Source organism: Micromys minutus (assembly GCF_963924665.1).
Source record: "Micromys minutus genome assembly, chromosome: 2".
NCBI classification, from domain to species: domain Eukaryota; kingdom Metazoa; phylum Chordata; class Mammalia; order Rodentia; family Muridae; genus Micromys; species Micromys minutus.
This window is the reverse complement of record NC_137971.1, coordinates 93,771,391-93,825,702: the sequence shown is the minus strand read 5'-3', so window position 1 is coordinate 93,825,702 and position 54,312 is coordinate 93,771,391. Positions and strand designations below refer to the sequence as shown.

The following is a 54,312-nucleotide window of genomic DNA, read 5'->3' as shown; positions in this document are numbered from 1 at the left end:
TTGGATCAACTTGCCGCTGGGTTTGCACACCCTACTGGGAATTGAGTTGGGTGTGTGGAGGAGGCTTGTTTTGCTCTTGGTTGTTGAGGCTTGCAAGCTGTGTCCATCTCTAAGTTACTGAGAGGCTGGCTGTCATCCCTATTCCTGCTAGTTAGTCCCTCAATTGTCGTGTGTGTGTGTGTGTGTGTGTGTGTGTGTGTGTGTGTGTGTGTGCCCACCCCTGAATCTCCGAAGTGGTTTGTGTGTGTCTGTGTGAACAAGCTGCTGCAGAAGCCTGTTCCTACAAGGTGGGAGCGAGGAGTAGAGAAGCGGCTCCCAGTTAACTTCCAGAATCCCTCTTGGCACCTCAACCTTACTCTGGGAGCCCAGGCTAGTTTGCTACTTAACTACATCGCTACCTCTCACGGGTCCCCGGTCCTCTGCTGGTCGACATCTCCTCCCGGACTTTGCCCCTTCCCCGGGGCTGACGGGGGCGGGCGCTAGGACCCGGCGGGGCGGGGCGGGGCTCGGTGCTCCTGCAGCTTTTACCTCTGCAGGCTGGAAAATACCGAGCGAGGCGAGCGGAGCCCCGGAGCCCCGAGCCTAGCGGGAGGGAGGAGGGCGGAGGGGGCGCGCGGGGCGGGGGGCGCGGAGCGGGGCGGGGCCGGCGGCGGGACCCACTGCTCCTCCCCCCAGGGCCCCCGCGCGGCCCCCGGTCGCCCGGGCAGCGGAGGCAGAGGCGCCGGCGGAAGAGCTCGCACCCCGGCTCCGGCGGGCCCCGGCAGAGAAGCCGGCACAGGTGAGATTCGGCCACCACGGCTGCCCCCATTCCCCACGGCCCGGCGCCGCTTGCTACCGAGTTAGTTGTGCGAGTCCTGCCAGCACCACGCGGGGACTCCGTGCCAGACCCGCACCTGCGATCCCCCCCAGAGTCCCGCCCGGTTCTCGCGGGCTCCTGCACGCTCCTGCACCCGCTACGCAGCAACCCTACTGCCGCTCCAGGGAAGTATGAGGTCGCTCCTTGTGGGAGGGTGGCCCCAGTGACTGTCCTGTGCCGGTGCACAACCGCCTGGGGCCAGTACCTGCCCTACTCAAGCTGTCCGCTGGTCCGGGACCCCGGCTAGCTCCACCCGCGCCCCCAGCGCACTGACTCTGGTCCCCAAACCGGTCTTGCAGGTCCCAGGAAGGTGGCGTCAGCATCTGCAGCCGCGTCGACGTTGTCTGAGCCTCCGCGGAGGACCCAGGAGAGTCGGACTAGGACCAGGGCCCCGGGCCTCGCCACGCTCCCTATGGAAAAGCCAGCTGCCTCAACAGAACCCCAAGGGTCTCGGCCCGCCTTGGGCCGTGAAAGTGTCCAGGTGCCCGATGACCAGGACTTCCGCAGTTTCCGGTCAGAGTGTGAGGCCGAGGTGGGCTGGAACCTGACCTACAGCAAGGCCGGCGTGTCTGTGTGGGTGCAGGCTGTGGAGATGGATCGAACTCTGCACAAGATCAAGGTAGGGTTGCCCTGTGGTACCTGCAGCCTCCACTCTTTCGGAGCTGTCTCTCACAGGAGTCTCCTCGTTCAGACTCAGATCAGGGGCTCATAGAGGGGTGCATGTGGGCGCAGAGTCTCCTAATATAAACCAGGAGGAGGTATGGTCCCCCATTACACACATGGGTCATAAACTCATCTGGCTCACGGAACTCTAACCTAGGCATGCCCGTGTGTTTGGGAGATGGGTGATACCAGGCATACTTAGGGGAATAGTGTTTCTCAGAGGTCTGTCCTTCAGAATAGTTTCTGCGTGGACCCTAGATTTGACTCACTAGGTAGATGAATGACCCTCTTCCTCCTTCACCGGGGCTTCTCTAGTCTGAGATGGGTTTTCTGCTCTACTTTCTGCACTCTTGGGTGCGGAAGATGAGATTTCCTTCCTGCTCGATTCCCCTGGTCCTCCCTGTTTCTGCCCAGTGGCTCCATCGGGCTGAATCTTCTGCAGGCCTTTAGGACTGTGGCTGGCAGCTCCTGGTGGCTCTCTTGCCTCGAGAGCCACACTATGGGTGAACTAGGGGAAGTGGGGTCACAGGGGCAAGGGAAACCAGCTCAGAAGGCAGATGAATACCCATCAGCCCCTCACTGCTATTTCCTCTCCTCCCAGCCCTATGAGTCTGGCTTCTCTGTCATAGCAGGGCCACTTGGGGTTTGATGGGGGCAGAGATCCTGGTCTAGGGGCTTCAGTAGCTGTTTCTCACACATGTGGTTTTGTTGTGAGTGCCACATTGCAGGGTGTGAACTTCCCCTTAAAGGGCTCTTGGAAGGCTATTCCCTTGCACCTTTCTGCTCTGGATCTGAGGAGGATGCATTCCTGTTCTTAGAGGCCAGGGTGCTGGACTACCTTAGCCAAGACCCTTCTGCCTAGGGCCCGGTCTTCTGGCCTTACCAGAGCCTGAGGTGCCGACCTTACCTCTCTGGCCCTATGCTTTTTTTTTTTTTTTTTTTAAACCTTGCCCTAATCATGTATAGCTTTATCCATCTGTCCCCACATGGTTGGCTTGCTCTTTCTGCTGTCCCTTTACCCTCTGTGACTGTCTCTGTATGCCCTGGCTAACTGCCTCTCTTTCTCTGGGTTTCTGTGTGTACCTCCTTGCTCTGAGTTTCTTCCTCGGTTTAAAGACCCTGGGCTGGGGCTTCTTCAAGCACTAGCCTAGGTCTGAGCCTGAGGAGCCAGGTGGGAAGGGGAGCTGGTAGTGTCAGCATGTTGCTGATTGCATTCAGGGTTCTCCCTACAGCGTCCACCAGGGTAAGTGGTGTTGGAGAAAGATGGACATGGGAACAGAGTGAAAGGTGGTGAAGTAAGGGAGAAAGCCTTAAAGCCAGCAGTGTGCAGGGGCTGGGAAGTTTGGCTTCCCCATAGGACTGCTGTGTGTGTGTGTGTGTGTGTGTGTGTGTGTGTGTGTGTGTGTGTGTGTGTAGTGTGGGTACTCCCACCCTTTGTCAATAGGGCGGAGCTGCCTCCTCCATCTGGCTTGGTTAATGAATAAACCCAGCCTTGCCCAGGGCTGGAGTTGGCAGGTCTAGAGACCAGGTTGCCTCAAACAGACCCCTTGTGGCTAGATCAGGCTTGGGAAGGGAGAGTATTTGAAGAAGGTGTGGTGTTATGGGTAAGACGTATGTTTTCTTCAACACACCAGATTCTAGGGCTTTGCATACTGAACAGAGGCTAAGGTACTAGACAGCCTTTTGTACAACCTGTTGTAATCTCCTCCTCCTACAAAAGGATGCAGGCAAGGATACTAAGGACCAGAGAATGCCAGGGACCAGCATGTGGCTGGGGTGGGGGCTGAGTGAGGGAGAGAACTTAGAGCCCTGATGGGTTAGTCTCCAAGTCTAATCTTGTCTCTAACTCTTCTCCCATACTGCTTTAGCCCAATTTCCCACAGTAGAGGAGGTGAAGTAGAACCTAGACCCAGGGAGGAGACTGGCACCTTAGTTATAGGTGTCACCAGCGGCCAGGCTCCATGCCTGGTCCTCTCAGCACAGCCAGTGGAACTCTGGGATATGAGCTGAAGTCTCTGAGCTTCCTGTCCCCAGATGCCAGGACTTCTAATTGCCACACAGTTAGCCCACTTCTGATAAGGGCCCTGTTCCCAGTCAAACATTTTCTCTTGGTTATCTGATTTAGCCTCAGGCCAGTCCTGGAGAGTCTTCAGTTTGCTTCTGTGTTACTAAGAAAAAAACAGACCAAAAGAAAGTTCACCCCACAGCTGAGACAGGAATGCACCCCAGTCAGCATGCTCCAGAGTTGCTGGCCCTCTCTGATGAGTTTGCATCCTTGGGCAACAGTGGCCTTTAACCCCATCAATAGCTCTTTGAAGAACTGAAGGACATTATGTTCCCATCATCCTACTCTTCTTTGATGGATGAGGCCCAGAGGGGTGAGTGACTCTTGCCAAGGTCACATACATCAGGTAGAAACCAGAGGTCCCAGGGATCATTGGGTCATTGCAGGAAACTGGGACTTAACCTCAGTTGTTTGTTGAAATTCTGTTTCCTCTCTTCCCCATTTTAACCCCTCTCCCCTGTATCCTGTGCTGTGTGTGTGTGGAGGGGGGGGGTGCCTTCTGATTTTCTTGATTGATTTTCACCCTGCTCTTCTCCCTATCTGTGTGTCCAAAGGTCCCTGGAAGCCACATGGCTCTGGGCCCAGCACACAGTTAGGACAAATACAAGGGGCTGTTGGAGGTCACCCCTACTCTTTCCCTTCCTCCTGGCTCCAGGCCTGCACTGGGCTCTGGGTTAGTGGACTGGAGGCAGACAGTTCCTCCTGCAAGTCTAGGCACTGCATCAGAGGCAGATGTTGAGTATGGACCCCAGAGACAAGGCAGAGGGCTGCTTAGATCCCAAACCCAGGTTTCCCAAAGCCCAGGCTTGAAGAAATAAAAAATACTTTTCAGTCATTCAATTAGGGAATTGTCTAGATCTGGAATCTTTTTGCTTTGTGTGACTGAGGCACATGGCTTCCACTCTCTGGGCTGTCTGGTGACCTGCCATTGGGTCTTTCTGATTTGAAGGACCTCTGACATCAGTGGCTGGGCCAGGGCACAGGGGAGCGAGAACAGGGCAGCCCTGACAAGCATGCGCTGGATCACCCAAGCTCAAGTCTTCTGAGGTTTACTGTGTGTCTATGTGGCAGGCAGAGGACTCCTGGCTGCTTCTTCCTAATGCCTCAGGAGAGAAGGAAAGCAATTCTAGGCACATCCAGGCCCACAGGGCATAGTTTGTGAGCGCACACAGCAGCAGGGGTGACCCAAGAAGGAACCAGAACCTATGATAAGAGCAGACTGGTGTCAGTATCTCTGGGGGCTTGGCGTTAGAACATCTGTGAGAGTTCTTGAGGGGCTCTTGCCGCAGGTAACTGGTTAATGGGGACTTGTCTCCTGACTCCTCTCCTTTGGCAAAAGCTCTAGATATCTCTTCCTGGCCTAGGCTCACTTGTCCACCTGTTCCATGCCTCAGGCACTTGGGGTACAGTCTCTGAAGCCAATGTCCAGGTTTTAATACCCATCTCATGAGCACCGCATTCTCCTGTGACATAGGACTCTCAGGGATCTTTGAGTACCTTTCTTACCTTTAGAGTCTGGGACTCAAAGATGTTCTGGGAAAGACAAGGGTATGTGGGTCCAGGACCACTGAGTGCCACTGTTCTGTGAGGTAAGACTCTTCAGTCCAATGGTGTAGATGTAGAAAATGGAGGCTCAGAGCAGGGTTCGACTTGTACAAGACCAAACAGAAATATCTGAAGCTGGATCAGAACTCAGGTCCTTGCCTCCCCCTGCCCCAGTCAAAACTGCCTTCTCTCTGCTCCTTGGCCTGGCTCTGAGCCCTGTGGGCCTTTCTGTCTCCAGAATCCCATGGAGATTCACCCTCAGTCCTTGGGTCTCTCTGTGCTGTGTCATTATGACAGGATACCTTGGAGGGGACCCAGCTGGTAAAAGTCCAGTCTTCACTGTGATCTCAGGGGCCACTTCACCTTTCTGGATCTGTTTTCTTATCTGTGGTGGCAAGGGTGAGAGGTGATACAGTTTTAGGAGCTGGAGGGGTTCAGCTCCTGGTTTGGCCTTTGCTTCCCTAGGGTCAGTGATTCCATCTGTATAGGAAGTTGCTGGGCAGGTGGTTTATAGAGGCGATCCTAAACCTTAGGTCCGGGGCAGTGATGTGAGTGTTCTGCAAGCCATAGGTAAGGACAGTCACCTAAGGCCTTGATGGTCTATGCCAGCAAGAAAGGCCTCTAGGTGTGTATCCCTGAATCCAGGGATAGCTCTGAGGATTCCTGTCTTGGCTCCAGCCTTGACCTGACATAGGAGACCTAGAAGAGGCCTCCAGAGGTGTCCTGGAGAATAAGAGTTCTAGAGAGGTTCCGAGGGAGTTGATGGTGTGTGCTATGGGGAAGGTGCACTGAAAGGGGGAACAGTCAGTGGCTGGAGGTGTTGAGGAAACCTTTCTGGCTTGAGGTGCCTGTTTGAGTCAAAGCTCTACAAGAGAGAACTCAAGATTCAAAGTCTTTGCTGTGTGGCCCTGGGCAGGCTGCTTCTACTTCCTCCTCTGATCCACCTGGACAAGAAGTATCAGTTTGCCTGTTCTGCTACCTCAGTTACTCAGTGAATGTCACTGAATAACCTCTCTCTATCTGGGCCTATGCTGGAAGTAGGGGACAGCCAGGAATTGAAGGGTTTCCAGTTGACCCCAGACCGACCACTGAGCATGCCAGTCCTGGAGTATAATGCCTAGGTGGTTTTGGAATTGAGGGGAGAGTAGGGGTTTGTCAGCATCTGGGGCATTTTGCACAGATACAAAGAGGAGGTTAGAATGGGAGAGATGTCCTGGCTGAGAATTGGGAGTAGAAAGGGATTCGTGGGCCAGGCCAGGCCTTTGGCTTTCTGGAACTAGGGCTCTTATGGTGCTAGGGTTTTGCTGTTGGGAGAGGCTGGGTAGTGGTACTGAGTCTACTAGAGAAGGGTCTGTGGCCAGTGCAGCTTGGGATGAGCCCAGAGGGATTGGGCAACAATGTGTAAACCATGACTTGCAGAGCAGGCTGAGGTGGAAGCTGGTGGGACGCAAGCCATTTGTGGCCCCTGCTCTGGTGATGGGTGGGGTGCCTCCAGGCTCTGTCCCTGTTGGGGGTAGGGGAGTCCACAGTTCCTAGGCTGACTTAGTACCCTCCACGCCCAGTTCCCCAGGCTCCAGCTTTTAAACTTTAACGAGCCTCAGCTCAGTTTCCAGCCGAGAGTGTTTAAAGTTTCAGGAGATGAGAGAAAAGAGCAGTCCTAGACACAGCTGGGTCCTTTTTCTTCCCTTGTGCCTCTAGGCCTGGCTGGACCCTCTGGAGCCAGAGCCCTGGGTACTGTGACCCTGGAGACTTGACTCTGCAGGTCTGGGACCTACACTGGACCTCTCTGGAGTGTTCCCAAAGGCCTGGAGTCCAGGTCTCCAACAAGCATAGATGGCGATAGAACCCAGTCACAGCCCAGACCAGGGCGAATGATCATCCTCTGGCCATAAGAGGAGGGACACAGCTCAGAGTAGATAACGGGTTGGTAGTGTTTCCAACCCTTTCAGCGCTCCTTATGTCCCCTCATAGCATGCTTGTGTGGTGGAGATGCTGTAGGTCCCTATAGATTAAAAAACATGGGATTGAAGAGTCTCATGCCAAATATACACTCTTGTCACTTGCCATTAAATGGAGCTTGTGGCCGGTGGCTCAGGGTATCTGGCGCTGTTTTCTGAAGCTGTATGAATGTATGCATTGTATGTTTTATGTGAATGTACATATGCATGCATTTGCATATGCCATGGCAGGGGTATGGAGGTCAGAGGGCACCTAGAGGGACATGGTTCTCTCCTTCCAATATGCAGGTCCAAGAGGTTGAACTCAGGACCTCAGTCTTGGTAGCAGGCGCCTTTATCTGAGCCATCTCACTGGCCCTTTCTGGCACACCACTGCCTTCCAACCTGGGCTCCCAGGAGGCAGGCATATGCCATATCTCTAGAATCTTTCTGTCCTGGGGCAGATATACAGTGTCTACACAGGTGGGAAGTAGGGGGTGACACCTGCTCTGATCTAATTGTGGCACCTGGGCCATTTAATCGTATTGGGTTTCTGTCACAATGCTCTTCAGTGCTGGCTCCCAAAGGCCCCCTCATCATTTCCTGGACTCCACTCTCTGTCTTTGGATCTTTCTAGATGTCCTGGGACCTAGGAATGGGTGATAGAGCAAGGCCTGGTAGTTAGAGGTGACCTGTCTCCCCTGTGTGTCTCCAACATGTATTCATTCATGCACAGAGAGCCTATACATTTAAAGAGTGCATGAATGTATACATTTAAAGAGTGCAAAGCGTAGTGTTCTGCAGGAATTTGGCACCAAATCTCACTTATCAGACCCTGTTGTTATGAGGCTCATATCCTGTCAGGGAGCCAAGCAAAACAGAAGCAAACAGCTGAAGAAGATACCAGAGTGTGGCTCTGTTCTAAGCGCAGGGTAATTTGATGGGGGTGGAGGATTCTGCGTGTGGGTTTCTGTGTGGAACTGGACTGAGGGTGGTTATGTGTGACGCAGCCTTCGGATGAGTGGGCTGCCAGCCCCTCACAAGCAGGTACAAGGTTCCCCCAACCCCAAGCAGGCACCTGAGACGTTTGGGTCATTCCACACTGAATGCATGTGTGTGCCAAGTATGAGTCTCTGTGTTTCTGTGTCTGGCATTACTCTGTGTGTGAGTCACACCCCCTCACTGCAGGAGCAGAGTTGTCTCTGATCCAATTATGTCTGCTCAGCTGTCTCCTGGCAGCTCCTGCCCCCTGGTGCAGCTCTGGCTCTACCATGGCTTCCCCTTCCTGCTGCTTCTAAAGCCTGTCTGCCTCTGTCTTCTCTCTGGGTCTCAGGATAAGCCCTTCTCCAAACCTGTGTTAGTTCTCTTCTCCCTAGCTGGTAAATTCCTGTGTCCCTGATGGCTCTACTGGCCCTTTCCTTCTCTTTTCTTTTCTTGTCTCAGTTGTGTGTTTATTTAGCAAACCTCCTCTTCTGCTGTCTACCCTCTCGGCCAGCTATTGTGTTGTGGATCTGGAGACAGATCAGACATGGGCCCTCCCCTCCAGAGACTCCAGGCCTGGTGGAGAGACAGGCAAAGCCTTCACAGGAGTGTTGGGCAGAGACTTGTACTGAGAAGAGTGACCTACAGCCTGACGTCGACCAACAGCAGGGTGTAAGACAGGACTTCCATGGAGAGCGGTGCCTGGGCCTAGCCAGATTCCAGTGAGCTCCTACATGGGGCAGATGCACATACTGGGGCTGAGGAAGAAGGGAGGCAGGACAGTTAGGTTTTTTCATGAAGCCAAAAAAGGTAGAGTCTTTCAAACTTGGCAGTGCCATTGTTGGTTCCAGGGTTTAGAAAACTCCCTGGTCAGGGGACCGATTGACTAGGAGCCTGGAGATTGTGGCTACACAGGCCAGGCAGGGATGGTGGGGTAGAAAGGGCTTGTCCAGAAGGAACGCTGTGGTTCAGCAGAGCTACAGAAAAGGGGGAGAAAGGAATTGGTTTAGAGCCAAGATTGCATTCCAGACGCTGAAGGGAAGCAGGCATTATGCTCATGTTGGACATAGGGAACCCAGTGGCCCAGGGGCCGTCTAGAGCTTGAGGCAAAAGTCTAGTGCTTGCTAGCTTTTCAGGGATCATCATCTATGGTGGTCCCTGATGCCTGGGGGAGTTTTTGTCTTTATCTGTCGCAGTGTCCAGTGGCAGCTCTGATCTTGTCTCATGTCGCTGGTCCCCTACTCTACCTCATTTTCTTATACCTCTCCATTACACCTCTCTTTCCCAGCTCCTCCTCCTTCGTCTGTGTGCCCCTGTCCTCGGGGTACAGCAGAAGGACAGGACAGGACAGGAGGTCAGCCCCCACAGCCATGCCTTTATCCCTGCTCAGAGCTGGGCCTGCAGCTGAAGCTGGGGGTGAGGGTGTCCAGGGAAGCTGCTGGAGACCAGTGGGAGGGAGGGCACCAGGCAGAGCAGGGCTGAGTCACCCAGCCCTGGATGGAGAACAGCAGGAAAGGGCCTGGGTGGCTCTTTGCAGGAAGCTCTGTTTACAGAAGTCACAGCAGAACATCTCTCCTCCACCCGTCTTGGGGGGTGCCTGAGAAAAGTTGAGTTGCAGGTAGTTGCTGCCAGATCCCTTCCCTTCAAAGGAGAAGGTTGTGGGGACCAACGGCCATTTCCCAGGTGTAACCTCTGAGGTGGAAGAGGGGGACAGGGACTTTGTATTACGCCCACAACATGTATATTCTCTATACCACTCCCCACCCTGGTAGGCCCACCTCAAGCAAAGGTAGCCCCTATTCCACACTTACTGTATAAGCTCCAGCCTCTAGTGTGGACAGCTCTCATCCGGCTAAGCGCTAGCCCATCTGGCATTCCCGGGTTCTTTCACAGACTAGAGCCTGATTCTTAGGGACCAGGCTTAAGGGTAGACTTTGGGATACACTGGCTCTGGGCAGGTTCCTCCTTATGGTTTTGCCGAACCACCATTCACTAAAGGGACACTGACTTCACCATAGAGTGGGCAAAGCTGTCAAGCCACTAGCACAGAGCCTGGCCCAGTGAGCACTCCATTAACAGTTGCTGAATGGATGAATGAATGAGCAGGTTGAGTACCCAAGGGACAGCTCCATTTCCTGCCTTATCCTTGTTCACTCAGGGTGACTCAGGTTACCTCATGCGGCTGCATGTGCTTTCTTCCCGAAGCTAGCCGGTTCTGGTTCCCGGCTTGTACCAGTCTCTGCCAAGGGCCTTTTCCCCCTTCCACCTGGGTGCCACCTGCCCATCTATGGGCTTTCCTTTAGGATTTGGCTTTGCCGTGTTTTCCTTGGCCTGCAGTTCCTCATCCTTCTATCTCTGCCCTGACCCTGCAGGGTCCTCATCGCCTGCTTCCTGCCTTGGCCCAAGAGTGAGTGTCCTAAGACCCCTCTGGTTCCCACTTCTAGCGTAGTCTCTTTGGCAGTCAGTGGCATAAAAGCCAGACACTGCTGAGCATTTCCAATAACCTGTGTGAGCCCAGAGTGTCAGGCTGCAGCCTGGGTGAGCCTGGCATTTCAGGTACAAGGAACAAGGTCTTAGAGGTTCTGGATAGAACAACTCCAGCTACTTCAACTTCATAATTTCTCTTCTTCCTCCTCTTCTTCTTCTTCCTCTTCCTCCTCCTCTTTCTCCTCCTCTTCTTTTACCTCCTCCTCTTCTTCCTCCTCCTCTTCCTCCCCTTCCTCCTCCTCTTCCTCCTCCTCCTCTTCTTTCTTCTCTTCCTTTTCCTCCTACTTGCCTCCCTCCTTCCCACCCCCACTTTCTTTCTTGAGACGGAGTTTCTATGTCTTGCCCTGGCTGTCCTGGAACTTGCTCTGTAGACCAGGCTGGCCTCAAAGTCAGAGATCTGCCTGCCTCTGCCTCCTGTGCTGGGATTAAATGTGTGCAGCACTACCACCTGGACTGGACAGAAGTTCTAATTAGGACACCAAAATGTTTTTTCACAGGTCTTACTATAGCCAGGTCGACATCAAACTAATTTATTCTCCTGCATTCGTTTCCTATGCACTAGGATTACAGCTATGCAAGATGAAACAGTGGGTTTTTAAAAAAATATTTCATAAATATTATAGTAATAGTAAGAAGAATTCAAATATTAAAACCTGGCACATGTCCAAAGTTTCAATAACTAGGTATGCTGAGGCAGGAGGACCACTTAAACTCAGAGTCTGAGGCCAGCCTGGATAAACAGCAGCAGCCTTGTGGGATAGTGTCAGTGGGAGAGAATGGGGTGATATGCAGCTTCTTTGGTTCTTGGAAGAGTGTTTGCCTGGCAGACACACACATGAAGCCTTGTGTTTGGTGTAAACTGTGTGTAGTGGTGTAAGCCTATGATCTCTGGAATTTGAGTTGATCTTTAGTTATGTAGCAAGTCCAAGGCCAGCATGGTCTACATGAGACTGTCTCAATATTTTTTTGTTCTAATAAAAAAAGCAAACCAAACCCTGGTTTCCCAAAGGGACCATCCCCAGGCTCCATCCACCCTTTTCAAGGGTGCAGCTAATCTGGGCGTGGTTGAAACCATGCACAGTTTGTGTGCTGCTTTGCTCATTTAAGTTTGCATCCGTAGATGTTGCTCGAATCACTAGAGTTATTAATTCATGAACAGTTCTGGCAGCTGCTTTCCACCAGGCCTGTTCTGGGCCCTGAGGGTTACAGAGCCGTGAGGCTGCCCTTGTCCTGGGGGCGGGGCAGGGTGGACAACCCAGCCCTTGATGGCTATGCAGTCCTCAGGGTGATGTGTCATTCTGAACGGAACTGGCCTTGCTTATGCTGTTCTCCAATATAATTTCCTAATTACAAATTCAATAATATACTCATGAATATTGTAACAGAACTTTTCTTATTTTTTCCTGAGCTTAGCTTTCTCTCTCTCTCTCTCTCTTTTTTTTTTTTTTTATATACTGGGTATTAAACCCAGGCGCTCATGCAGGCTAGGCAAACACTCTACCTCAGTTCTTTGTGTGTTAGGTGCACATGCATGTGTGTGCATGCACATGTATGTATTCAGAGGCCAGAGAAAAATCTTGGCTATCACACCTCATGTGCCATCTACCTTGCTGCTGCTGTTTTCCCCTATTTTTCTCCGTGCAGTGCTGAGCTACAGATGTCTGCTACAGTGCCTGGCTTTGACATGGGTGCCGGGGATCCGAACCCAGGTCCTTAAGCTTGCACAGCAACTACTTTACTGGCTGAGCCTTCTCCCCAGCCCTGTCTCATTAAGCTGTCTAGGCTGGCTTTGAACTTACAGCCTTCCTGCCTTAGCCTCTCGAGCAGCTAGGAATCCATGGCTGTGCCAACCAGGCTTGGCTTGACAAATCATTTTCTAGAATTGTTGCAGCTAGTTGTTACGGTCACTGTGTGTCATTCTTTTCCCTGGGCGGTGGGGCTGCTGAGGTCCAGATCCAAGGCTTTGTTCTATTTCTATCACTAAGCTGTAAATAGAATGCTGTGTAACACTGTTACCACATCCTTATAAGGAGTGGGTATGTCATATATTAGCGGGAATGTTCATATGGTAGTTTATGAGTATAAATAAGGTATTCCAATATTTTTCAGATGATGATGATGATGATGATTGGTTTCCAAGACAGGGTTTCCCTGTGTAACCCTGGATGTCCTGGAACTCACTCTGTAGACCAGGCTGTCTTTGAACTCAGAGAGTCACCTGCCTCGGCCTCCTGAGTGCTGGAATTAAAGGTGTGCACCACCACACCCAGCTAGATAATGATGATGATGATGATGGTGATGATGATGATGATGATGATGATGATGATGATGATTGAGACAGGAGTCTCATAATATTGGCCAGGCTAGTTTTCAGAAGACATCCTTTCTCCTCTTTTGGCCTCCTAAGGAGCTGAAATTATAGGCCCACTATCCTGACTAACTCACTCACTTTTTTGACTATCAGAACTATTAAGGACTTTAAAGACAAGTTCTAGATCTTCCCCGGACCTGCCTCTTGGCACTCCAGCTCCTCTACACCTTTGTCAGAGGAATTCTCCTTAAGACAAAAAAGTTTTACAAATACCCGAGTCCTTCCCAGCTGTGCAGGTGCCTGAACTGAACTGGAACACTGAGTTATCAGCCAGTATCCAGCATTCTGAGTTGGAGAAGCCTATGCAGGCACAGCCTCTCCGTGGGCCCCGCTCATGAAGCCGGTCTTAACTGAGCACTTGGTATATGTCAGGGGCTGCCATGATCAGGGGCCACAGAACGTCAGGCAGAAGAATGCAATGCCAACCTGAGACAGAGCAATTGCCTGGAGAGAGAGGACAAGGAGGTCGGGGGCACAGCGCAGCATGAAGAATTTAGGGACAAGACAGCAGACACATTAGGAAAGGAGCCATTGAGATGTCTTGGGGGGGCATTTGGGACAGATCTGGAGAAGTAGGTACCTTAGTACTCATCATGACAGGACTGACAGATGTCTGTCCTCTTTCTTCTTGCCAGTCACTGGAGAAGGGTCTTAAGAGTTTCTGTTCTGAGGACCCCAGAATTCCAAGACAAGAAGTAGGTCCTCCCTCAGATCCCCTGGGCCTAAGTTCCTGTGGAAACGGCAAAGTGGAGGGAGAACCAGAGCAGAGAGAGGGCCAAGGACTGCTGTGTGATTGTGCAGTTTGGGCTTCTGAGATCCCCTGGTCTGGGTCCCACCCACTTAGGGCAGGGCCCCGCAGTAGGTTAAGAAAGGTGACTGGGTTGATCTACACAGGTCTTCCTACAGCAAGTGTCTACCTGTTTGTCCATTCAACCTCTCAGCATTTTTTGGATTAAAAAAAAATTCCTTGTCTTTATAACCTCGCTCTTTGGAGGTTAGCACGTTAGCCAGAGAGCACAGGGAGGGGCCTGGGGCTGGAAGCCAGTAGAAGGCACATATTTGAAGGCTTTTTGTGCAAGCCTCTTTTAATCCTCATAGCACCAGGTAAGGGTGATCCTTCTTTGACAGGTTCAGATGCTGGGACTTAGAACTCCTTTCTTTGCTCAAGCTAAGACCACATAGCTAAGATATAGCAAGGAGAAATCTGTCACATGCACAACAATCTAGAGCTGCTAGGGAAACTGAGAGCCCGTGTGGCCCTGGCAGGGCACCGAGATAGCCAGAGGCTTCTCAGAGGCAGGGTCCCAGCACTGGGTTTCAGAAAAGCATGGCCCTGCCTTTGAACTTGGGGAGGTGTGGTAAAGCAAGACAGATGAAGAATCTGTTAGCTCTTCCTCTCTGGCTAGCCATCCCTCCAGAAGGTCATAAGCACAACATCACACCGTCCTTAGACAACACGCTTTGGTTGCCAGCATGCTTATTTTAGTTGGGCAACAATTCTGATGCTTTGGAGTCAGGAGCCTGTGGACTCTGATTCTCTGCTCTGGAATGTGTGGCCATCAGTATGCCTCTCTGGGCCTGTTTAGTGCATTGGAAGGTTGTGAGGGTGATGTGTTTTCCCACTGGGGAAACTTAGCCCAGAAGTAGGTAAGGGGAGACCGACTAACTTCTCAACACAAAATATCTGAGAAGATGTTCATGTGAAGGAAGTAACCCATTAAACAACCAATAAGGCAGCCATTGCAGGGTAAGAACAGCTAGATTGTGAGTGTTCACTAGATTCTAGACATATCTCATACAGTAACTCATCCAGTCACAATACTCTTAGGAGGTAGTTGTTATTACCATCCCAGTTTTTTCTGTGAGGAAACCAAGGCTTGTGTTAAGTCTCGTGCCTGGGGGTAGAAGCTGGGTCATAGAGTAGAATCACCTGCCGCAGAGTGTTCATGAGTGTAGCCTGTCAGTCCTCTCTTACCCAGTTCCTTCTGCTGTGGGTCTGGGGTGCTGAGTTAGGGATCACACACACATAGGGATCCACTCCTACATCAAGATTAGGAGAGAGTTCTGGGGACACAGCATGCAGTTTCTCGGGTGACACTTGGTCCCTATGGGACTCACTTTTAACAGGGCACCTGCCACACGTGCTATATTCAGACTTTGAAAGCTTTGTAGCCCAGCAGGCAAACATCTCCCTCCTAGACTGAGCTGCTCCAGGAAGCCTGCTCTACACCTGCCCCTGAGAGGCTGCTCTAAGCCTACCAGGCATGTTAGGTCATCTTCCTTGTCTGGAAGGTTAAGCCCAGGCTTCATCAGATTCACCTCTGCCTCCTTTGACTCAGGGCAAGGCTAGAACCGGGCACTGCTAGTTAGATGGTAGGATCCAGTCACACACTTTCGTGGACTAGAACAGCAAATGGGGCAGAAGGAAACGACTTCCTTTTATAGGTATCAGTTGGAATTCACTGAATTTTTTTGATGCTGGTAGAACCCACAACTTAGGCCATGCCAAGCATTGGCTCTGCCATTGGGCTCTGTTCTCTTATTGTCTGAGCTTTAAAACTACTTTTAAAATAAATTTTAAGTGCTGCCCATGTATTTATTTGTGCATGCATGTGTGTTTGTGTGTGGGTGCATGTGTGTGTGTTCCAATCACTTTATTCAGAAGCTGAAGATGGGGAAGGGGTTGAAGATCTGATCTGGTGTCCTCAGCCAGGCAGATCTATCTGGCCTCCTCCTTGCTGACAGGTGGGACAGGCCTCTGCTGGGAAGGTGAGAATCCCGGCTAAGACTGGGAAGGAGTGGTATAGGGCTCAGAGCAGCAGCCTGGCATCTCAGGGGCTGATGTAGAGCAGGCTTCCTGGAGCAGTTCAGTCTAGGTGGAAGATGTTTGCCAAGTTCAGGGGCAGAGAGTGCAGTGAGGACCAAGGCCCAGAGCCAGACAAGAACACAGTCTACTGGCTGTGTGTTTCCACCTGGCTCAAGTTTCTGTGGCGTAGAGTACATAGCCTAAATCTCAAAACGTCCCTGGTTCCAAATATGCCAGGACCAATGGAAGATTTCAGGTCTGGGTCACAGAAAGTGCAGGATGCGCCTGGGACATCTTACTGAGCTAGAAAGGAAGCACTCAAAGAATGTCAAAGACCTTGTCCAGTAGACACGAGGGCCAGCCTGAAGACTGACCAACTTCTCAGGATTTACCAGGCCTCTCCAAGTTTTACCACCGAAAGTAAACAGTTCTGGGAGACTGAAATTCCTGGCAAACAAGGACAGATATCACTCTACCATGAGCTACATCTAAGACAAGCTGATTAAGGTGAGTAATGAAAAAGCCAGTGATAATAGGTTATACTGAACCCAATAAGAAACCAAAGTAGCCTTTCCAAACTGGGCCCAGCAGAACGGCTCCCACAAAGAAGCGTAGTAAGAAGAAGGTCCATTCTGCTGTCAGTGAGTCAGTGACCCAAGAATACACCATCAAGATTTACAAGCACATCATGGAGTGGGCTTCAAGGAGCATTCCCCTCGGGCACTCAGGGAAACTCAGAAATCTGCCACAAAGAAGATGGGGACACTAGATGTAAGCATTGATACCAGGCTCAATAAAGCCGCCTAAGCCACTGGAATAAGGAATGTTCTGTATCACATTTGAGTGTGTTTGTTCAGAAAGTGTAATGAGGGTGAGGATTCACCAGGCAAGCTGTACTATCACATGCAAAACTCTACAGTAGGTCAATCTGAATTAGAACTAACCTGTTGAATGTCAAATAAGGTCACAGAACTGAAAAAAAAGTATATACAGTTTTGGCAAAATAAATGTAATGTATAATCAGGAATGAATTATGTACATAGTTTCAAGGCACCGCCTATCAAATACTTATTAACAATAGCAAGGGACAATAAGAGCCCGAAAATGGCTCAGTAAGTAAAACACTTGAAATGCAAGTGTGAAGCCCTATGTATTGTCCCCATCACCTATGGAAATGCTGGACAGGTGTGGCAGCCCTCCTGCAACCCCAATCCCATGAGGCAGAGCTAGGGAATTCCCGGGACAAGCTGGCTAGCTGGACGAGCTGAATTGGTGAGCTCTTGGTTCACTGATAAATCCTGCCTCATTAAACAAGGTGGAGAGTTATCAAGGAAGGCATTCCATGTCAACTTGTGGCCTCTACACACACGTGTACATGCACGCACACATCCAAGTACAGGGGCAGAGAGTGCAGCAGGACCAAGGCCCAAAGCCAGGCAATAGCATGGCATACTGAGTTGCTGAGCGGGGCCACCTGGCTAAGTTTCTGGGGCATGGTGTACATAGCCTAATACTCAAAAGGTCCCCGATTCCAAACACACAAAGTGGGAGGAATAACTTCACAGTAGAGAAAGCTGGTTGATTTGTGAACATTACTAGGTCAGGTTACAATAGTTATTTCCTAATAGAATGCAGTGTAAAGAGTATAAACAGCACTTATGTGGTATTGCCCCCAAGAAGGCATTCTTTGAGTGCTTCCTTTCTAGCTCAGTAAGATGTCCCAGGCGCATCCTGTACTTTCTGTGACCCTGACCTGAAATCTTCCATTGGTCCTGGCATATTTGGAACCAGGGACGTTTTGAGATTTAGGCTATGTACTCTACGCCACAGAAACTTGAGCCAGGTGGAAACACACAGCCAGTAGACTGTGTTCTTGTCTGGCTCTGGGCCTTGGTCCTCACTGTATTCTCTGCCCCTGAACTTGGCAAACATCTTCCTCCTAGACTGAGCTGCTCCAGGAAGCCTGCTCTACACCTGCCCCTGAGAGGCTGCTCTAAGCCTACCAGGCATGTTAGGTCATCTTCCTTGTCTGGAAGGTTAAGCCCAGGCTTTAGATTCACCTCTGCCTCCTTTGACTCAGGACAAGGCTAGAACTGGGCACTGCTAGTTAGATGGTAGGATCCAGTCACACACTTTCGTGGACTAGAAGAGCAAATGGGGCAGAAGGAAACAACTTCCTTTTATAGGTATCAGTTGAAATTCATTGAATTTTTTTGATGCTGGTAGAACCCACAGCTTAGGCCATGCCAAGCATTGGCTCTGCCAATGAGCTCTGTCCTCCTCATGCCTGAGCTTTAAAACTTCTCTTAAAATAAAAATTTTAAGTGCTGCCCATGTATTTATTTGTGCATGCATGTGTGTTTGTGTGTGGGTGCATGTGTGTGTGTTCCAATCACTTTATTCAGAAGCCTAAGATGGGGAAGGGGTTGAAGATCTGATCTGGTGTCCTCAGCCAGGCAGATCTATCTGGCCTCCTCCTTGCTGACAGCTGAACTCTTCATTCTGAACTAGGTCTTATCTCTCAAAATGTACTTGTGACCTGGGGTACCTTTGTACTTTAAAAATGTTGTTAATAACTGGGCATGGTGTCTCTTGCCTATAATCTCAGGACTTGTGAGGCTGATACTGGCAGATCTCTGTGTTTGAGGCCAGCCTGGTCCACAGAGTCAGTTCCAGGACAGCCAGGGCCACACAGAGAAAGCCTGTCTCAAAAAGCCAAAGTGTGTGTGAGTGTCTGTATGTGTGTTTGAGTGTGTGTTTGTGTGTGTATGAGTGTGAGTGTGTGTGTGTGTCCGTGTCTTTGTGTGTGTGTGTGTGTCTGTGTGAGTGTGTGTGTGTGTATGAGTCTGTGTCTTTGTGTGTGTGTGTGTGTGTGTGTGAGTGTGTGTGTGTGTCTGAGTCTGTGTCTTTGTGTGTGTGTGTGTCTGTGTGAGTGTGTGTGTGTGTGTGTGTCTGTATGTGTGTGTCTGTGGGGGTGTGGGGGAGGGGATCATTGCTGAAGCAATACTACAGACATCCCAGAAACTCAGAAATACAAAGGAAAACAGACATTGCACTTCTGACAGAGACAGCTGTTGTCACCCGAGGTTTGGGCAGCTTGAGCTTTTTCTAAGCATAGATTTTCCTCACTGCTCTTCCCAGTTTGTTCCGTACTTAGGGGCGGGGGTAGAAATTTCCACCATTTGTTTCCATACCAGTTTCAGTGCATCTAAGACTCTGATCACCCCTCACGTTTCTCTAGTTCTCCCCAAAAAGTCTCTTGTAAGCAGGACCTGGTGGCGCAGGCCCATCATCTGAAGCAATTAAGGACTGAGGCAGGAAGATCACAAATGCAAGTCCCACCTGGGCAACTTGATGAGATCCCATCTCAAAAATAAGAAGCAAAAAAAGGCCCGGGGTTTAGCTCAGTCATAGAACATTTGTCTTGTGTGCTCGAAGCCCTAGATCAAATCCCTGGTTAGGAGGAGGAGGAGGAGGAGGAGGGATGTCCTATTTATAACAGATGTGTCACAATCCAGTCACACTTTACAGATGGTGGTGCTCAGGGCTGGCGCTCAGCAGTTAAAACCGGCTTCTCTTTTCAGAAGACCCGAGTTCAATACCCATCCCCAGCACACGTCAGCTCAAGAATATCTGTTATTCCAGTTCCAGGGGACTGAGACGTTTACACAGACACACATACAGGCAAAACACCAATGCACATTAAATAATCATCATTAAAAAAAAAAGCCTTTAATCTGAGCATTTAGGAGGTAAAGGTGGGCAGATCTCTGAGTACTAAGCCAGCCTGGTCTACAGAGTGAGTTCTAGAACAGTCAGGGATACACAGAGAAAAACCAAACCAAACCAACAATAAGAGCAAAAAGCAAATGGTGGTCCCCAGGCCCTTCATGATAACACCATGTATTTGACAAAGTGGAGCTCATCTGCATAGAGCAGGCTGGTAGCTCTGCGGGGCACCATGTGGCTTTGTCTACGTATGTTCTCATGGGGTCACGTAGCTTGTTCCTTTGTGTTCTGTAGTTTCTGTAATCTGTGGTGTGTAGGGCAAAGTGTGCGTCTTGTAGTTACATCCCCAGCCAGGATCAGCCTATCCTGTGCTTTCATTGTGCCTGTCCTCCGTGAGGAGGGGGCCGCGCTTCCTCTCTCTCTCGGAGCTGAGTGTACTCACTTTCTCATGGGTAGAGAGTAAAGTGTGTGGGTTTCCTGTGTTGGATGAATGTTGGTTCTGGAGGAAAATTATAAGACTACACAGGAAAAAAAAAAAAAACGTTATACTTTGCTGTGGGGGTTGGGCTCTTGGGGCAGGCTAGAACAAGGACATCGACCCTCACCTATTTGTATACGGATCTTGAGAACTCTGGTTCTGTCTTTACTTGCTTCTCAGACATGTGAGCTGGATTAAATCACAACCTGCTACTTAGCTAGCCAGGTGACCTTGGCTGGGTACTTAACCTCTTTGAACCTCAATTCCCTCCTTGGCTTTCTTACCTGGCGTAATCGTTTGAAAGGCTGAATAAAGCAAGGTTGTCCTCTCTCCTAGATGGGAAGCTCTTTGAGGGTACAAAAGCGGTTACCCCCCACCCCCCAGCTACGTGGTCAGGTGTATTTGGCCATTTGATTTTTTCCCATTTAATGTGTACCTGTCTCACGCTCCTTGCTGAATTAACTGTGTCTGCCCACAAGCTGCTCCCAGAAGATAGGGAGAGCATAGACTTAGTGTGGGCGAGCCTGGACGATTTGCCTAAAGAGGATATGGGGCTGAGCTAGGGGATGGCTGTCCTTTGGTACAAGAGGTTTCTGGGGATCTGAAGTGACCCCTGTTTCTCTGCCCCGTCACCCCCTCCCCTTCCCCCTGTGCCTGTGTGGCCCTGACAACCCATGTCTGTCTGCAGTGCAGGATGGAATGCTGTGATGTACCAGCTGAGACGCTCTACGATGTCCTGCACGACATAGAATACAGAAAGAAGTGGGACAGTAATGTCATTGAGACTTTCGACATCGCCCGCTTGACTGTCAACGCTGACGTAGGATATTACTCTTGTGAGCAAGCAAAGAACAAGACTCCAACCCCCTGAGCCTCCATCCCCACCTCCCACCAGGTCTCCTCTAACTCTCCCTCCCTGTGGCCCCTCCTGTGCTGGGCTGTTCGGAGACCTGCTTACTGATATGGAAAGCCGAGCTCTCCTTGGGCATACGTATATGCTCTCACTGACTAGCACACACGCACACATGCATACACAGTTGTATGCCACGTGCCACACACCACAGGGACACCTTTTCAAGCATGTGAAAGACAGTACTGTCTTTCAAATATATTCACATAAATACAGTCAAGTCAGCAACAAGGTAAAGGCTGTGTGAGGCCCTGGGGATCAGGGTAGGCAGAGACAGTGGGGGACAAGGACTTTTTGTGCTTCCTGGTTTTATAGTGCGTCTGTGGACGGGGTTGGGGGTACCTGGATGGGGAGGGCTGGCAGTTATTAAGATCCCCATATTTCTGGCCTCCATCGTACCCTTATAGGAAGATGGGCCAGCAGCCAGGCTGAATTGTTCCTTACCCTCTACAGGGAGGTGTCCCAAGCCCCTGAAGAACCGTGATGTCATCACTCTCCGCTCCTGGCTCCCCATGGGCGCTGATTACATCATTATGAACTACTCAGTGAAACACCCTGTGAGTTGGACTGTCCTCCCCCTGGGCGCGCCTAAGGGTAATGGGCAGGGCTGGGCTGTGGCTGTCCAGTGAGTTCAGGCAGGCATGGGGGCCAGTTTCCTCCCTGCACATTGAGGATAATGTCTTCTTTTGGGGACTGTAAAGTCGCTCAGTGAAAGGATAGTGTGCGCCGTCTGCCGTGAGCGGGTGGGATGAACTGATGTGGTTGACTAGCCCTTGGGATAAGGCTGACCTATATAAATGGGTTAGCAGGAACTAGAAGGCAGGACCCTGTGGTGGGATTCACTTGAACTCCCTGGGCAGAGAGGACAGGCAGGTATAGTTAGCCTAGGCAAGGGTTCAGTGCTCACAAACACTCATAAGCCCGGACACAGTCTGGGCTCTTTCCTAGTGGCACAAAGGAAGCACTGTAAGGAGGGGCAAGGATGAACTGGCCTGATTATTTTTTCCCTTAGCCCACATTAGGCCTGACTAGAAACAGTTGTCAAGAAATGTGAACAGCTATGGGTGTGTGTGTGTGTGTGTGTGTGTGTGTGTGTGTGTGTGTGTGAGACATTCCCTCTGTCCCTACCCGAGTCTCACCTCCCTGTGCCTTTCATCCCCCAGAAATACCCACCTCGGAAAGACTTGGTCAGAGCTGTGTCCATCCAGACGGGCTACCTCATCCAGAGCACGGGGCCCAAGAGCTGTGTCATCACCTACTTGGCTCAAGTAGACCCCAAAGGTGAGGGTTTGGGCCCTGCAGCTTATCCAGGCTCCTCCCCTATACAGGGGATGAACTTTATCTGCTAGGCCACCTGAAGGCCATTTGTTAGGAGTCATTTAGTACTGTGGGGGAGGGTCTCTATCTAGAGCTAGTGGTTTTAAAATAATGGACCCATGAGGCAGCCAGTAATCCTCCTGGGAGTTTGGAACTGCCTTCCTGGGGCTAGCATTCCTAGCCTGGACCTGCTCTTGCCGTATCTCCTTTATCCCAGAAGCCTGAATTTCCCAAGCTGTTTATTCAAGTTACTTCCGTAACAGCTGAGCCCTCATCTCTGTTGAGGTGGTCAGCTTTCTAGATAGACATCATCCTCAGGATGTCTTCTGGACGCCTGAGACTTGCTGTACCCAACTGTGAACTCACCATTGCCCTCCTAGCCCCACCCTCTTTTTAAGATCAGTAGCTTACTCTCTGGTCCACCCTGTTCGGTTACTTGGGGCCAGCTTCTCCTTGTCAGCTCCTAAATGCAGTACTTAGTCTCTCCCTCCCTCCCTGCCTTTCTTCTGACTCACTCTGTAGCCCAGGCTGGTCTTGAACTTGTCATCAGCCTGTCTCCAGAGTGCTGGGGACTCCAGGCCCATGCTAACACACTCATCACCCCTGTTCTCACCTGTTCACCCTCTGACAGCTCCTAGCCTGCCATTCTTCTGGTACTCAGCCACTTTGTCCAAACAAGCTACTAGAGGAGATAAAAAACAACTTACTTCCTCTGACTCACCTGCTTGAAATGCCACTGTGACCCTGTTGTCCTCTGAGTCCAGCCTGCGTCCCTGCTCAGGGGGAAGGGGGATTTCTAGCCCCTTACCCCTTCCACTTCCCACCTCTCTGTCTGTCCAGCCTTTGTCTTCAGCTAGCTTCCTGCACCTCTGCTTCCTACTCAGTGTTTCTGGGTCCCAGGAAGTGACTCTTCCTCTGTCCACGATCCCCAGAGTGAGAACCTTCTCCCTGTTTGGGGGCCCATTTCCCTCCAGCAGAGAGCCCCAGTATGTGTTGAGATGCCACACATTGAACTCCTGTTGGGATTCTCTAGGCAGGTCCAGGTTGGGTGTCACAGACTGTGCAGTGACTTGGTAACTGAACACGTAAATATAGGATGGTTAAACCTCAGTGACAGGATTGTCATTGACAGGAATACCCTGTAGCCCAGGTCAGGGCTCCTGGCCCTTAATGAGTGTTCTGTGTGTGCAGAGCAGGTACTTGGGAGGGAGACAGATAGAGACAGGGCATGCTAGTCCAGAGTGCTGGGCTTAAGGGGTCTGAGGAGGCCCAGCAGGACAGACAGGAGGGAGGCTGAGCACCAGGGACAGTCCTGGGTTATCAGTGTGAGGACAGGCTGGAGCTTGGTGGGTCCGAATGTCAACCCACAGGTTACTTGTGGTTGCCTAGGAGCTCGACAGAGAGACAGTGGGGGCAGAGGTGAGCTTGGGGGATTTGAGAACTTGGTGGAGAAGAAATGAAAAGGGGTGGGGCAAACTCTGAAGAGGGAGGAGGGCTGGCTGGCAGTGGGTGGGACTGGGTGCCTAAGAGCCTCTCCCTGCCCCCACAGGTTCCTTACCCAAGTGGGTGGTGAATAAGTCATCTCAGTTTCTGGCCCCCAAGGTAAGTGGCTCTGGGACATGCGGAGAGGGGCGGGTAGCACTGAGGAGTAGGGCAGGGGCAGAGTTTAACACTGAGTGATGGCCTTAGCTGGAACACTGGGGACTACTGTGTGCAGGAGGGCTCTGGAGGGGTGTGGCACCCCTAACAATGTTCGGATGGTCCACAGGCCATGAAGAAGATGTACAAGGCCTGCATCAAGTACCCCGAGTGGAAGCAGAAACACCAGCCGCATTTCAAGCCATGGCTGCACCCAGAGCAGAGCCCATTGCCCAGCCTGGCCCTGTCAGAGCTGTCTGTGCAACACGCGGACTCACTGGAGAACATCGATGAGAGTGCGGTGACCGAGAGCCGCGAGGAGCGAGCGGGCGGTGCTGGAGAGGGCAGCGATGACGATACCTCGCTCACCTGACTACCACCTCTCTGCAAGGACCAAGACTGGACTGGGGTGGAACCCTGGGGCACTGAGCCTTCTGCACTCTTCCCTTCCCCCACCTGCCTTCTGGGGGCGCTGGGCTCCTGCTCAGGTGGCTGCGGCATAGCTGGACATGGCCCCAATAAATGAACCACACAGCCCCAGCCAGCTCTTTGTGCCTGCTTCTCATCTGCCCGGCACCGCTGTGCTGTTCTGCAGTGATTTTTCTTGATACTATTCTGCTTGCTGGGCCTCTGTCCCTATAGGTACCTTCCATCGACGAGTGTAATGTAGGATGAGGCCTGTTGCCTCCTCCTGCCCTTTGTTTCCTTCCTCCCCGCCCATTTGCACCTTCATTTTGTTGGTCACAAAAGTGGTTTGCTCGTTTTTTTGTTTTTTTTTGGTTTTTTTTCCAGGGCTCTTAAGAGGAGCTGGTCTAGCCAGAGGTCAGGTTTCTACTGTGTGACAGACTTCCGGTCCAAGCTGGCTTTGGACAGTTGGTCTTGAACACTCTAACGGCTCCTGTCAGCACAGAAGGAAGGGGAGGGGCCCATACTTAGGTCAGAGACCAGGGTTGAAGGTCTCAGAACTGAGGTGGGGCAGTGTGTACTGAAGGAGAGGGAGGGGTGGGTACTGGAGAAGGGAGAGGGGTGTGTACTGGAGGAGGGGGAGGGGTGGGTACTGGAGGAGGGGGAGGGGTGGGTACTGGAGGAGGGGGAGGGGTGGGTACTGGAGGAGGGGGAGGGGTGGGTACTGGAGAAGGGAGAGGGGTGGGTACTGGAGAAGGGAGAGGGGTGGGTACTGGAAGAGGGGGAGGGGTGAGTACTGGAGAAGGGAGAGGGGTGGGTACTGGAGAAGGGAGAGGGGTGGGTACTGGAGAAGGGAGAGGGGTGGGTACTGGAAGAGGGGGAAGGGTGGATACTGGAGAAGGGAGAGGGGTGGGTACTGGAGAAGGGAGAGGGGTGGGTACTGGAGAAGGGAGAGGGGTGGGTACTGGAAGAGGGGGAAGGGTGGATACTGGAGAAGGGAGAGGGGTGGGTACTGGAGAAGGGAGAGGGGTGGGTACTGGAAGAGGGGGAGGGGTGAGTACTGGAGAAGGGAGAGAGGTGGGTACTGGAGAAGGGAGAGGGGTGAGTACTGGTGAAGAAGACCCTTCCACTACATTTGTTGTTAAAAACCTTAGGCTGGTCACAGGAATCATGGGGTCCTCTGACCAGGTGCCAGCCCTCACATTATGCCTAGCTGCTCAGAGATCTAAAGGGGAGCCTGGGCTTCCTCTGCTGTCCAAGGGATGCCCAGAGTCCTAGAGCTGGCCTTAGGCCCTGCTTTACTCTGGTATTTTTGGCACCACAAGAACTTGGGGTCCAGAAGAACCCCTTATGATCTGACCCTGTTCGTCTCTCCTGGAAAGCCCTGCCAGTGGAGAACCAGTGGGCTAACAGTCCAGTTTTCCCAGAGGAACAGTTTCAGTGGAGAGAGGCCCGGACAGGAGCCTCTGTCACCTACAACATCGAACTCTAGGTCTGCTCATAATGGTCAGTAACTTTGAGAGCATCCTGAACATTTCAGGCTCTCATTTCCTAACCCATAACCTATGGTGATAATTTTTACCCTTAAGTGTGAGCATTTTAAAAATTAAACAGGACAAATTGCTCATCACTGGACCAGACATATAGTAGACTATCTGATTAAAGGGCATCTTCCCCCTCTCAGGGAAAAACCCCCTGGACCCACCCTGCTGAAAGCTGTTCTTCCAAAAACGCCCACTGTTCCTCTAGAAAAATGGAAGCCCAGCTAAATTAAGGCCTCTGGCTTCGGTGGTCCCAGAGGAGCCCTGGCCTCAGGACTCAGAAATGCCTGCCAAGTCTGAGGATTTCATCTGTATTGGAAGGGGATGAGAAGCTGCCAGACTGTGGTGGGACTTTCCCAGCACCTTCTGCAGGGAGCTGTGGTTCTGGGGACAGAAGCAGAGTACTCTCTAAGAATGGTGCAGAAAGGCTCCCCGGGAAGTGTGTGTGTGTGTGTGTGTGTGTGTGTGTGTGTGTGTCCTCTCCTGGAGCGTAGACTCACCAGAACAGGGGTGTTCAGACAAGGAGACTCAAGGATCTGTGGAGTCTCAGCAGAGGCAGGGTAGATAAGAGCCTCAAAGCAAGCTGAGGATAAGAGAGAGACACAAACCAGGCAGGCCGGTCCGCCTAGGGTACTGAGGATCCGGACTAGGCTGGGGGCGGGACCGGTCGGCTCCCTGCCTGTTCCCCGCCCTCGCGTCCCCCGGGTGTCACGTGGGGCGGGCGGAAGCGCACGGCGAGGTGGGCGCGCCCGGACCGCTGCCGCGACTTGGCTGCGGCCGCGTGTGACAGATGGTACCGGGACCCTGAGTCCCACGTCGTGGAGTTCTCTTCGCTCAAACCAGGTCAGTGAGGTTGCTGGGACCTCCCAATCGCCAGTTGTGGCCTGCACTGCCCCCATTCCTCAGAGGGGAATGGTGAGGCCCGGTTCAGTTTTTCCCGGGGTCATCTGGGGCGCGCTCTTGCCTGGGGATGAAGTGAAGAGGGGTACCCTCTGGAGATGGAGGCATCCAGCCAGACCCGTAGGGACAGGGAAGGTGGGCTGGTGGACACCAGCTTTCAGCCGTCAGCTCTTCTGCTTTCGGATTGCAGGCTCCGGAGCCAGTAGCGTCAGGCAGCTTGGTTTTCGCACTTGAGAAATGAAGACTTCCACCTAGTCTACCCCGGACATTCTTAGAGGCTCGCAAAGAGTCAGGACCTTAGCCCTGAACCTGAGGCGTTGGTAACCTTGGGCAGACTACTTCCGTCCTCTGCACCGCAATTCCCCACCAGTTAATGGGAGCATGGTTTCTCTAGAGCCTATTTGGCCCAGTTGCCAGGAAAGAAGGGATGTGTTCGTTGAATGGGGTCAGGCTGGGAGTGGGTGGATGGGCTTAGAGCAGGCTCGTAGTGCAGCCTGGGGCGGGGGTGGGGGCGGAGGTGTTTGGACACAGATCTCCATGGGTAGGTCTGGGTCCTGGGTGATTAGTAGCCAGCACAGTAGGTGTCCGTCTGTAAACACCGTTTCTGTAAACCCGGTGTCTTGGGGAAACCTTCCCTAATGCCTAGACTGGGGGTGTGAGGATTCAGGATTGGAATTGGGGGTGCCCAGGTAAGGATTTGACTGCTGCTGGTTTCAGGAGACCCTGGTATCTGTACTTGGAAAGCTGTGACTGTCTGCTAGGGGGAGCCTAGGATCCTAGCTGCGTCATTATAGGGTAGAAGGAATTCAGCGGAGCCCAGAGACAGGTGTGGACAGGTGCAGACGTGGGGCAGAGAGGACGCCTGAATGAACCTTGGTAGTTAAGTGGCTGTTTGCAAAGACTGGCTGCTTGGTGAGGACAGGGCTGTGCCTCGGCCGGGATACTGATAACCAGAAGAAAGGTGAGGCATGTGGGTGTGGCTGTAATAGGTGACAAGTGGGGACGGTGTGCACAGAACTTGGGATGTAGGCCTGGCTAGAGTTTATTTAGACCCCAGCCCCGGGGACCCTGCTCTCCAGTGGCCTTTTGCTCATCGGAATAGGGTACAAGTGAGATGTCCCAGGCAGGCTATCGATGGCTGTGAGGAGGAGACAGCACCCCAACACCCCCAGGTTTCATTTGGACATTTGGGCCTCCTTACTTGGCCCCCACCATGCAGAGTTGAGCCACATTCGAAGAATCGGCTTTTGTGCAAAGGTGTCCCCCGCCAAGTTTCCTCCTCACTCCTGTCCCCCTGCTCTTTGAGACGTCGGGGTTCAGATGTGGGCTGCAGATTTTGCAGTGCCTTCCAGCCTGGTTTTCCGTTCCGGGTAACGACCAGGATCGGACAGGTTTCCTTGGGCGTCTACGAAGAAGATAAGGTACAAGCATCTGGAATTCTAGCCCTGCTACCCAGTCCTGTGTGACATTGCCACTCTCTGTTCTTTTCAGAGTCCCCTTTCCACATCTGAGGGTGGGATGATCAGCCTGGCTTCATGTTCCAAGAACAGACTGCTAAAGCAAGAGTGGGGCCAATGTGAATCCTGCGTAGATTCTGAGTGAAGGAAAGGGCAGGGGGGTGGGGCCTGAGAGCAGAGACTAGCCGTGATCCAGGCCTAGGACCTCTGTCTCTAACCTTCTCTAGGGCTTCTCCCTCCCCACTCCACTCTCTTGGCTGAGCTCAAAGCCAGCCGCCAATGCCCAAACAAGTGGCCTCTGTTCCTAGGGGAGGGGGAAGGGAGGCAGGCCCTGGGCTCTGGGCCTGCCTGTCCAGCACTGACCCTGCCTCCCCCTTTTGCTGTGGGTCTTAACTCTTGGAAGCCTGAACTGGGTACTGGGCTGTTTAAGGGCCAGTGCCTCTTTTCCTACAGCTGTCTTGTCCACCTTGCTTCAGATCTCTGGCTCTGGCTCTTTCAGAGGGGGCTGATGGGATGTCCTTCTCAGAGGCCCCTCTCACCCCCTTTCAAGTCTGTCAGGCCAGGCTTAGTCCCCCCACAGACAGCATGAGGATGTGTTTCAGAGAGAGGTTCTGTGCTCAGAGTGATTACAGGGGCCTGATAGTGAAGATGGGGTGGAGGGGTGTGCAGAGTCCCCCTCTAATGCATCGTTTTCACAGAGCTCACCCTTTACAGCTGACTCAACACCAGGACTCCTTCTGTCAGTTCTGACAGAGCACATGACTTCTTGTTCACCTATCTTTCCCCCAAGCCAGCCCCCAGACCCAACTGGGGCTCTGGGGAGGTCAGTCCGTGCCCAAGGAGGCAAATGTCCCCTAGATGAGAGAAATCGGGAGTGGTGAGCGACCACAGCTCAGGGTTTATCATCTACAGCTTTCCTGTGGAATCTCTCTCCCTCTCCCTCTCCCTCTCTCTCTCCCTCCCCTCCCCTCCCCCTCCTCTACCCCCTCCCCTCCTCCTTCCCACTCTCATCTTTTGGGTTATAGGTAAGAAAGAAAAGCCTGTTCTATAAAATTTCTGAGTCAGGTGTAGTGACCTGTGCCTTTAATCCTAACACTCAGGCTACAGAGGCAGGAGGATCTCTGAGTTCAAGGCCAGCCTGGTCTACAGAGTGAGTTCAAGGAAAGCCAGGACTACAGGAAGAAGCCTTGTCTGGAAAAACTAAGAAAGAAAGAAAAAAGATTTCTGTCCTTGATCACTGGGATACAGTGGCTGGGAGGGATGTGGAGTTAAGTGACTAGTGACATTAATATTTTATCCAGTATAAGTCATTATCTGAGTAAAGTCATAACAGCAGGAGAAGCTGCTTGGCCATTCCCATTTTATAGGTGAGCAAAGTGAGGCCAAGAGGCAAAGAGATTTTCTAGGAACCAGACATTTCTTAGACTCGTGGGGACGCTGCATTTTCATTACTTAGAGTGAGATCCTTGGGCACAGGGAGATTTTTTTTGCCAGATTCAAATGCAGCTCTACCCTAGATATCCCCATTGCAATAGCTGGCAGACTGGAGGCTTGCTTAGCCCTTGACATTACGGTGATCAGTTTGGGGCAAAAATTAATTTCCTCCCCATCCTTCTGGCTTTCCCAGACTCTATTTCACTGTGGACGAAGGCTATAGATGGCCAGCATCTTAGAGACAGGAGTGGGGACAGGAGTCCAGCCTGGGCTATACATGTGGTCTCCTTCCTGCCTGGGGCCAGAGGTTCTCTAAAACCCTGAGCTCTTTGCAGAGGCTGCCCACTGCCTTATCACAGGGCTCAGGTCTGTGTCCTCAACAAACCAGGAGCCAGCTCTTCTTAGGGGCCCTGTTGGTAACTGAACAAACCTGGGACGGTTTCCAGAGTCAAGAGCCCAAGACAAAGAGACCACCTGAGGTCAGGTGCATTGTGCTTAGAGCTTCCGTGGGCCAGGGAGGTGGGCCAGGGAGGGTGCAGGGATTAGAGATCCATTTTGTGCTCTTCTCTCTATGGATCTAATCCTCTTTCCCCTCGTTTTCATTTTGTGAGGACCTCTCAGGGTTATTCCTCTGCCATCATCATGAGGGTAGAGAGCCGGAGCCACATTTGGAATCCTAGTGGCCCAGGACTCCAGGGGAGTCTCGCTGGCCAGGCAGCAGTAGGTGGCTGCATCCCCAGGACAGAACACTTTGAGGCTGAAGTGTTCGTGTTCTGCAGCCTCCTGGGTGGCAGGGTCTCCCACACTGGCATCTCCAGACAGTCTTTTCTTCCCTCCTCTTCCCAGGCCTGCCGGTTCCGTATGTGGCCAGCACTAGAGAGGAACCAGTAGACAGTCTAGGACTCAATCAAGTGATGGTGGCCGGAAGCGAGGCATTAAACCCACATTAGCTGACCCGTAAGATTCTGAGTCTAACACGCAGAGCATCAGAGGCTTGAGGGGTTGGTTTATGCAGGCGTTCCCAGCTTTTAAAATTTAAAGTCCTGGGGGGCTACAAAGTTTGGATTTGGAGTGGGTCTCTTTGAACTGAAGCTAAACCCTATGCCACCTTTGGCCACACTGTCATCAGACTGCAGCTTACAGAGTTGTGGGTTACTCAGTGGCTTTGATTCCCAGCTGGCCCCCAGGCCCATGCGACTACATATGCTCTGCTGCTTCTCTGGGGCCCAGAGGTAGCACGTGGCACAGTAGTCTTGTAATGGAGCGTCTGGGGGGGGGGTGGACTGCATTCATGGAAGAGAAGCCCCATGGTTGCAAGGATGCAGTAGAGGAGGAACCCAGCCTAAGGGCTGCCAGGGTCATAGAACAAGGTAAAGGGTCACTCTGTGGACGTCAGAAATAGCATGAGATGTGGCTAAGCAGACCCAGACCAAATCTGCAAAGAATCAGAGTCAGGCTGGAGGATCCTACAGAGAGGGGTGGCGGGCAGAGGCTTGAGTCTAGGAGGCTGAGGAGACCTCATATCTTTGGGTGCAGGAAGCTGAGCCTTGGCCAGTGCCCTCAGATTTCTACCATGCCACCTATGCGTCACCTGGGCCTTGCCCTCGTAGGAGACCTGTTCCTTACAGCATGTGTGATGCTTCCGGGAAGGGGGGTTGGGGTACGCCTGCCAGTCCCTTCCTATGACATTTTCTCTGTGGAGAGTCCCTGTCATTGGATTCAGTATTTGATGTCCCAGGACTTGGGGCAGGTAGTCTTTCAAACCCCTGAGTGTCAGCTCTCTTATCTCCTCAGTGAGGACCTTCAGTGGGCTGTGTGTAGTTTTGTAACTAAAATGCAGCGACTTCCCCACCGCCCTTCCAGACCTCAGACCTGACAGGAAGAAAGGGGAACCCTCTGCTCTGAGGGGCAGAGCCTGGGGCAGATACTTTCCCAGAGGGTGGGTCTCGCTTGGTGAAGAGGTGCCAGAGTATCAGCTAATTGTCTGCCTTCCCCATCAGATTGGGCCCTGTGCCCCTAACACCTGCTACTTCCTCCTCTGCCCTAAAGATGACTCACTGAGCCAAGGGAGTGTGAACACTCAGGGACCTGACCAGGACACTTACTGCCTGGTTGTGGCCTGAAAACCCACATTTTCAGGCCTGGAGAGATGGCTCAGTGTTTTCCAGGGGACCCAGGCCCAATTCCCAGCACTCAAATGGTAGCTCACAACTGTCTCTAACTCTGGTTCTTCCAGCCACTGAGGGCACCAGGCACACATGCAGTGCAGAGACAAACGCATTCGGACAAAACACCCGTAGTATCAAATAAAACGAAAGCAAAACCCACAGTTTGGACTAGGGTTTATTCAGCACCCACTAGGTCCTGGGTTCAATCCCCAGGATAGCAAAAACTGGGTATGGTAGTATTTCTGTAATCCCAGCACTTGGGAGGTGGAGGCAGGTGATTCAGAAGTTAAGGCTGGGATGAGGAGATGGATCAGGGGATAAAACACTTGCCATGTAAGTGAGGAAACCAGATATGTATCACCAGAACCTATGACAGTAGTACATTCACCTGTAATCCCTCTACCCCCATGGGAAGATGGGAGGCTGAGACAGAAGAGGCCAGAAGCTTGGGGGCCGGCTAGCCTGGTCTACGCAGCAGAGCAACCAGAGACCCTTTCTCAAGCAAGGTCGAAGATGAAGACCCACATCAAAGATGGCCCTGGCTAAGCTCTTGCTCTCTCTGGGACTCACTTTCTCTTCTGGAAATAAGGAGAGTTGGATGAGGTCCTGCCCGGTGTGGGAGCAGGTGGCTGGGGCCTGGGTAGTACTGGGAAGTCAGGACAGGAGGTGGAATTGTGTCAGGGACAGAAGAATAAAAAGTCCCTGTACCGGGAAGGCCGCTGACCTGCAGTTCCTGTTGCATGTGTCAAACCAGGAAATGTCCTTACTATGTGCCTGCCACCTTTGAGACACAGGGAATCAGACCCTGGCCTTGTCTGGGATGGGTTGTGATCCAACTGTGACCTGGGCGTTAGAGACTGTCCTTTGGAGCTCGCTGGAAGGCTGGGTGGAGAAGTAATCCAGGCGGAGGGAGTTGTGTAAGCTGGGGCCTGGAAGGACTCATGGCCACAAAGGAAATGAGCTCCCTGGACACTGAACAGTAATGGACGGTCGGCAGACGGGGAGAGACTTACACCGTGTGTGAGAAGGGTGGCCAGGCTCAGATTCCTGGGAGCCAGGTGTCAGCTGCTCCAGGGACCTGTTAGGTTGTGGGCCAGCGTAGGTGATGAGAGTCAGTATTTTTCGTGTGTGTGTGTGTGTGTGTGTGTGTGTGTGTGTGTGGCGGGGTGGGGGGTGGCTACCCAGCAGTGTTTATCAAGCTACCCAGCAGGAGGTGGCTGGACCAGCCTCACTTGGGAAGACAGCTACAAAGGATTCCAGGGGACCCCAGAACCTTATGTCTTGAGACATTCTAGACTTCTGCCTTGAACTTCACAGGTGGCTTGTCCAGCTCTGCCTTTTCACCTGTCTCAAAAACTAAGGTGGGGAAAGACTGGGAAATACATCTGACAAAACTCCCCGGCCTCTGCATGCATATGCTGTGTGTGTGTGTGCGCGCACACACACATGAATACACACATACAAGGAAAAAAACAGGTGAATCCTCAAGTCTCACAGCAGTAGGAGCCCCTTTGTCACTGAGTGTTCTGTGTCCCTTCTGACCGGCTGTCACCATTGTCTGACCAGTATGGATGAATATCTTTTTTTATTTTTATTTATTTTGAGGGACAGGGTTTCCTGGAATTTTTTCTGTAGACCAGGCTGGTCTGGAACCTCTGCCTTCAGAGTGCGGGAAGCAAGGGCATGCGTCACTGCTGCCCTGCCTTGATGAGTATTTCTAGGCCTAGCATAGCCCACACTCACCTTCTTTCTCTCTTTCCTCCCTGCCCCTCCTGTGCTCTCCTCCTTGGGCCTGCGCATCTCCACATTCATTCACCCTTCTGAGGAAATCAGAGTGGGCAGAGGGCTTCCTAGGCTCAGATCCTGGCTTTTGGGTCACCTAGAGTGACCTACTTTTAGTCGTCTGATTACACCACCTGCTTCCTAGGATGTGAGGGTTGTGAGAGAGGGCTTGCGGTGTGGTGGCAGGGTTCTGGTTGGACAGCGTGGACTCCATACATTCAGTCTCCGAGTGCTCTATGCAGGAAGTGATGATGAATCAGTAGAACACCTCTCCCCCCATGGAACACCCCTTCCCCTATAGAACACCCCCCCCACACACACACGTCCTGCTTAGATGAAGGCTGGAGAGGGAGGGCGGAACAAGGAGTCTTCCATTTGGTTGTCCGGTTGTAGCCTGGGGGAGGTGGAGGTGACCTTGCTCCCCACTCTCTCTTCCACTCCAGGCCCTGTGCACCTGCCACCCAGCCTCCCAGCTGACCCATCACTCAGAATGGCAGCTTTCACTTTTAGGCCGCAAGAGATCTGCCTTTTATCTTCACCCTCTCTATCCCCGGAGACTTCTAAGGAAATGGCAGGTCTTGTCTCTACTTCCTGGGGTGACTAGTTCTGAGTACAGAGAGCCAGAGTCCCTTCCTCATGGGCAGGAGCTTTTGGTTGCCCGCTCTCTCCCCTCTCCAACCAGCCAGTGCTGGCCTTCAGCCTCCAAGTACACGGTGAGGGTCCTCCTACCAGCCTCTGCTGATGCTGGTCTGTCCCTTCTTGCTGCCTGTGATCCTGTGGTCAGCCCTGTGCCCTCTCTCCCTCCTGTGGTCAGTGGCTTCCTGTTTCTACCCCATTTAGTCTCTCGGTCCCCTGGGTGGGTGGAGGGTGCAGCGGCCACTGAAGGATCTTCCTGGAACTATGCTGTGGCACCTTGGGCAGCGTATGCCCTTGTACGGACAGGAAGTCTCAGTCCCCAGGAAGGTACTGCTACAACCAGGGTGGGAGCCTAGGCCAACGCTCAGCTGTCCAATGTGGAGCCAGGGCCACCTTTGTGTATACTAACGGAGAGAGCTGGTGAAGAAAGGGGGGCTTGGGACTATGGCTGTACAGAGTCTGTTAGGAGACCATTTCTGCCTGATATCTACAGGGGAGGGAAAAGCAAGGAACAGGGTTTCGGATAGGGTCCAGCAAAGGGCCGAGGCTGAGGCTCTGGTAGAGCCTTGGCTAGTGTGTGCTTGTGTGTGTGTGTGTGTGCGCGCGCGCGCGTGCACGTGTATGCATTCGTGGGTGGGGGTGTGGGTGTGTGTGTGTGTGGTGAGGTCTCAGGGGGATGGGTCCCATCTTTAGCTAAGCCAGAAAGGCCTGGGAAAATATTGAGGGGAGCTTGAATTAGAAGTATTCCTGTAAAGAATGGCTAGGGCAGGAGTGGCCCCTTGGGGGGGGGGGGTTCATGTTGGGGTATGAGAGGAACAGGTTCAAACACTTTTGCCACATGGCCTTAGACCAGCTCTTTGACTTTCAGATTTCTTGATTTGCAAGAGAGGTACTAAAGTTATACCTTCTCCCCCTGTGACCTCCTTCTAGGGTGGAGCCCTGGCTGAAGTTTGGGGCTATGATGGTTCATGTGCTGTCGTGGGGGACAAGGCAAGGGTTCCTTGGTCTAGTGTTTACTAACGAAGCTATGTGCTTCCTTGTGGAGATTTAGCAGGCCCAGCCTCACTGTTCAGGATGGAGTGGGAGGGGCCGTGAGTCTCCATCTCTAGGCCAGATGACCCAGGACAGTAAATTTCGTACATGATAGTTCCGTTAGTAATCTATATATATTGCTGGGTGTGGTGGCTCACTTCTGTAATTCCAGTACTCAGGAGGCAAGGGCAGGAGAATTGTCACAAATTTGAGATCAGCCTGGTAAACATTGAATTCCAGGCAAGCCAGGGTTGTTTTATATAGGAAGACCTGTCTCAAAACAACAACTCAGGGGCTGAAGAAATGACTCAATGGCTAAGATCATTGGCTACTCTTGCAGAGGACCCCAGTTCAATCCCCAGGACCCACAATGGCACTTACAACGGTCTGTAACTTCAGTTCTAAGAGATTCACCTCCCCCACTCAGGCATACATGCGGGCAGAGCACCAACTGATACTCATAAAATAGACAATTAACAAAAGGATAACAGCAAAAATGAAAACCAAACCAAACCAAGTCTATGTTATGTTTAAACCCAAAGGATGAGGCTATCTTCTGTCTGGTTCTGAGAATAAGCTGCCTTGACTCTCATTTTGCATTTTAGTTTAAATTTCTCCCTTTTCTTATCATGGCATGTGTGCATGTATGACGATACCTGGGGCCCGTGGAAGTCAGAGGACAGGTTTACAGATTCCGTTCTCTCTACCTTTACTGTGTTCCAGAGATAAAACTTGTGTCACCGGCCTTTGTGTGACAAGCACCGTTACCTACTGAGCCATCTTGCTGACCCATTGCTTTTTACTTGAAAAAAATATTATTTTTGAAATTTTGTGTGTATGTGTGTGTGTGTGTGTGCATTGCGTACGGGCATAGCATTATGTGGAAGTTCAGACACAACCCTAGTGTCATCTCTTTTTAAAAATTGTGTGTGTGAGTGTGTGTGTATGTGTGTGTGACTGTGAGTACAGCATTGTATGGAGGTTCAGACACAACCCTGAGTGTCATCTCCTTTTTAAAATTGTGTGTGTGCAAGTGTATGTGAGTAAGTGTGCACATGTGCTAGAGAGTGTGTGTATGTGTGTGTGTGAGTGGGTGTGGGTACAGCATTATGTGGCGGTTCAGAGACAACCTTGAGTGTCATTCCCTCTTTGTTGTTCACTGCTGTGTACACCAGGGTAGCTTCTGGTTTTCCGGTCTCTGCCTCCCATCTTGCTGGATTGCAAGGTGGATGCTTGCTATACTTAGCTTTACATGGGTTTGGGGGTGTTGAACTCAGGTCTTACTTACACTTACATGATAATTGCTTTACCCACTGAGCCATCTCTCCAGCCCTCTTTGTCTGTTTTTGAGACAAGGTAGCTGAGACTGGACTCCAGCTTAACTCTTGATTCTCCAGACTCAGTTTACAGAGTACTGGAACATCATGCCTAGCTCTGAACTCAATTCTAGTGACTTAAAATACATCATGGTTGGGGATGTAATTCTCTTGGTAAGATGCTTACCTATGCTTGAGGTACAGGGTTTCAATTTTTAGCTCCCTGTAAACTGGGCATGGTGGTGTATGATTGTGACCCAACACTCAGGTGATGGAGATGGGATTTGAGACATGAGATCTATAGAAAATCTTTCAAGATGTAGCTTGTGTAGCTCAGTGGTAGAGCATTTGTCTAGTATGTGGGAGTTCTTGGGTTCAAATCCCAGCAGTACACAAATGTGCACATACACACTAATGGGGATAGGATTTAAGAGCTTAGGCCTGGCATTATGACCAGGAATTGTCTTCTATTCTTTTGTCATCAGCATCTCCTGCTTATTAATAAAACTGTGGGTTGGCATTTTATTAGGACAATGCTATAAAAAAGCTTGTTGGGCTGGAGAGATGGCTGGGAGGTTAAGAGCACTGACTGCTCTTTCAGAGGTCCTGAGTTTAATTCCCAGCAACCACATGGTGGCTCACAGCCATCTGTAATGGGATCTAATGTCTTCTTCTGGTGTGTCTGAAGACAGTGTACTCATAAAAATAAAATACATCTTTTTAAAAAAAGCTTGCTAAAGCCAGGCAGTGGTGTCACAAGCCTTTAATCCCTGCACTCAGGAGGCAGAGGCAGGAGGATCTCTGAGTTTGAGGCCAGCCTTGTCTACAGAGACAGGCCTAGGACAGCAAAGGCTACACAGAAAACCCCTTTCTTAAAAATCCAAGAAGTGCTGGAGAGATGGCTCAGTGGTTAAGAGCACTGACTGCTCTTCCAGAGGTCCTGACTTCAATTTCCAGCAACCACACGGTGGCTCACAACCATCTGTAATGGGATTTGGTGCCCCCTTCTGGTGTGTCTGAAGACAGCTACAGTGTACTCATATACATAAATAAAAACAAAGTTTGTTAAGATGCTGTGTCTTTTACCAGTTCCTCTCTGTGGATGCTCACGTGTGTACTGTCCAGGATTCCTAATGAAGCCAGAAGAGACAGGATTGATTTCCCAGCCTGTCCTTAGGCTGAGCTCCATCCTGTTGTGGGGTTCTGGGGGAAGAGGCACCTTTTTAAAATTTGTTTAAGGGCCAGCAGTTCATTTACAGTGGGGAGAATTGGGGAGCAATGGGGAGTTCTATGTGGGGTACCTGAGTTACAGGCTGGTGTGTGTGTGTGTGTGTGTGTGTGTGTGTGTGTGTAAGTTCCATGTAGCAGGAATGTCTGGAACAAAACCCACTGGAGAACATCATTGGAACTGGGGTGACAGACGCATGGGTGACAGAAACCTGAGAACATTAGGTACTGGAACCTGGTTTGAAGCCCATATACAAGTCCAGTAAGGACCAGTCATGGCCTTAGGACTGGGGACAGGAAGTGACTGCCCAAACTGAGGAGGGGTGAACAGAAGATGAAAGTCTGGCCTATGCTATGCATGAGGTGACGTGTCACAATCATCTGGGCTCCCGGCTCTGTGGGCAGAGACCTTCACTTTGTAGGGGGGAAAATGTGTCCAAAGGTGGGATGGGAAATACCTAGGGTTTAGGCAGGCAGAAGGAGCCGGGTGGGATTAGGCTTGCTTTGCATCTGTGGTGGGGATGGGGGCCGAGCTTGAGGCCTATTTTTATTCATATAGGCCTGTTCAGGACCCTCAGAAAACAGGTCCCACCCTATTTGGGATAAACTGAATGCTCTGGGAGTCAGGGAGAGTCAGTATGGAAGACACAGCGCAGGAAGCCCAGCAAGGCCCTTTATGAGACCTGCATGCGGCAGCCTACAGTCCCTGAGAGACAGGAAGTAACGTTTTGGTCTAGGGGTACACTATTCTGTGCCCCACCCCTTTGCGCTTGCTGTCTTGGCTCAGAAGAGTCAGGTTGGCAGAGTTGGGGGTCACTTCTGCACCCTCTGAGCTGGGAGCCCAGCCCCCCACTTAGTTCCTCATAGCTACAGGAAGTGTCTCCAAGGCTACTTGCCTGATAGTGGAGGTTCGCAGAGTCCTGTGGCCGCCCATGAGAGCCGCTGGAGCCTAGGAGGGTGGCCCTGCCACAGGTACTACCTGGTTCTTTAGGACAAGCATATGTGGGCTGTGTTGGGCATGTCGGGGTAGTAGGGAGCTTGTGTGGGACTCTTGGGCAGTTGTGGTGTGGGATCTGGGACAGTTCTTTGCACTTGAGTTGTGGATAGGAGCATGGGTTTTATAGGCTGGTGGCTGACGGGCAGCTCTGCCCAGCAGCTGTTGGTGAGTAGAAGGCCTGAGGCCTTGGGAGTCTGGGAGGCAGATCAGGCGTGTTTGTGTCCTGCTGTGATGTGTGGTTTGTAGATTCAGGTGTGCGGTTCTGGTCCCTGTGGAGGTAGCTCTGAGGGGTTTCCTGTGGGTAGACACTGGATGGAGTCCCTGCCCAGCTGCCTGGTTTGGGAAACCTGCAGTCCTGGGGCAGGGTGGGACTGTGTAAGAAGACAGGAAAGGAGAGATAAGGTAGACCCGGGGCTACCCTCACCTTCCCCCCCCCCCCTCCAGGGCTGGGTCTTTCCTTGAACTTGGAGCAGAAGCTTGTAGAGGGAGACCACCTGGCCATGGGGCCTCCAGAGCTCCAGTGGGGGGGGGGGGGAGCCAGGACCTTTAAGATTGCTCTGAGTCACTGTTGTAAATCCGAATGCAAAGGAGACAAGGGAGGCCTCCAGAGAGGCACACCCTCAGGGCCAGCAGGCTCACAAGTGACCTTGCAAACTGCTGCCCAAACCTCTGGGGCGGCCTGTCTTCCTTCCCCTCTGGACTGCCTCATCTCCAGAGTACTTGATCTCTGCTGTGTGCTGTGTGATCCCAAGCCTTGTACATTCAGTTCCCGGTTCTGTCTCCACCCACCGAGGCCCAGGGAGGCAGCCTGTTCTCCAAAGACTCTGGGCTACAGCAGGGGACTTGGTAAGTGTCCACCTTACCCATGTGACTTTGGGTATGTCCCCAGGTCTTGGGATCATTGTAAGAGCTAAGGGTACATAGATGGGAATCTGGGAGGGGCTAGGCCGATAGTGGAATTTGGAAGAGGAAAAGAAACCAAGGCTGTGGCTACCTTGCTGGGTTAGTATAGTTGGTATCACTGGTCAATTGTAGCAGGCATTACCATGCAGGAAATAATGAGCAGGGCCAGAAATGGGCGGTGGGTTCAAATTCTGCCTTGGGACTGGGCTGATGAGGTCGTTAAAAGGGTGAAAGTTTTGGCACCAGCAAGAGGGACTCGAGCTGGACCTGGGGAAGGACTGGCTGGCAAGGATTGGAAGTGTCACGTGACTCTTCCTTCTAAAGTGGGACTGAATGCCCTGGGCTCCACTATGGGTGGTGGGTTGGAAAGAGAGGTGGACTCAGGTCACCACAGAAGATGCTGAAGGCAGGATACAAGTGGATCCTCACAAGCAGAGCAACCAAGGAGAACAGGCAGAAACGTGGAGGCCAAGGTCTTGGAGGGCTTTCTGGAGGAGGTGGCTTGGAGTGGGGCTAGGGTGGTACTCGTTGTCAGCTGACTGTTTGGGGTGCTCCCCCGTGTCAGGCTTGTGCTGATGTAGGAAATGACACAGGAATTGCTGATGGGGCCGGGGCTTGGGGTATGTCATTGAGCATTGGGGCAAGTCACTTCCTCTCTGGTGTTTATTTCTTCATCCAGAGGTGGCAGGGCCGGCCTGCAGCAAATGATGGGCTGAGGCGCCCTGGGGCACAGGGAGCTCGGTGGCAGTTGGCAGGTCTAGCTAAGCAACACTGAAGGAGGAGCGGGGTGGGATACGGTGGCTACGCAAGCCTGGCTGGCTGCCGGGGTGCACCCTTCACCCCTGGCTGCAGTGTTATGTGAGTGAGGACACTTCCTCAGCTGGGGTTCTGCTTCCCAGAGAGTGGGAGCAGAGCCTGCGTGCTAAAGAGTTCCCTCACCGAGGCACGTCAGATGTCAAACACCTATGGTTTCCAATAAAGAGGGGTTACCAGGACTCTCTGGCCTCCGTGATTACCGCAGACTTCTGTCAGGGACAGTCACCTCTGGAAGCCACTCGGACCTAGTGTGGTGGGGGCTCCAGGCTGTGGTTCCTTGGTGGCAATGTCCAGCTTGAAGTTCCCAGAGGCTCCTTGAGTAGCATTGTCCCCAAAGCTGTTAGCACTGAGTCCCCAGGTCTCTGACCTTGGCCAGTGCCCTTTAGTGCAGGAATAGGAACTTGAGAGAGCAGTATGTTCCTGTTTCCCAGCCCCGGCCTGTCCAGCAGTGAGGGTTGGGAAGATCCCCATTCCCCAGTCAGCTGCCTGAGCTCAGCAGGGAGCCCTTTATACTTGACTCTGGCTCAGGAGAGGCAGCAAGCAGCTGACTAAGGAGAGCTACCGTGCCTAACAGTGCAAGAGCAGCCTGGGAGGATGGCTCCATGGTTAGAACACTGGTTGTGCAAGCCTGACAGCCCGAACCCAGATCCACAGGTGAGAAGCTGGTGAGGTCGCTCAGTGAATACAGGTTTCCGTCCCCTAGTCTGACGGCTTGAATTCAGGTTGCACGTGTCAGGAGAAGGGTGTCCTTTGGTTATATGCCTGCACACACATGCATGTGTACATGTGCACACACATAGCATAAAAACAGAACAAAAGCAAACCTGGATACAATAGTGTGTGTGTGTGAGTGTGTGAGTATGTGAATGTGTGAGTGTGTGTGTGTGTGAGTGTGTGAGAGTGTGTGTGTGAGTGTGTGTGTGTGTGTATGTATGAGTGTGTGAGTGTGTGTGTGAGTGTGTGTGTGTGTGTGTTGCCATGCTCCATCAGATAAGAGGTTCTGACAGGAAGTTTGTGGAGAGTAAGAAATAGGTCTAAGCTGCCAGCTGCCATGGAGGGTGAGAGACAATGTCTCAAGGGGATAGGTAAGGGACACATGCCCAGGGTTTACCCTCTGATCTCAACACATGCATCATGGCATGTACGTGTACAAGTTCGTACATGTGCACGAACTCACAACATCACACACACACACACACACACACACACACACACGTGCATAAAAGGATATTAGCATCCCAGCACCCAGAAGCCTCAATGGCAGAGGCCTTGCCTAGCCTGGGCAAGACCCTGGGTTTGATCCCAGACAGAACAAAACAAATCAGAGTAATGAATTTGAACATTTTTTAATTTATGATTTTAATGTTTACTTTTTGAGTGTGAGTGTTTTTGCCTGCATGTGTGTATGTTCACTACATGTGTGCCTGGTGCCCGAGGAGACCAGGAGAGGCACTGAGTTCCCTGGAAGCAGTGTGGAAACCAGTGGTTGTGAGCCACCATTTGGGTGCTGGAATCAGAACCTAAGTTCTCTGTCAGAGCGGCTGAATGCTCTTAACCGCCGAGTCGTCCATCTAGCCCCTGCTTTTCAATTGGTAAGTCGTATCCTCGTCATCCTCATCGTTAGAGCCAGGATGTTCTGTAGCCCAGGCTGGCTTTGAACTCACTGAGTACCCGAAGCTGGTGAAGTCTTGATTCTCCCGCCTCTTTCCAAGTGCTAAGGTTATAGGCGTGTACGACCATTCCTAGCTTCCCGTTGCTTTAGTAGAGATTTAAACCTAAATCTCCCCAATATTATTACCCATCGTGTCATCAAGGGCAAGACAGTGAGATATTTTACTTCTTTTTTATTTCACTCTTTTCAAAATCCTTTATGTTCAGAATTCAGTGTTCCTCGTTTTGGGGACTGTTTCAAGTGTTCAGAAGGCAGATATGGCTGTGGGCGGCTTCTGGCTTGGACAGGGCAGGCTAGATATGTTGAGGTTGCTCCTTCCTAGCTGTATGACTTCGACAAGTCACTCCACTTCCTTCTACTCTAGTCTCCTTATCTTAAAATCTCTAGACGGTTCTTTGTGCTTCACAGGTCATGGAGAGGACTGTGTGAATTTAAGTGTGAGGACGCCGGGTGGAATGCGTGGTGTTTGTCTTTTTCTCCCCCAAACAAGGTTTCACTGTGTAGTCCTGGAACTCACTGTAGACCAGGCTGGCCTCAAACTCAGAGATCCTCCCGGTCCTGCCTTCCTAGCACTGCGATTAAAGGTGTGAGCCAGTTTGTCTTTTTAAAGCAGTCATTTGATTTGTCGGCCATTTGGGCCAACACTCTCTCCAGGGTAGCGGTTACTTAACGTGTTTTAGAGGCTGGGGAGATGGCTCAGGGGTCAAGCGCACTGGCTGCTCTTCCAGGGGACCCAGAATTGGTTCCCAGCACTCACACAGTGACTCACAACTGTCTGAAACTCCAGCCTCAGGAGATCTGACACCCTCTTCTTGCCTACTTTGGCAGCACATGCGTGTGGTGCACAGACACGCATGCACGCAGAATACCTATACACATAAAATAAATACAGTCTTAAAACTTGTTTTAAAAATTCTCACTTTAAAATCCCATCCCTTGGACCACTGCTGTCTGTGAAGTAAGGACCTCGTTTCTATCCCTTCATCTAAGAAGCTGGACATGGTGCTGTTCTCTTGGGGGGCACAGTACAGGATCCCCTGGGGTCCTGGCCACATGACATAGCCTAATTAGTGAGCTCCAGGTCCCAGTGAGAGACTTTAAAAAAAAAAAAAAGTAGATGTCTCTTGTGGAATGACACTGGAGAGTGCTCTCTGGTCTCCACACACCCCTGAATGCACTCACACAGCACGTGTATGAGCACAAATACCCAAGACACAAGACACTCACATGCACCTAAAACACCACTTTTTATTGTTGTTTTTGTGGGAGGTGTTATTTTTGTTGTTTCTGTTTTTGTTTGTTTGTTTGTTTTTTGAGGCAGGGTCTAACTATGTAGCCCAGGCTTGCCCGGGACTTACTTTATTGTCCAGGGTGGCCCCCACTTCATAACAGTCCTGCTTAAGCCTCCCAAGTACTGGGATCCAGATGTGTACCACCACACCTCGCACCATGTTTCTGTTTTAACCTGTTCTAAGAAGTGACAGTTGTAATGTCTACTTACCCCAAAGCCATTGTGCGGGCCCAGTAGTCACTAGGACACCCCTGCCCTGGTTTTGCTCCTTTGCCCCAGGAAAGGGTCTGTCTATTCCACTGTGCTCACGACCCCCCACCTTCCAAGCAACAGCAGTACAGCCCGTCAGCTAGCCTGTTCTCTCTTCCTCTGGAAACCCCCTATTGGCTCATTCTCCTCAGCCCTTCATTGCCTTTTCCCAGCCCTGTTACACCTTTGTCTCAGCCTGCTCCATGGCCTCCAGATTAGGGCAGTCTTGTGTTCCTGTGTCCTCAGCATTTCCTGTCAGGGAAGCATCCTTACCCTCTTGCCTCCCTCCCTCATACATTCTCTTTGCCAGACTCCCCTGTAGACTACCGCTGGGGTCCCGGCCAGGGAGTCAGTAGCCCTGAGCGTGTTAGTAACTTCATGTCTCACTTCTTAAAGGAACTCACCATTCCAACCTCTCACCCCTTCTCCTGGAGAGGTTTTCCGGGGTCTTATTCCATGGCCAGCATCCTGGTACCCTGGAGCCTTCTCTCTGCCCACTCCCTCTCTCCTTACCTCCTCCCTGTCTCTACTTTCTTCCCATCTTTGGTTTGCCCCACTACACGCCCTTTTCCCCTTCCTCTCTCTCCTCCTAGCATTTCTTGCCTCATGGATTTTCTCCCCCATCTCTGTCCCTGCAGCTTCCACCTCAGAGCACCATGAGAAGCCCTTGGGACTAGGGACAACCTCCTTGGAGGACCAGGTGTCCTTGGTGGCAGGTAAGTGGGGAACTGGGACCCTGAGGTGGGAATTTCGTGGAGGCTGAGACCCAGGATTTTATATTCTGTTTGGGGAGCTGATGTTGTGGGCGGAAGATGAGACCTGAAAACCTGGTAAGGCCTCCCTAAGGAGCTCTGAGAGGAGAGCATGGGGTCCCAGACTGGTTTGCCATGTGCCCACTGATTGGTCTCTCCTTGCTTATTAAGTCTTGGTTTCCTTCTCATTCCCAAGTGCCCTTAATGGTGACGATACCCCTCCCCCTTTTAAACATTGTGTGTGTGTGTGTGTGTGTGTGTGTGTGTGTGTGTTTGCTGTGCTTTTTGGTGCATGAATGTGCAAGGTATGAGGATACCTTGTAGGAACATGAAGGAATGTTTCCTCTTTCCGCCCTAGGGGTTAAACTTAGGTCATCAGGCTTTGTGGCAAGCACCTTTACCACACGAGCACCACATTCTCCTGAAATCGAACTCATTTGGTGGCTCGTGGCACAAAACCAAAAAGAAGGATCTACAAGGCTCCTGTCACGTCAGCTGCCATTTCTCCCCAGATGTAGCTTGTGCCTGTTTTTGTTTTCCCAGAACAGCATTTCTTCTCTGTGTAGCCCTGGCTGTCTTAGAACTTACTCTGTAGACCAGGCTGGCCTGGAACTCAGAGCCACTGGCCCCTGCCTCTGACTGCTGGGATTAAATCATGCACCACGGCCACCACCGGGCCTGAACATAGTTCTTTATGTATCCGCCCAGATGTGTGTGTCCATGGTTTTGCTGATGTTTGTTTTGATTTTGTTTTTCTTTAGCTCGGATATTTATACAGTGATGTTCTGCACCTTGCTTTATGTGCTTGGACTTAACTCTTTAACATCAGTTTATATATACAGTTTAGAGCCTTGACCAGTGTCAGTTTGGAAATTGCTTCCAGGTTCTAGTTCAACCCTGGAAGGTTTTCTTTCTGCTATTATGTGGTTGAGGGCCGCTGTCCCCAAGAACGCTGAGTGCATTTGTTTCTTTCTACTGTGTGACTGTTCCTTTAAAACTCACATAACACTAGGTGGCAGAAAATAATAGAATATAAAAAGAACTGTCTTTCTCCACACCAAGGAGTTTTCCAGGAAGCTGAAGTTTTCCCGTTCAAGGCCATTCTAGGACCCTCGAAGGACCCAAGAAATACATGTGCAAAGCTTTATGTTTAGTTAATTTTTCAAAAATAAGATATTCTTGCATTCTCTTCCCTTAAAAGATCATCTGTGTTTCTGTCCCTGTTCCGTCAGGACCCCTCATCCCTTAACTTCCTTCCTTGAAGCAGAGTTCCCTGGTGTGGCTTTGCCTCCTGTCTCTGTGGGGACACATCTAACTACGTGAACACAGTTATCCTGGCACTAAATTTGTCGTTCCTGTTGTTGGCTCTTCCTGTATGTAAAAGGTAGAATGTTACAATCGTGTTCTGGTTCTTGCTCACGTAACAGGGAGTTCATTCATGCCAGTAGAAAAGGATCTTCCTCATTTTCATAGCCACTCGGTATTTTATAGCATGATTACCCCATAATTTAGTCATCCATTTCCTGGCTGGTGGACATTTTGGTTATTTCCATTTTCTGTAATACACACAGTTTGGTAGCTGATAACTTTCCTTATATGTTGCTTTGGGTGGGTGCCAGTAACTGTGGGAGAAACACCTTTATTTGTGTTTTAACCCAGGGTTACTAGGTCAAAGGGCAGCAGCAGAGGGGCTCTTCTAGTGACGATGACATTGCCCTTCCTGGAGGCACCCCTGCCAGTCAGGGAGAACAGACCTACTCCATGACCTGTGTACAATCAGGCTCTTTGTTAGCAGCATGCTGGGTGGATGTCAGAGTTCTACCTTTGTGTGCCATTGAATGCCTTGTCCTGTGTTTAAAGGCTAGGTGTGCATTTCTTCCTCTGAACTTCTCTGTTCAGGTAATTCCCCACTGCCCCACACCATTCTCTCTCCGTTAGTTTGGTGCCTGTTTCTGTATTAAACGCCACGACCAAGAGCAACTTGGGGAAGGAAGGGTTTGTTTTATGTAACAACTTATATCATGAAGGGATGTCAAGGCAGGAACCTGGAGGCAGGAACTGGAGCCGAGGGCACGGAGGAGTGCTGCTTGCTGGCTCGCTTCTCATGGCTTGCTCAGCCTGCTTCCTCACAGAAGTCAGGACCCCCTGGAGTGTGCAAGGCTCATAGTGGGCTGGGTCCTTGCACATTAATCATTAATCAAGAAAATGTCCCACAGACTTGTCCCACAGGCCAGTCTGATGGAGGCAATTCCTCAATGGATACTTCCTCTTCCCAGTAACTCTAGCTTGTGTGGAGTTGACAAATGTGCTCGCACTTGTGAGTTTATCCACTTGTGTTCTCATCCTCTCCCCTCCCCCTTTTTTCTCTCCTCTCTCCTTCCCATTTGTAATAGAGTTTCAAGTAGCCCAGGTTGGCTTTAAATGAACACTGTCTTCCCTCAGCCTCCTGAGTGATGGGATTACAGGTCGGCTCCACTAAGCCCAGCTAATGTCCTATTTCTAGGTGCTCCTCCGCTTTTGGGAAGGAGTGGGCTGGAGACACCTCCTAGGTTGTTTTGTACCTCCCACTTTGTTTATGGTGGGTTCTACCATGCAGAGGAGCTTAATTTGTATGTACTGTGTCACATGACATCTAATGACAGGGACACAGTCTGGGGAAAAATGTAGGGAGTGAGCAGGGATCTGACTGAGTTGGGAGAGTGCCCCGTTCACACACAGAGCTCTAGGTTCAATATTCAGTGCTTGCGTAGCAGGGTGTGGTGGCACCGATTGACTGGGAGGTGGAGGAGGAAGGCTTTGAAGGTCAGAGTCATCCTCAGCCACACAGGGGGTTTGAGACAAGAGAACCAATACTGTGTTGCGGCCTAATCCAGAAGTTATGCCCTCCTGTTTGTCCAAGTCGGCTTGCATGGGTGCTTTGTTTGCATGTTTGTCGGGCCATCATGTGCCTGGTGCTTGAGGGTCCAGAAGAGGGTGTTGGATCCCTAGGGACTTGAGTTACAGACTACTTACTGTGAGGACTATGTGGGTGCCAGGGAATCAAACTTGGGTCCTTTAGAAGAGCAGCCAATGCACTGAGCAAGCTCCTCAGCCCCTTTTAAATCCTAGAGTGGCACCTCAGACTTCACTCATGGAGCTTTTCTGCCTGCCTGCCACCTCCTGTGTGAGGATGTCTTTAACCCTTCCCTTCTGCCCTTCACTGTCTTCCCCTCACAGGAGTCACGCATCAGGTGCACGGGCACGGAGCTCTGACACTCTCTGATGTTCACGCTTGGGGATTTCGGCTTTGTGAGGCCGTGTTGAGTAGGGTCTTTCATCCTGAATCCCACTGGGGATAGAAATACTGGCATCTGTTGTGTTAACCTTGAACTCAGTGATCATGCCAAACGCTTTTCTCTGCGCCCGTCACAGTTTCTCAGACGAGCTGCTCGGGCTCCCATCTCAAAACTCTTATTGGCAACTGTGGATAGTTCATCCGTCCTTGGTTTAGATTTTCAGCCTCTTGTTTATTTGGAGTTGCCTAGAACTTTTAGAGCAATCTGGATAATAGACACAATGTTGAAATCTCTGTCTTGTTCCTAACTGTAATGAGAAACTTTTTTTTTCAAACTTTATTTTTATTTATGTGTATATGCGTATGCTTGTTGATACGTGTGTCACGTGTATTCAGGTTCCCTCAGAGACCAGAAGAGGGCACTGGATACCTCGGAACTAAAGTTACGGGTGGTTGAAAGCCATCCAACATGGTTGCTGGTCCTTTGGAGGAGAAACAGGTGCTCCTGACCACTGAGCCGTGTCTCCGTGTTACCGCAATGGGACTTTTCTCTTCCTTTGAGCTTATATAAGGTTTGTTTAAGGAAGTATCAGTCTGTTAAGTTAGCCCAGTGCTGAACGTTACCTTCACCTCCTCAGTGCTGTGGGGATGACCAAGAGCCTTCATTCTTTGGATCTCTTAGTTGCCTCTTTCTGTCTTCCTTGGACTCAGCAGAAAGAGGCTCTCAAGTTCTTCATATGAGGGCGAGTTCCCACTGTCCAGTGCCTGGTGTGAGGGCGAGTTCCCACTGTCCAGTGCCTGGTGTGAGGGGTGTTCCCACTGTCCAGTGCCTGGTGTGAGGGGTGTTCCCACTGTCCAGTGCCTGGTGTGAGGGTGAGTTCCCACTGTCCAGTGCCTGGTGTGAGGGGTGTTCCCACTGTCCAGTGCCTGGTGTGAGGGTGAGTTCCCACTGTCCAGTGCCTGGTGTGAGGGGGTGTTCCCACTGTCCAGTGCCTGGTGTGAGGGTGAGTTCCCACTGTCCAGTACCTGGTGTGAGGGGTGTTCCCACTGTCCAGTGCCTGGTGTAAGGGGTATTCCCATTATTCAGTGCCTGGTGTGAGGGGGTGTTCTCACTGTCCAGTGCCTGGTGTGAGGGGGTGTTCCCACTGTCCAGTGCCTGGTGTAAGGGGTATTCCCATTATTCAGTGCCTGGTGTGAGGGGTGTTCCCACTGTCCAGTGCCTGGTGTGAGGGGGTGTTCCCACTGTCCAGTGCCTGGTGTGAGGGGGTGTTCCCACTGTCCAGTGCCTGGTGTGAGGGTGAGTTCCCACTGTCCAATGCTGGGCTGCTTTGATGGCTGAGTCTGTGAATGAATGGATGAACACATGAACAAATGGGTTTTGTTTTTTAACTCTGCCTTGGTGGTAGGTGGGAGGATTGCACGGAAGGCCAGGATTCAGAGGCTGTGTGGCCTGGGCTTTTTCCTCTTCTGGAGCACTTCACCTAAGGGACATGGAGGCCAGCAGTGGTGCCCTTCAGTCCCACGTGTGCTCACCGAGCCTCCAAATAGGTGCCCCATGGGGATTGGGCCCTGGTCTGGGTCCTGCAGTGAACAATGGGTACTGGGTGTCTTAACCAGCACCACCCATGCCATTTCCCAGTAGCTGAGCCTATAACTGGTTGGGAGCGTGATGGCTGTAGAGGAGATGATATGTGAAGAAACCTTGAGCTAGATGCTAGAAACACAGGGATCCACAGGGGGGAGACCAGGGCTGTCTGGTCAGGTCTGCTGCTCTCGGCTTTGCCTGATATGTGGGCACAGTGTGGATCGACAAGAAAAGAACTGGGGTTGGGCATTGTGGCTCATAACTATGGCCTCAGTGCTCAGGAACCTGAGGCACGTTCGGGCTAGCCTGGGCTACATTGTGAATTTAGGGCTAGTTCGAGGCCAGAGCCGAAGAGGCACACAGCAAAATCCTCAGTCAAAACAAGAAAGCCTGTGCATTTGAGGTCTGGGCATTTCAGCTTCAAGGCTTCTGTCGTTAAGGATTGTAGTCCCCAGGATCTTTTGGAATCCGGCATTTGAGTTCCCGACATTCAGGATCCCGACCGATGTAGTGTGGAAGCTCACAGACGGACGCTGCCGGCCGTGGTCCGGGTTGCTGTGCCTCTCACCTGTGATCTTCTGTTTCAGGTCTGAGCCCAGCCCTGGGCCCCTGCTGCCAGAAGCCATGGCAGAGGACCACGATGGTGCCCTGTCGGTAGCCGAGTGGCTAAGGGCCCTGCACCTGGAGCAGTACACGGCTCTCTTTGAGCAGCATGGACTGGTATGGGCCACAGAATGCCAAGGTCTCAGCGATGCCGGCCTGGTGGACATGGGCATGCACCTCCCTGGCCACCGCCGCCGTATCCTGGCTGGTCTGCACCGTGCCCATACACCCCCGGTCCCTTTGCCTCGCCCTGCTCCAAGGCCTGTGCCGATGAAGCGACACATCTTCCGCTCACCACCGGTGCCCGTCACTCCACCTGAGCCGCCACCCACAGCCGGAGAGGACGGGGGTCTGCCTGCCGCCCCACCTATTCCACCCCGCAGGAGCTGCCTCCCGCCTGCCTGCTTCACTCCGCCATCCACAGCCGCCCCAGACCCTGTGCTGCCCCCGCTGCCTGCCAAGAGACACTTGGTAGAGCCCAGTGTTCCTCCTGTACCTCCTCGAACCGGGCCCCCCTACCCACAGGCCAGGTGAGTGACATCACAGCTGGTGGGTGGGCGGTCCTAGAGTGTAGGGGAGCCAGGGTTGGAGGGACAACTCTGACTGCTGGTGGGGGACACAGGTTTAGAGAGAAGAGAGCAGGGCCAGGCCAGGGCAGAGTGGGGTCTGGGGTAGACCCAAGGATAGCCAGAACTTAAGAATACCTGATAGGTACAGTAAGAGCAAGGGACGAGCGTGTCTATCCCAGCAAGTGGGTGGTGGTGCCGTCACCGAGGGTGGCCCAGTAACGAGAGAAAGTTTGGGAGACATGTGAGTTCCTGGGGGCACCTAGCCTGTGCACCCTGGCCCTAGGAAATGATGTGTGGGGAACGATGGTGGGCTGGAGTGCTAGGATGGAGGCTCAGGTATGGGGGCGGGGAGTGCTTCTGAGGTATACTGCTCCCACCCCCAATGCTGTACTTGACAAATCTCACCAAATCCCGGGACCTGTCTGAGCAGCAGCCTGCCCACTCTATCCTCTTCAGAATTCCTTCTCTCCCCGGCTAGTCTCCTCCTTGCTTCCCCGAGCTTTCCTCTCTTTTTATGGACCCTCCACGTATTCTTCCCTTTCGGCTGTTCGCTCTGGTGCCAGCCAGAGAAGCGTCTAAAGACAGGCTGCCGCGTATTCAGGGGGGTAATGTTTGAAGGGATGCGCTGTCACAGGTCTCTTGGCCTTGTCTCTGCTGGACAGTGTTGGGGAATTTCGTTGATTTCTGCAGCAGGCCTTCTGTAGAAGGTAGGGATCGTGTTCTGATTTCAAACTGGGAACCTTAGGCTTGGAGCACGGAGGGAAAGGCTAGCTGGGTCGGTGGTGATGGGAGGTGGGGGCAGGGAGCACTCTTGTGGAGAAAGTCTGTGAGGTTTGCTCCATCTTGTGAGTAACATCGAGCCAGGAGACCTCAGTCAAGCCAGGTCTAAAGTTATGAGATGTAATTAATGGACAAAAAACAAAAGATTCATAGTTCTTGGTGCTCTTGCACCCTCTAGTGGCCATTCTCCTGCGTGCACGAGACAGAGACAGACGGGGTCGGGGGGGTGGGGTATGGGAACAAGCCAAAGCACCCTGAATCTACCACCCCACATCCCTTCTCTCCTTCCTTCTCCTGACCCAGGGTGTCGGTTTTAATTTTTTTAACCTTACTTTTAATAACAGTTTAAAAATGTTTTAACCTCCCTTCCAGCCCACCATCCACCAGAGGTAGAGGGAAAGGAAGGTTATTAGTATATAGGAGCAGTGGACCTGTTTAGAAATGGTTTTTTTCAGAGCGAATCTCATCTGTGTTGTTAGGAAACCGACCCACTCACGAACATTTTATGAGTATACTAGCAGTCTAGTTTGGTAGTGTCAGGATAGTAAATATGAACCCGCGGTGTTTGGACCTAGCAGAGACAGCTGTGCCTCAGCTAATCTGCATGAGTCAGCAGGAGGTACCGGGACCACCAGGGACGCCAGGAGAAATTCTTGGCTGTGCCTTTCTCAGTGAAGCAGAGCTCAAAAAGTACCATTAAAAACAAGCCAAGCCCCGATCACTGCCCGTTGAGTCCTATTTATACTCTTTATATGTGTGTGTGTGTGTGTGTGTGTGTGTGTGTGTGTGTGTGTGACTCCAAACGTCAAGTGTCTTCCACGGGTCTTGCCTCAGCATCTGAGTCTGTCTTAGCAAAACTCCACGTGAATCTATCTGCTGACATCACTGTCAATTTTCCTAAGTCTGTGGAAGCGGCAAGAAGCCACGGGAACCTCTTGAGAGGTTTTTTTTTTTTTTTTTTTTTTTTTTTTTTTTTTTTGGTGCATTTCTCTCTATGGAGTCATGACAAATGGAGCTCAGAAACTCGATGTAAGGTAGATGAATATGTGTGTGTGGTTAGCGAAGAATCCATCGCGCATCTTTTCACGTGCTCGTTTTGACAGAACATTCTTTCACCCATGCCTGCTTCTGCGAAACATTCCTTTACATGTCTGTTTTAGCAAAATGTCTTTTTACCCGTGTTTGCCCCAGCAAAACACCATCTGACACAACTGACTTCTCAAAGATACCATTACGTTTCCACTTCACCAGGGTGACTCTCTGGAGATGCTTTGGGAAGAAGAGGACAATGGGAAGAATTCAGCTGGGATAAGAGTTTAGGCTAGGGGGCTGGAGAGATGGCTCAGTGGTTAAGAGCACTGACTGCTCTTCCAGAGGTCCTGAGTTCAATTCCCAGCAACCACATGGGTGGCTGACGACCATCTGTAATGAGATCTGGTTCCCTCTTCTGGTGTGTTTGAAGAAAGCAACAGTGTGCTTCTATATAATAAATAAATAAATAAATAAATAAATAAATAAATAAAAAAGATTTTAGGCTATAGCCCAAGTTGTAAGCAAATCAGGAAAAAAACAAAACAAAACAAGAGTGGGGTTTCCACTCTCTGCCCTCTACCCTCTACCCTTTGCCCTCTGCCCTTGGGACCTAATGCTCTGTCTGACCTATCTGGTCTCTCTGTGGGTCTCCTGACACTTGTACCCACCTGTTCAGGAAACTTGCAGGGTGGAATAAAAATCATATCCACAGCCCTGGGCCCCAGGGTACAAGACCCCGGTCTCAGAGCTACAGTCTGGACACAGGTACTAGGCCAGCCTATGGGGATTCAAGGCCTCCAATTAAGGCATCTGGACCTTCAGTAGGCATGAGGTTGGGGGAATTATAAAATGGTATAACACCTGCAAGAAATCTGTTTGCATTTTTTCATTTTTTCCCTTGCTTTGGTTTTTGTTTGTTTGTTTGTTTGCTTTTTGTGTGTGTGCTTTAGGATTAAACTCAGGGCTATGCATATGCTAGGCAAGTTCTCTACTCGTCTGTTTCCAGCCCCATCTCTTGGACTGCAAATCATCTGGACATCAGTGCCAAATACACTGTAAATGCTCTGTAGACAACCACCATACTGGGTTTGTTGGGGAATAGGGACAAGAAGGATCTACAAGTATTCAGGATAGACATGGGCTTGCTTCACATATTTGGATTTGCAGTTTGTTGACTCCCTGCATGTGGAGCCACAGGTTGTAAAGAGTCATCTTATATTTTAGCTTTTATCTTATGTGCATGGGTGTTTTGCCTGTCTGTATATCTGTACACACGGATTGGTATATATTTGCACATTTGGCCAGCCGTCAGGGTGGTCACATGTCTGTGTATGTCATATGTGTGCTGGTTCTTCAGGTGGCCATGCTTGATCCTAATAGGCACAGGGATCTGTCCAGGTGACAGGCCTGTAGAGGTAGCTTATCAGGCAGAGAAGACATATACACAGGCCTGTGTGGGCTGCCACTATGGGGCTTGTCGTGCTAGGGTGCATTGTTAATAGTGTGCAGATGCTGTTTGGGTAAGTGAATTGGCACATTTATTGTTTGTGTGCTGTCAAGTGTGAGTCACTGTGCACATATGCGTGTGCATATGCTGCCAAGAGCCATTAGAATGTCAGCTCTCCCAGGGCTGTGCGATCTTCGTCAGTTTCCTTCACTGTTGAATCCCCAGAGTCTGACAAGCAGATACCTAATAGGTCCTTTATACATGTCATGGAGAGGAGAGGACAGTGATACCAACTTTCACACTGCAGATGATGTGAGCAGGCCTCAGCCCGTACTGGCCACAGAGCTAAGGGGCCCCGAGCTCATGGCTCCAAACCCTTCTCCTTAAGTCCCGTCATCCCACCTGTGGGCTGGGGGTGCCTTCAGCAGAGATTGTGGGAAGCAAGAAGCTGATAGGATTCTAGGCCACAGAAAAGCTGTAAGCAAACCAGAAAACAAGGGAAGATGGGGCTCCCTCCTTTCTGCCTGGCCAAATTGAGGGCTTTTAGAGGCAGGCTCACACGCAGCCTGAAGACCACACTTCACCTCTGTGTCTGTAATATTGTCTAGTACTTCAGCCCATGGCCATGAATTGGTTGAGGGGAAACTTGCCCAAAGCCACT

General features: G+C 51.4%; 1 protein-coding gene across 1 annotated transcript; it reads left to right on the top strand.

Annotated features, from left to right (window-relative positions):
• The first annotated feature begins 545 nt into the window (after positions 1–545).
• On the top strand, positions 546–24,396 carry STARD10 (StAR related lipid transfer domain containing 10). The gene is made up of 7 exons (XM_080911868.1): positions 546–778; positions 1,156–1,475; positions 20,607–20,754; positions 21,282–21,385; positions 21,992–22,109; positions 23,695–23,747; positions 23,914–24,396. Exons 2-7 carry the CDS (start codon positions 1,269–1,271, stop codon positions 24,154–24,156), a joined length of 873 nt encoding a protein of 290 aa, XP_080767994.1. The 5' UTR covers positions 546–778; positions 1,156–1,268; the 3' UTR covers positions 24,157–24,396.
• Positions 24,397–54,312: the final 29,916 nt, after the last annotated feature.

What these genes read in the sequence shown, in the direction of transcription:
- STARD10 (XM_080911868.1), top strand. Translation starts at nt 1,269, where the DNA reads ATGGAAAAGCCAGCTGCCTCAACAGAACCCCAAGGGTCTCGGCCCGCC. An exon ending in GAACTCTGCACAAGATCAAG is followed by an intron (nt 1,476 to 20,606) that starts GTAGGGTTGCCC and finishes GTCTGTCTGCAG; the next exon opens with TGCAGGATGGAATGCTGTGA. An exon ending in CTCAGTTTCTGGCCCCCAAG is followed by an intron (nt 23,748 to 23,913) that starts GTAAGTGGCTCT and finishes GATGGTCCACAG; the next exon opens with GCCATGAAGAAGATGTACAA.